At 33.7% G+C, this 72,089-nt stretch overlaps 4 protein-coding genes, 1 long non-coding RNA gene and 1 other non-coding gene across 7 annotated transcripts; 5 read left to right on the top strand and 1 right to left on the bottom strand.

Moving 5' to 3' along the window:
- The first annotated feature begins 40,939 nt into the window (after positions 1 to 40,939).
- On the top strand, positions 40,940 to 41,046 carry LOC112497409 (small nucleolar RNA R71). The gene has a single exon (XR_003064205.1). It is a non-coding gene; the product is annotated as a small nucleolar RNA R71 (small nucleolar RNA).
- Positions 41,047 to 48,699: 7,653 nt separating this feature from the next.
- On the top strand, positions 48,700 to 49,766 carry LOC102621928 (uncharacterized). The gene is made up of 2 exons (XM_052434906.1): positions 48,700 to 48,897; positions 48,975 to 49,766. Exons 1-2 carry the CDS (start codon positions 48,795 to 48,797, stop codon positions 49,340 to 49,342), a joined length of 471 nt encoding a protein of 156 aa, XP_052290866.1. The 5' UTR covers positions 48,700 to 48,794; the 3' UTR covers positions 49,343 to 49,766.
- A 2,451-nt stretch (positions 49,767 to 52,217) lies between these two features.
- On the top strand, positions 52,218 to 53,632 carry LOC112497295 (uncharacterized). 2 transcript variants are annotated; one of them, XR_003064018.2, is made up of 3 exons: positions 52,218 to 52,483; positions 52,719 to 53,355; positions 53,436 to 53,632. It is a non-coding gene; the product is annotated as an uncharacterized LOC112497295 (long non-coding RNA). The 2 variants fall into 2 exon arrangements; XR_008052448.1 differs by lacking the exon at positions 52,719 to 53,355.
- A 1,761-nt stretch (positions 53,633 to 55,393) lies between these two features.
- LOC102622630 (zinc finger protein CONSTANS-LIKE 7-like) lies at positions 55,394 to 59,220 on the top strand. Its single transcript, XM_006469873.4, has 3 exons — positions 55,394 to 56,374; positions 56,967 to 57,191; positions 58,886 to 59,220. The coding sequence occupies exons 1-3, from the start codon at positions 55,625 to 55,627 to the stop codon at positions 58,916 to 58,918; spliced, it is 1,008 nt and encodes a 335-aa protein (XP_006469936.1). The 5' UTR covers positions 55,394 to 55,624; the 3' UTR covers positions 58,919 to 59,220.
- An 8,202-nt stretch (positions 59,221 to 67,422) lies between these two features.
- LOC102622920 (class I heat shock protein-like) lies at positions 67,423 to 68,110 on the top strand. Its single transcript, XM_006469874.4, has one exon. The coding sequence runs from the start codon at positions 67,504 to 67,506 to the stop codon at positions 67,918 to 67,920; it is 417 nt and encodes a 138-aa protein (XP_006469937.1). The 5' UTR covers positions 67,423 to 67,503; the 3' UTR covers positions 67,921 to 68,110.
- Positions 68,111 to 70,529: 2,419 nt separating this feature from the next.
- Positions 70,530 to 71,590, bottom strand: LOC102622220 (BAG family molecular chaperone regulator 2). Its single transcript, XM_006470048.4, has 2 exons — positions 71,227 to 71,590; positions 70,530 to 71,115 (listed from the first exon to the last, which is right to left on the bottom strand). Exons 1-2 carry the CDS (start codon positions 71,501 to 71,503, stop codon positions 70,883 to 70,885), a joined length of 510 nt encoding a protein of 169 aa, XP_006470111.1. The 5' UTR covers positions 71,504 to 71,590; the 3' UTR covers positions 70,530 to 70,882.
- Between the last annotated feature and the right edge of the window lie 499 nt (positions 71,591 to 72,089).

Here is a 72,089-nt window from a genome sequence, read left to right as displayed (position 1 = left end):
TTGCTCAAGGCACATGATCGGAAACTATGCACGGTTTTCAAGTTTCACCAAAATCGAAAATGGTGGAGATGTTTCTTTTGGAGATAAATCAAAGGGAAAGATTCTTGGAGTTGCAAATGTCGGTAAAATTTCGTCAACTTTAATTGAAAATGTATGTTTAATTGAAAACTTAAAACACAATTTGATTAGTATTAGTCAATTGTGTGACAAGGGTTATAAAGTTGCTTTTGATAAATCTAGATGTGTTATTGAGAATGCATGTGATAACAAGATTTTATTTATTGGAAACAGATGTGGTAATGCTTATACCATTGACATAGAATGTGCATCCACGAATGATAAATATTTTCCGGCATTGCATGATGATAGTTGGTTATGGCATAGAAGACTATGACATGCAAGCATGGATTTAATTTCAAAGATTTCCAAAAATGATTTAGTTAAAGGTCTTCCAAAAATTGGTTTTCAAAAAGATAAAATTTGTGAAGCATGCCAATTTGGTAAACAAATCAAAACCTTTTTTAAAAGCAAAAATCATATTTCTACTTCAAAACCGCTTCAATTACTTCATATAGATTTATTTGGACCTTCAAGGTATGCTAGCTTGAATTGAAAATATTACGCTTTTGTAATTGTTGATGATTTTTCAAGATACACATGGGTATTATTCTTAACTAATAAGGATGATGCTCTTGATACTTTTAAAGTACTTTGTAAGAAAATTCAAAATGAAAAAGGGTATGGTATTGCATGCATTAGAAGTGATCATGGAGGAGAGTTTGAAAACTATGCATTTGAAACCTTTTGCAATAATCTAGGCATTGTGCATCAATTTTCATCACCTAGAACTCCACAACAAAATGGAGTTGTTGAGAGAAAGAATAGGTCAATTCAAAAAATGGCTAGGACTATGTTGAATGAAAATTTCTTGCCTAAGTATTTTTGAGCCGAGGCCGTCGACACCGCTTGTTATGTTTTAAATCGTGTGTTGATTAGACCTAATCTTAATAAAACTCTATATGAGCTTTGGAAAGATAGAAAACCCAATATTGGTTATTTCAAAGTTTTTGGATGCAAATATTTTATTTTGAACACAAAAGATAATCTTGACAAATTTGATCCAAAATCCGATATTGTTATTTTTCTTGAATATTCAAACTCAAGCAAAGCTTATAGAGTTTATAACAAAAAAACTCTAGTTGTAGAAGAATCTATGCATGTTACATTTGATGAGTCTAACCCATCCTTTGCGGAGAAAGGAATTATTTATGATGATGCAGATGGAGAGTTACAAGAAGAATCATCAAAGGATAAACAAGAGAATGCACCACAAAGAAATCAAGAGGATGGATAAGAAGAGCAAACAAATATGGAGCAACATGAAGGTACTTCTCAAGCACTCCCCAAGGAGTGGAGGTATGTTTCTTCTCATCCTAAGGATGTAATTTTAGGAGATCTCTCACGAGGTGTTACAACTAGATCATCACTTAGGAATACTTGTGAACATAATGCATTTATTTCTTAAATTGAACCCAAATCCTTTGAGGATGCGGAAAATGATGAATCTTGGATTATGACAATGCAAGAGGAGTTAAATCAATTTGAGAGAAACAATGTGTGGGAATTAGTTCCTAAACCGGAATGTCAATCCATCATAGGTACTAAATGGGAATTTAGAAATAAGATGGATGAATCCGGTGTGGTTGTAAGGAACAAAGCTAGATTAGTGGCTCAAGGTTACAACCAAGAAGAAGGAATTGATTTTGATGAAACATTTGCACCCGTAGCTAGACTAGAATCAATTAGAATGTTGTTGGCATTTGCATGTCATAAAGATTTCATTTTATTTTAAATGGATGGGAAAAATGCTTTCTTAAATGGTTATATTATGGAAGAAGTGTATGTAAAACAACCTCCTGGTTTTAAAAATGAAAAATTTCCAAATCATGTTTATAAGTTATTTAAAGCTTTGTATGGATTAAAACAAGCACCTAGAGCATGATATGATAGGCTTAAGAATTTCTTATTGGATAACGGTTTTTCGATGAGTAAAGTGGATACTACTCTCTTTGTTAAGCATAAGAACCAAGATATTCTTGTTGTTCAAATTTATGTTGATGATATTATTTTTGGTTCTACTAATGAATTGTTGTGTAAAAAATTTTCATCTTGTATGAGTAAAGAATTTGAAATGAGTATGATGGGAGAGTTGAAGTACTTTCTTGGGCTACAAGTAAAACAAAATGAGGAAGGAATTTTCATAAATCAAGCCAAGTATGTGAAAGACCTACTCAAGCGATTTGGCATTGATGATTCAAAAACCAAAAGCACTCCAATGAGCACAACAATTAAGCTTGACAAAGATGAAAAAGGTAAAGAAGTGGATATAAAAATGTATCTAGGAATGATCGGATCTTTACTTTACTTAACCATAAGTAGAACCGATATCATGTTTAGTGTATGTTTGTGTGTAAGATTTCAATCATGTCCCAAAGAATCTCATTTGCTTGCTGTTAAAAGAATTTTTCGTTATTTAAATGGAACAATATATCTTGGCCTTTGGTATCCTAGGGGAACTAATATAGATTTAACATGCTATTCGAATGCGAACTTTGCTGGTTACAAAGTTGATAGGAAAAGCACTAGTGGAACTTGCCATTTACTAGGTCATTCACTTATTTCATGGTTTAGTAAGAAACAAAATTTGGTTACACTTTCAACCATCGAGGCCGAATATATCGCTGCCGGGAGTTGTTGTGCACAAGCACTTTGGATGAAACAAACACTTAGAGATTATGGCATTAATCTTGAACAAATTCCTATTAAGTGTGATAATACTCGTGCTATAAATCTTTCAAAGAATCTCATTCAACACTCTAGAACCAAGCATATATAAATTAGACATCATTTCTTGAGAGATCATGTTCAAAAGAGAGATATTGCATTAGAGTTTATTTCTACGGAAAAACAACTTGCTAATATTTTTTACAAAACCACTTTGCGAAGAACAATTTTTAAAAATTCAGCATGAACTTGGGATGATGAAATTTTCGCATTAACATCTTTATTCATGTTATTGAGTCTATTAAAATTGACTGATTTATAATTTGATATTTTAATATCTATGGAATGCTCAATCATGATATACATGTGGAGTGTGTGTATTTTTGAAAAATGTATGAATTAATTGTTGAAATACATATATGTTCATGAATTATGCATTGAACTGACACTTAAACCATTTTGGATCAATGAAATGATCTTGAAATGTATTAATTGTTGGCTAAATACTAAAATAAATGTGTGAAATCATAAATTGTAGAAAATAGATTGTCGTTATTTCAATAAACGGCTATCCGTTTTAGGGCAGAAACAATGGGAAGCATTATGGACATTGTCGTCTCGTCGATATCTCCATAACGGCTCACCGTCCTGATGAAAAATTTTGGGTAGCTCTCTGGATGTTGTTGGCTCGCCGATATCTCTACAACGGCTCACCGTTATTACACGTTAAGGGTACAGTGACCCATCTTCTTCCCCATTTCATTTTTGCCCTTAGACTTTCTTTCTCTCAAACCCGCGACTGCACTTGTTCTCTTTTCTCAAATCCATCACTTTTCTTGTCATTTTTCACCAGATTGAAGCATTAAAAACCATTCTTATCTCCTTTAGAACATTTTTAACCGATCCAAACTCGCGTGTGATTCAAAAAAATTGAAAAATTCCCAAATTCAAACCCTAGAACCAGCTGCACTGTTCTTGCCATTTTTAACCACATTTTCCTCCATTTTCGGTCAAATCCCAACTTCCAATCACTCTCTAGACTCTCCAATCTCCTCAATACCTATTTGTTTTCTTCCAAAACCATCAAATGGCTTCACAACCGAGGCATACCCGAACAAAAAATGTTGCCTCTCAAAAATCCAGTTCCTCCAGGCCTCCCTTTCAGGTATTTGAGAACCTCCATTTTTCCAATGCTAACTCTGCTCAACAATTTCGTGACAAGTTCATGGGCAAATCGGTATCACCCTCTTTTTCCCTTGACAATGCGGAGTTTTTGGATATTTCAATTTTTGGTAGTAATATTACTCACATGTTTAGTCATTGGAATGAAGCTTTAAGTATAGAAGAACATGTTTATGGAAATCTTGTACGTGTATTTTATTCTAATATGGAACTCTCCTCTTCCCGACGAGTTGAAATTGTTACTTTCGTAGGAGGAGTTCGTATTGCGTTTAATAAGGTAGAATTATGTAGTATACTTGGAATTTATTATGGAGGATTAGACATTTACACCACTAGGAAAGAGCTTGAATTTAGTGATTTCTGTCATGTGGATGGCGTACAGAACATTTGTAGGCGTCGGGATCTTTCCGATGACCTTTGCTCTTTGCCTTTTAGGTCTCAACTTCTCCCTTTCCAGGTTCGCATACTTCATATCATTCTCCAACACATGGTCACCCCTAGACAGGGCCATACTGATGAGGTAACTAGGTTTGATATTGGTTTATTAGATTCCCTCATCCATAGACGGCATGTGAGCTTATCTTATACTATCCTTTGTCATATGTTGTCCATACCTAAAGTGACCAACCGGTCCCTTCCATATGGTAGCATCATAACTAGGATTTTGAGATTCTTTAATGTACCTATCACTGAGCCTATTTATGTCGAGACCCGAAAGCTCGGTCGAGAGATTCTGTCTGCGATCGGATTTTTTAAGAAGCGTGGGAAGTGGGTAAAGACAACATCCTCTAAGAATGAAGACACTTTGTTTGCTCCAGAGGATGATCGCATGCTAAATGACGTCTATTCCAAGGATCAATTACCCAACTTTCGCCTTAGGGCTAGACTCCGTGCCCCTCGCCGCGCAGCAGCATCAGCAGCAGTTTCTTTTCATGATGACGAGCCAGCTGAGCCAGCAGTACCTCCTGCAACATCTTCTGCTTTTGAGGATCGTCTTCAGCAGCTCTTTGACAAAGTGGATGCACTTCAATCAAACTTTGTGACTTTTCGGCAGTAGATATTAGATCAGCAGATGGAGTTACTTACTGGACAGCGCCACATTCTTGGTCACCCTAGCTATGATCTCGGCAGTTCCTCTTCACCGCCCCCATCTTAGTTTTCTGCACCTATGTTTTTCGCACAGACATCACTCATTTCATGTAGTTATTATGATGCTATTTGACTTTTGATTATGCTTGTGATGCTTTTATGATGATTTTGTTAGATGTGTGGACTTTATGATTGAGTTGATTTTGATGACATGTTTGGTTATTGCTTATGATTATGATTGATTTTGTTGGTATGGCGGTTGGTTGCTAAATTGGAATTTATATGGGAGTCTTTTAAGTTTTTTTGTTGTTGAGGATATGTTTATTTTTAAAGGGAGATTCTGCCGAATTTTTTTTTCCGACATGGGTAATCTCTGCACTTCTCTTTTTAATCTTTTCGCGCTCATTTCTTTTTTATGATGAAGGGGGAGATAATTTATATATAACCTATTGTTGAAAAAGTTTTCCTTTTATTAAATTTTTTTTATGAGTTTAAAAATTGATGGGCACATATTTAAGGGGAGAAAAAATTGCACAAGTATTTTTCTTGAACAGTTTGTCATCATCAAAAAGGGGGAGATTGTTAACATAAATATTTCTTTATTATTGATTTTGATGATAACAAACTTGATTAAGATTTATTAATCTTTTAAAAGCTCAAAATAATTTTCATATACTTTTAAATCATCATTCTCACTTTATAAAGGCTTTATATTCTATGAAAATGTTTTTGATTATTCTCATGTTAATGGTTTCAATTGAAAAAGCTTTGAGATTTTTTATAATAACAAGTATTGCTTAAAATCCTGAAAATGGACCTAAATGACAAGTTTTATAAAGTTTTGGGCCATAGTATAATTTTACAAAGTTTTAGGGTCAAACTATAATTTTACTTCACTGTAGCAGTTATTGTAGCTAACAGTGATCCGACATCGTGATAATGGGTCCCCGACATCGAACAAAATTGAAGATTAGTCTCTAGCCACTAATGGTGATCCGACATCTAGATAACGGCGATCTGACAATTTGAAAATTCAGCCCAACGGTCATATTGACCAGTCAAACGACGATCCGACATCTAGTTAACGGCAATCCGACAGTGAGCAGAAAGTTAATAACGGCTAGTTTTCAGCTCCAACTATAAATAAGCTCAATCAAATTCAAACTTTAACGATTCCAACAATTATTATTGAGTAAAGTCTTGAGCAAACAACATTCATTGAGCCTTAAATTCTTGTATTCATCTCATTTACTCACACTTCAAATCTTCATTTGTAATCAAACACATTGTGTGAGAGAGATTTATTTTGTAACATTCTTTAAAATCAAATTGAGTGATTGTAAGTGTTGGGATACACTTGGGTTAAGAGATTGGGGATAATCTCTTGTTGTAAAGGTTTATTGATACCTTAGAAGTCAAGTGTAAGCATTTGAAGCCTTGGAGGTTTACTTAGTGGAATCCTCAAGCCCGGAAAGCTTGGAGTCGTGGACGTAGGCGAGGTTGGCCGAATCACATAAAAATCCTCGTGTTTGAATATCTCTTTCCTTACCTTTTTACATTGTGATAAATTTATTTGTTAATTGTTTTAAATTCGTTTTAGATTTGCATTGAGTTTTTACATTACAATTGAATATTTTTAAAATCCTAATTCACCCCCCCTCTTGGGTTGCATAACTAGAATTTCATCCTCTGCGGAGAAAGTTGTTGTTGATAATGATGCAGATGAAGAACTACAAAAAGAGTCATGAAATGATAGCTAAAAGAATGCACAACATGGAAATCAAGAGGAGCAACATGAAAAAATGAATGCAGAGCTAAATAAAGGTATTTCTCAATCACTCCCCCAGGAGTAGATGTATGTTTCTTCTCATTCTAAGGAATTGATTTTAGGAGATCCCTCACGTGGCATAACAACTAAATCATCATTTAGAAATATTTGTGAGCATGCTGCGTTTGTATCTGAAATTAAACCAAAATTATTTGCGGATGTGGAAAATGATGAATTTTATATTACGGCAATGCAAGAGGAGTTAAATCAATTTGAAAGAAACAATGTATGGGAATTAGCTCCTAAACCGGAACATCAATCCATTATAGGTACTAAATGGGTTTTTAGAAATAAAATGGATGAATCCGGTGTTGTTGTAACGAATAAAGCTAAATTAGTGGCTCAAGGTTACAACCAAAAAGAGGGAATTGATTTTGATGAAATATTTGCACCTGTAGCTAGACTAGAATCCATTAGAATGCTCTTAGCATTTGCATGTCATAAAGATTTTATTTTATTTCAAATGGATGTCAAGAGTGCTTTCTTAAATGGCTATATTATGTAGGAAGTTTATGTTAAACAACCCTCTAGTTTTGAAAATGAAAAAATTCCAAATCATTTTTATAAGTTGTCAAAAGCATTATATGGATTAAAGCAAGCATCTAGAGCATGGTATGATAGGCTTAAGAATTTCTTGTTGGATAACAGTTTTTTAATGGGGAAAGCGGATACTATTCTCTTTGTTAAGTATAACAACCAAGATATACTGGTTGTTCAAATTAATGTTGATGATATTATTTTTTGTTCTACTAATGAATTGTTGTGTAAATAATTTTCATCTTGTATGAATAAAGAATTTGAAATGAGTATGATGGGAGAGTTGAAGTACTTCTTTGGGCTGTAAATAAAACAAAATGAGGAAGGAATTTTCATAAGTCAAACCAAGTATATGAAAGACCTACTCAAGAGATTTGGCATTGATGACTCAAAAACCAAAAGTACTCCAATGAACATAACAACCAAGCTTGAAAAAGAAGAAAAAGGTAAAGAAGTTGATATCAAAATGTATCCAGATATGATCGGCTCTTTACTTTACTTAACTGCAAGTAGACCCGATATCATGTTTAGTGTATGTTTGTGTGCAAGATTTCAATTATGTCCCAAGGAATCTCATTTGCTTGCTGTAAAAAGAATTTTTCGTTATTTGAGTGGAACCTTAGATCTTGGTCATTAATATCCTAGAGGAACTCATATAGATTTAACATGTTATTCGAATGTGGATTTTGCCGGCTACAAAGTCGATAGAAGTAGCACTAGTGAAACTTGTCATTTACTAGGTCATTCACTTGTTTCATGGTTTAGTAAGAAACAAAATTCTGTTGCACTTTCAACCACCGAGGCTAAATATATTGCCGCAGGGAGTTGTTGTGCGCAAGCTCTTTGGATGAAACAAACACTTAGAGACTATGGCATTAATCTTGAACAAATCCCTATTGAGTGTGATAATCCTAGTGCTATAAATCTTTCAAAGAATCCCATTCAACAGGCTATAACCAAGCATATAGAAATAAGACATCATTTCTTGAGAGATCATGTTCAAAAGGGAGATATTGCATTAGAATTTATCTCTACGAAAAAACAACTTGCCGATATTTTTACAAAACAACTTTGCAAAGAACAATTTTTAAAAATTCGACACGAACTTGGAATGATGAAACTTTCGCATTAACATTTCTACTTATGTTATTAAGTCTATTAAAATTGATTGATTGATGATTTTTTATGTCTATGAAATGTTTGAGTATGATATATAAGTGATGTGTTTGAATTATTAATTTTTTTCAATGCTTACTTGAATTGATTGTTTGAAAATATTACTTGAATTGATTGCTTGAAAACATGTGAGTTCATGAATCATGCATCAAACTGGCCCTTCATACATTTTGGCTCAATCAAATGATCTTGGAATGTATAAATTGTTGGCCAAAAATCAAAATGGATGTGCGAAATCATAAGTTGTAGGAAACGGATTGTCGTTTTCCTAATAAACGATTAACCGTTTTATTGACAAAAACCAAGGAAAGAATTCTGGATGCTAACGGTTCGCTGATTTGACAATAACGGCTGGCTCACTATTTTCTAAGAAATTTTGGATGTGCATTCTGAAAGCTATCGGTTCACCATTAACAGAATAACGGTTAACCGATATCGGGTGAGAATTGAATAAGGTTCTGGACGCTGTTTGCTCACTGATATCGTGGCATAATAGTACAATAAACTGGTTTCTTTTCATTTCTCACTTGGTCCTGAACCGTTTCCTCTGAACCTGTCAACCACAACTCTCTCCTTCTCTCAAATCAAATTTTCTTCTTGTCTTTCCTCACCAAATTGAAGTCATAAAATCAATTCTTAACCTCTTTAGAACCATTTGAACATATTAAAACTTGTTTTTTATTCAAAAATTCAAAAATCCCAATTTTAAATCCCTAGAACCCGCAACCATTCCTTACTTGATTTCACCATATTTGTTTTCATCTTCAGTCCCATTTCTACTTAAAATCAATCTTTATACTCACCATCTTCCATTCTATCGGTTTAATATCTTCCAAACACACACTTTTTCAAATATCTCAAAATCTCTCTATCATGGCTAGCGGTGAACATTCAACCGACGAACAAGAGCCAAACACACTGGTAAAAAATCTTATGACTCTTCTCGAGCTACTACTCGAGAATTTGAGCAAATCCACTTTCCTTAGTCTCACTTGGCTACTCAGTTTCATCAGCATTCCATGGGTAAACATTTCCTATTTTTACACTAATATTGGTCTTTTCAATTATATCTTTATCTGTGGTCATTCCATTAGAGATATTCTAGTTCAATGGGAAGAAGCATTGAGTATAGATGAAAACGTTTATGAAAATTTAGTTCGGGTATTTTTGGAATTTGATGAGGTTGACTTGTGTAGTATTCTTACACTGATATAACCTCTATTTTTACACTGATATAACCTTCGTAGGTGGTGTTCGTATTGAATTTGATGAGGTTGACTTGTGTAGTATTCTTGGAATTCAATATGGAGGTTTAGACATTTATACCACTAGAAAAGAGCTTGATTTTAATGATTTCCGTCATGTGGATGGTGTGCGGAACATTTATAGGCATCGTGATCTTTCCGATGACCTCTACTCTTTATCCTTTCGGTCTCAACTTCTACCATTTCAAGTTCTCATACTTCATAGTATACTCCAACGCAAGCAGTATGTGAGCTTGTCATACACTATTCTGCATCATATGTTGTCCACACCAGCAGTGACCAATCGATCTCTTCCTTATAGCAACATTATCACAATGATTTTGAGGTACTTTAATGTACCTCTCACTGAGCTTGTTTATGTCGAGACCCGAAAGCTAGGAAGAGAGATTATTTCTGCGATTGGATTTTTTAAGAAACGTGGGAAGTGGGCGAAGACACCATCCTCGAGGAATGCAGACACTTTGGTTGCCCCGGATGATTACCGAATGCTCAATGACGTTTATTAAGAAGACGAATTACCCGATTTAGACCAGTAGATGGAACTATATACTGGCTAGCGACATATCCTTGGTCACCTCGATTATGATCTAGGCAGTTCCTCTTCGCAGCCCTCATCTTAGTCTCTACATCTATGCATTTCGCACAAACATTACTCATATCATGTAGTTCTTATGATACTATTTGGTTTTTTATTGTGCTTGTGATGATTTTGTTGGATGTTTGAACTTTGTTTGTGATTGTGTTGATTTTGGTGATATGTTCGAGTTTTGCTTATGACAATGATGAATTTTTTGGTATGGAGTTTGGAATTTATATGGGAGTGTTTTAACTACTTTTTGTTTTTGAAGATATGTTCATTTTTAAGGGAAGATTCTGTCGAAATGTTTTGTACGACATGGGTAATATCTGAACTTCTCTCTTTAATTTTTTTTCGAGTTCATTTCTTTTTTATGATGAAGTGAGAGATAAATTATATATGATACTTATTGATTGGCATATACTTAGGGGGAGCACATATATATAATACTTATTGATCAGCATATACTCACGAGGAGCACATATTTAGAGGGAGTAAAATTGCATAAATATTTTTCTTGAAAAGTTTGTCATCATCAAAAAGGGGGAGATTGTTAACATGAATATTTATGTACTATTGATTTTGATGATAACAAACTTGATTAAGATTGATTAATCTTTTAAAATCTCAAATTATTTTTCATGTTTTTAAATAATCCATTATCTTCATAATATAAAAAAAAAGTTTTGTATTTAATGAAAAATGATTTTATGAAATTAGTTGTTTTTCAAGTTTATGGTCTAATTGAAAAAATTTTGAAAACTTTGAAATCAAGAAGTATTACTTGAAATTTTGGAAATGGACTTATTTGAAAAGTTTTATAGTATTTTGGGTCATAGTATAATTACAAAAAGTTTTGGGGTAAGACTATAATTTTGGAAAACAATTCACTGTAGCAAACGGCTAACCGACATCTTGATAACGGCTAGCCGACATCGAACAGAATTGAAGAGTAGCCTCTGGACACTAACGGCGATCTGACATCTTGAAAACGGCGATCCGACAATTTGAAAATTTGTCCAACGGTCATTTGTTCAAGTCAAAATGGCGATCTAACTTCGAGCAGAAAGTCAATAACGGCTATTTTTCAGCTCCAACTATAAATAAGCATAATCAAATTCAAACAATAATGATTCTAACCATTATCATTGAGCAAATTATTGAGCATACAACTTTTATTGAGCTTTAAATTCTTGTATACATCTCATTTACTCACACTTTAGAATTTCATTTGTAATCAAACACATTGTGAGAGAAAGATTTATTTTGTATTCTTTTTTAAAATCAAATTGAGAGGTTGTAAGTGTTGGGACACACTTGGGTTAAGAGATTATGGATAATCTCTTGTTGTAAAGGTTTATTGTGAAATACAAGTACGCAACCCAAGAGGAGGGGTGAATTGGGATCCTAAATATTATTAGATTCTAAAATAATTTATCATGCAAATCTAGAATGAATTTTATGGAATAACAATTAAATCAATTACAATATAAAAAGATAAGGGAAGAGTGATTCAAACACGAAGATTTTTACGTGGTTCGCCCAACCTTGCCTACGTCCACGTCTCCAAGCTTTTCGGGCTTGCGGATTTCACTAAGCAAGCCTCCAAGGCTTCAAATGCTTACACTTGACTTCCAAGGTGTCAATGAACCTCTAAAACAAGAGATTATCCCCAATCTCTTAACCCAAGTGTATCCCAACACTTACAATCACTCAAAGTAAAATATTACAAATTGTTTTTCTCTCACACAATACTTAATATTACAAAACAATGCCCAATGTGTGAATAGATAAAGCAAGAATATGTTTTAAAGCTCTATGAAGATTGTATTCTTGAATATAAGCTTAATGGTCGTGTTGTGATCAACCTCCTTTGAATTTGAATGAGCTTATTTATATCTGGAGCTGAAAAATTAGCCGTTGCAAACAGTCGGTCCGAAAACGGTTCGCCGTTAACCATTAACGGTTAACCATTTAGGCTAGTCAAAAGTTACCGTTGGGCCAAATTTCAAATAAACGGTTTGCCGTTTAGGATTACCCTTTTGCCGTTAAATTCCAGAGACCTGCAAGATGAATATCAGTTATCCGTTTAAAGTAAACGGTTAAGGATTTGCATGAAGTGACTTCTCTGGATATTATCGGTTGACCGTTTGTAATAAACGGTTCACCGTTAAGTTCCAGTAGCCTTCCCATCTTTTGTGTTTTCCATTTTTCATAAACGGTTAGAGCTTTAGGCAATATGTTGTTCTCTGGTATTAATCGATTAACCGTTTAAAGGAAAATGGTTTACCGTTTAAAGGAAAACGATTTACCGTTTATTTCCAGAATTACATTTTAAACCAGATTTTGCAGAGAATCTTTTTCTAATTTGTAAGTCCATCTTTTATGAAAAATGAATGGAATGATTATTAAGGCTTTCGTTTATTAAGGAATAGCTCCAACATTTTTATAAAAAAAAACCATTTAAAGTTTGTTATCATCACAATCAATATTATTAACATATTCATGTTAACAATCTCCCCCTTTTTTATGATGGCAAACTTTATTCAATATTTAGCTCCCCCTTAATATGTGCTCCCCCTAAATGTATGGCCAAATTTAGAAATGTCCAATAAAAAGATTTTTGCTCAAGAAAATATTTTTAAATTCATTCTAAATCTCCCCAATTATCTCCCCCTTCATCATAAAAAAGAAAAGAGAGAAATGATGCAAATCCGTTAAAGAAGTTACCCGGTTTTGGCGAGCGAAAATTTTGGCAGAGTTTCCCCTTAAAAATGAGCAAAACCACTAATACAAAATGAGATTAAAACACTTCCAAAATAGATTAACACCAACTTCATCTTTCAACAACCCAACAACGCCATGAACAAACAAACCAACACTTCAATATCCAATAAACCACAGATTTCACCAACCAATAACCAAGTCATCCAATCAGCAAGAATATCACAAACATATGTCATCAAAATCCAGAAAGAGCACATAGAGGGAACAATGTATATAAAAATATAAATGGCAACATGCAAACAACAAAATATGAAATGTATGTGCGAAAACAGAACCCAGAAACTATGGAGGTGGAGAAGATGTGCTCCCTGGATCATAGCCAAAATAGCAGAGAAGAGTGCGCTGTCCAGCGATAAGCTCAAGCTGCTAATCAATGCTCTACTACTGGAAGGTCTGAAAGTCAGAACGTAGCTGCTGCTGGTCACGTGAAACAGTGTCCAACCGATCAAGAATCAGCTGCTGGCGCTCTGAAATCCGGTGAACATCAGTAATCAACTGCTGCACAACGTCTGAAGCAGGGGGCTGAATTGGAGCTGGAGGCGGCATAGAGGCAGATGGCTGCTCAGGAACAGCAGATGGCTCAGGAGCAGGAGGCGGCTCGGAAGAGGAGAGAATGTCAGCTGGAGGCCGAGGGACAAAATCGCGACGTGGAGGATGAGGATGAGCTCCTAATCTAAAGTTATGAAGCTGATCGGGAGAATAGATATCATTGAGCATCCGATCGTCCTTTGGAGCAATCAAGGTATCCCGATTTTTGGAGTTGCTTGTCTTTATCCACTCTCCATTCTTCCTAAAAAAACCGATACTAGTCATGGCCTCGCGACCAATCCGTCTAGTCTCCATATGTCCAGTATCAAGGAGAGGCACCTAAAAGCGACGCAGTATCTTAGTAATGATACTGCCATAAGGAAGCAAGCGGTGATTGACCGAGGTTAATGGGACGGTCTGTAAGTAGGCTATCTAGTAGGCCAACGTCTAACCTCGTAACCTCATCCGAGTGACCCTTTCTAGGTGTCACTATGTGCTATAAAATAGTGTGAAGAATGCGAACTTGGATGAGTAAAAGTTAAGATGAAAATGAAGCAAACAAATCTCATCAGACAAGTCTCGACGATGACATATATTGCGGACGCCATCAGTATGACAAAAACTGTCAAAGAAAGGGGCTTTCCTAGAGGTGTATATATCATGCCCCTCACTAGAGATACCAAGAAAGTCAGCTAGATCCGCATCATCAAACTCTATTGGCACACGGCTGACTTGAGTGACTATCCTATTTGGGCGAGTATCGGAGATTTCCATGTTTGAATAAAAGACTCACACTAAATTTGGATAAACTCGGTCATCAAGGTCAATGACAGGCTCCCAAGGCTGAAGCATATCTCGAATGCTTCTACCACATACAACTAAGTTACGGAAATCATCAATGTCAACAAAGAAGGAGTCGAGTACCTTTCGACCATCGAAGCGTTCTTCGAACCGCTTGGCCAAGGAAGGTGTGGGGAAGTGAATGCTTGCAAATTCAGAGACTTCCCGTGGTGGTAAAGGATTCCTTGGAGGCACGGATTTTCGCCGGAGATTTCTCCGAGGAGGTTCAGCCATGGAGAAACACAATGGAATGTGAAAAATGCGGGAGAGATGTGATGAGAAGAAAATGAATCGATGATTTATTAAAGAAGGAATAGAGGATGTGAGTTGGATGCTCAATTTGGATGAAGAATGAGAAGAATCGGATTAAAAATGAAGAAACCCGACCCGCGGTAGTTAGGGTTTAGATTTGGGATTTTTGAATTTTGGGCTTGATTTGAAGTTTTAAATCGGTGAAATTGTTCTAAAGGTGATAAGAAATGATTTTGAAGGTTTGATCTGCCAAGAAAAGCAAGAAAAATGAGGGTTTTGAGGGCAGAGAAACCTTCGGCTGCGCAACAATGGCCGAAACGGTGAAAGGGTAGCTGGAGAAGGAGAAGAAAAACCTTTGAACAATTTTATAATTGCGAAAACGGTTAACCGTTTATTTAAACTGTTAAGGGGTAACTTCCAGAGGCTAAAGAAAGGGCAACAGTGAAAGCTTAAGTGCTTCATGGCTAAGGAGTAACTGTTAGAGGACTCTCTGTTTTCAAACAATTCATCGATTGTAGCAAACAATGAAAGAGTAAACGGACAAACACATAATCTCGTTTCTGGAATAAATAGGTTCACTGTTTATTGGACACGGTTATCCATTTATTTTATCTGTCATTTTGCACATTTGATTTAATTGATCTGAAAATATTTTATGAGCCATTTTAATGCATGATTCATGAACGTGTTTTCAACCAATTTAATTCATATAATCAAGAATTAACAAGGCAAATTCATCATTTAACTATCAAGCTCAAGCATTACATAAATATTTGATCACAACTAAGTCAATCAATTCAGTACACTCAATAGCATGAATAGAGACATTAATGCGAAAATTTCATCATCCCAAGTTCATGCCGAATTTTTGAAAATTGTTCTTCGCAAAGTGGTTTTGTGAAAATATCGGCAAGTTGTTTTTCCGTAGAAATAAACTCTAATGCAATATCTCCCTTTTGAACATGATCTCTCAAGAAATGATGTCTAATTTCTATATGCTTAGTTCTAGAGTGTTGAATGGGATTCTTTGAAAGATTTATAGCACTAGTATTATCACACTTAATAGGAATTTATTCAAGATTAATGCCATAATTTCTAAGTGTTTGTTTCATCCAAAGTGCTTGTGCACAACAACTTCCAGCAGCTATATATTCAGCCTCGGTAGTTGAAAGTGCAACAGAATTTTGTTTCTTACTAAACCATGAAACAAGTGAGTGTCCTAGAATATAGCAGGTTCCACTAGTGCTTTTCCTATCCACTTTATAACCGGCAAAGTCCGCATCCGAATAACATGTTAAATCTATATGAGTTCCCCTAGAATACCAAAGGCCAATATCTATGGTTTCACTCAAATAACGGAAAATTCTTTTAACAGCAAGCAAATGGAATTCCTTGGGACATGATTGAAATCTTGCACACAAACATACACTAAACATGATATTAGGTCTACTTGCCGTCAAATAAAGTAAAGATCTTATCATACCTCGATACATTTTGATATCCACTTCTTTGCCCTTTTCATCTTTGTCGAGCTTGATGATAGTACTCGTAGGAGTGCTTTTTGCCGTTCCATTATCATAGGAGTACTTAATATTACAAAACAATGCCCAATGTGTGAATAGATTAAGCAAGAATGTGTTTTAAAGCTCTATGAAGATTGTATTCTCGAATATAAGCTTAATGGTCATGTTGTGATCAACCTCCTTTGAATTTGAATGAGCTTATTTATATTTGGAGCTGAAAAATTAGCCGTTGCAAACAGTCGGTCCGAAAACGGTTCGCCGTTAACCATTAACGGTTAACCGTTTAGGCTAGTCAAAAGTTACCGTTGGGCCAAATTTCAAATAAACGGTTTGCCGTTTAGGATTACCCTTTTGCCGTTAAATTCCAGAGACCTGCAAGATGAATATCAGTTATCTGTTTAAAGTAAACGGTTAAGGATTTGCATGAAGTGACTTCTCTGGATATTATCGGTTGATCGTTTGTAATAAATGGTTCACCGTTAAGTTCCAGTAGCCTTCCCATCTTTTTTGTTTTCCATTTTTCATAAACGGTTAGAGCTTTAGGCAATATGTTGTTCTCTGGTATTAATCGGTTAACCATTTAAAGGAAAACGGTTTACTGTTTATTTCCATAATTACATTTTAAACCAGATTTTGCAAAGAATCTTTTTCTAATTTGTAAGTCCATCTTTTATGAAAAATGAATGGAATGATTATTAAGGCTTTCGTTTATTAAGGAATAGCTCCAATATTTTTATCAAAAAAAACCATTTAAAGTTTGTTATCATCAAAATCAATATTATTAACATATTCATGTTAACATATTGACACCTTGGAAGTCAATTGTAAGAGTGGTTGAAGCCTTAGAGGCTTGCTTAGTGGAATCCTCAAGCCCGGTGAGCTTGGAGGCATGGACGTAGGCTCGGTTAGCTGAACCACGTAAAAATCAAGTGTTTGATCTCTCTTCCCTTACTCCTTTATTATTGTGCTTGATTAAATTTATTGTTTCTGTTTTTATTAAGGCAATAGATTTAAATTGTTGTGTGGTTTGTTTTGCATAAATTTTAAAATCTCAATTCACCTTCGCTCTTGGGTTGCTTAGATAGTATTTCATAACCCATCTAAATCCCATGACTAAAGCCATAAATATTGTATTTCTCAATATTATGAGAAGGATTTTTCAAGCGCTCATTCTTAAATTTGTTGGCTTTCTGGTATTGTTAATATTGTCGTATACCATTTTCCATGATAAACGATCCCATAGAGGACTTCGAAAGTGGTCTATATCGTCAACATAATTCATTAGATGGAAATCAGCTTAACTATGATCCTTTCTCTCATATAGTACCCTGTCTGTAAAGTAATACAATGCGATTTTCAAGGCATCAATGTCATCCATAGCATGAAAATTCAAAGCGGCAAATATAGAGTCCAATTGTTTGATATTCAAGTTTTTAAACCTACCACCGAAGTACTTATTAAGCACCCTATGCTGCGTCTTCATATTTTTTGGTAGGATATACGGACCATTGGAAAGCCCCATAACTAGGCACCACTCTCTAATTTGAAACCACAACTGATTTTCATCGATTTCTTCATGTGCCACTTGCCTAAGCAATAGGTTATGAATTATAACATCACTGAATGCATAACTATCCAAATTCATGAAGTGCTCAAAAAAATCACTTTTGAACGTCAAATACGGCCTAGGAAATTATCATCAAAGTATAACTTCATCACGCCGGGCTCTTTCCTAGGTTTGGGCAGATTATGCTTTGCTAATTTAGTTTTTGTCATCTATTTGAAACAAAGTCGAAATTCTATTCATTATTGTGCAATCTATAAAATTATAATAATAATAATATAAAATAAAAAGTATATTAAAAAAAATAAAATGGTCCTATGTTTTGGAAACATATTATTGTTGTTTGAATTCTAATGCTATAGGTGTCAATATACAAGTGTACACAACAAGTAATATAATGATAAGTATTCAACATCATCAATATGCAAGTGACAACAACCTTATCAGTGCAATTTTAACTTAATTATAAAAGAACAATTGATAAAATTGATTTCTTAAAATTAACAAGGTAATAAATAAAATGCAATTAAGAAGAACTTCAAATTTAACACAAGAGACTAATTGGATGAGAATGTAGTAGTTGAGTAATTAAACTCATTTAATGGTTTTGACTATTTTTCTAATTTTTTATTCGGTTGCTATAGCATCTGCTACAGCACTGGGCAGAACCCTTATACCTCAGATATCGCTTGTTGGATCTCTTATATCTTGATGCAACTTAACAGTGATCAATTGTCAAGCTAACATAAGATATAGCATTTCAGATCTTAGAATCTAATTACTCTACAAAGTGAATATCTATGTCTAGTTCATCACAAATTTTAGATTAAGCATGGCCCTTTTCGAATTAAGTTAAACTCAACTCAGGAAACTTAATCTAAAACCAAGTATTGTTTTGATATATTCTACTAAGTCAGGTCCTTTTGAGGCTTTTTCTTATCTAGTATCACTAAATGAGTGATTAGCCAAAATAGTGAATTGTAATAAGTATCATCAAAACAACTTGCTATAGCAAACTTATAGCAATGCTAAATATCAGTCAATTAAACATAAAGATTGCTTATCACTTAACCACAAATAAATTTAATTCATAATTTATGATAAAACAAAAACCAAAATAGTTTCAACCTTCAAACAAATCATCACAATAAGATAAAAACAAGAGAGCAAGAATAAGAGTTGAAATTTGCTCGTCCTTATGAATCAACTCCATGTACTTCTTGAATCTGTTGTTGCAGTCCTTAATTCTCTCTCTTGATCTGAGTTTTATCTTGTGTTGTTTCTCTCTCTTTTTCTCTAATGACTGCTCCCTTTTTCGTTGTAATGTGCCCATTATATAAGTTGAAATCAGGGTTACCAGAAACGTATAGCAGTGAATCTCTTATTTTTGGAAACTTTAGATTGCAATCTTCTATCTAACGTGCAAAATCTTGTTTATCGTTGCTCCAGTTGTTGCTGTTGCAACAGTGCTACAGTATTTTGCTTCAGTATCTTCATTATTCCAAACTTGCTTTAATTTCATTGCAGCCAAGTTCTTTTGCAATTTTACAAGCTTACTGTTGTAACATTCCATCCATGAAATTTGAGCTTCTTGGTCACCTACAATTATCCACATAATCAGAGCACACAATAATTTAAAAACACATGAATTTTATTGAAATTAAACTTAAATGACTACTCATGTAAAATGTAACTAAAATGCAGCGAAAACATAGCATCTACTCTCTAAGTAATGTTGATTTAAGCATAAAAAACACCATGATAACTCGCATTTTATAGAGTTATCAATTGTGCACAAAAATTGGTACAACGACTCAGTGTAACAGGCACCGGTTTCACAAACATTTAGAAAACAAAATCAGAATTTTTGAACAACAAGCGCCCGTCGCAGAAAATCTCACGATGGGCCATCAACACATCGTGATTTCGTAAGATGGGTGCTACCATCTCGCGAATCTCAAGATATTCCTAGAAATGCACCAACACCCCCAACAACCCCCACCACCACTACTAACAACACCAACAAATACTCAACCCTCCATCACCACAAATAACACCAACAATTACTCATTCCACCACCATCATAGCAACAACATGCAATAACAACAACATACAATAACATCAACACACAACCACAACACAACACAAGAATAAAATAAAGCATATATTTGAAATTGCTATCCTTGGGTTCTTTAACTTCAACTGTTGATTTCGGAGATCTTGACTGCTATTGGACATGATATGAATGGGATTGGTGTTATTCGACGTGATTTTGGTGAGATTGACCACCGATGATGGACTCTGATGTTGCTCTAAGGTGCCGGCGATAGGTGAGAGATTTCAGTGAGTAAGAGATTTTGGTGAGCTTGAGTGAGAATGACAGGGGCAATTTAGTCCAAAAAATTAGTGTTTGGCTAGTTTTGTTAGCAAAAAACTTATATGGTTAAAATCCCAATTCACCCACTTCTTAGGTTGCCTAGTTAGTATTTCATTTGGTATCAGAGTGAGGTGCTCTTGTGTAGACTTAACCATATAGACTTAAAGATCCATAGCAACCCAAATTAGCTCAACCTTAATGGAAGGCCAATCCACCACTAGACCTTCATTCTTTTATGGTAATGACTATCCATATTGGAAAACTAGGATGAGAATTTATTTGCAAGCTTTAGATTATAAAATTTGGGAAGTTATTTGTGATGGTTCATTTATACCTATGACTAAAAATGAATAGGAGATGATATTCCAAAATTCTCAAGTCAATAGAGTGAATTAGAAAAGAAAAAGATGTCTTTAAACTCTAAAGCAATGAATGCTCTATTTTGTGCTTTAGATAAGAAAGTATTTCATAGAGTTTCTAGTTGTGAAAGTGCTTATGAAATTTGGAAGAAACTTGAAGTTGTATATGAGGGAACAAATCAAGTTAAGGAGTGTAAAATTAGTAGATTCATTAGGCAATATGAAATGTTTCAAATGGAATCATATGAGAGTGTTCATTGTATGTGCACTAGATTTATCGATATTGTGAATTCTCTTGAAGCACTAGGAAAGACATTTAGTAATTGTGAAAAAGTGAAGAAAATTATTAGATCATTGCCTAAAGAGTGGAGACCAAAGAGAACGGCTATAGAAGAAGCAAAAAATCTTAATACTTTATCTCTTGATGATCTTATTGGTTCACTTATCTCATATGAAGAGGATGTTGCTATTGAAAGAATTGATGAAGACAAAAGAAGAAGAGCTTTGTTTTTAAATATCCTATAGTTGAAAGTGATGATGATGGGAGTAACTTTGAAGATGAAGACATTGAAATAATTGTTAAAAAGTTTAAAAGGATCTTTAAGAAGCAAATCAAGAGAAGAAACTTTAAAGATCTCATGAGAGAAAACTTTAAGGTGGAGAAAGGGAAGAATGAGCTAATTGTTTATTTTGAATGCAAAAAGTCTGGCCATATAAGATCAGAGTGTCCACTTCTCAACAAACTCAAGAAGAAAGTCATAGTGGCTACTTGGGATGATAGCGATGAAGAATCGAGTAATGAGAAGATTCGCAAGAAGTGTCAAAACTAGCACTTATGGCAATAGGAGATGATGAACTTGATGAGGTAAATGATCTTCCTACTTATGATGAGTTATATGATGCTTTTAAAGAGTTGTGTGATGAATTGATGAAAGTTGGTAAAAAGAATACATGTCTTCAAAAGAAAACGGTAGAGCTCACAAATGAAAATGAATCTCTAAGTGCAAAGATTAGTTGCTTAGAATTAGAAAATAAAACATTGCATGATAGAGTTACATTATCAAATGAGAAACCTAGCACTTCACATGAACATATAGAATCACATGTAGATAATTTGAAAAAGAAAAATGAGATGCTCAAGAAAAAGAATATTGAACTTAGTGATGTTGTCTTAAAATTTACAAATGGGCAAAAGATGTTGGATAATTTGCTTAATTCACAAAAATGTGTGTTTCACAAATGAGGTATTGGCTATAAGCCAAATTTGAAACAAAAGTATTATAAGAATTTCTTTGTGAAGAGTACCTTCATTAACAATCAAGTTGTATGCCACCATTGCAATCAAGATGGTCACATGAAGAATAAATGTCCAGTTAAAAAAAATGCATATTATAGAGCAAAATATATTTGGGTTCCAAAAGGAATCATTATTAACATTCAAGGATCCAAGAGTATTTGGGTACCAAAAGGCACAATTTGAATATTTTTTCGTAGGTACTATAATCACAAAATGGTAGAGAGTTCTTTGATGAAAACTTGTGAGGATAATCAGTTAATTATGATTTAGTAGAAAAAGATGAGGCAAGATGATTTAATTGTTTTGGTAACAATTCTTGTAATATTGATTTTGTTGAATGAATCATGATGGATGGATAATAGCTTGAATTTACAAAAACATGCTGGTACATTTAGATAATTGAATTATTATTGTATGTAATCATGATATATGGATAAATATATATGTTGGTAGCATGTCAACTTATCATGATGTCTTTGTTTGATTTTGATGATTGTATGATCTTTGAACTCCTTAAGGTTTTATAAGTTTAATTGAAGATCATTAAAGTTTTATGAAAACGGCAAACCGATAGTTTTACCCCAAAACTTTCTCCCAAGAGGGGGAGTGAATTGGGATTTTAAAACTTAAGCTAAACAAAACACACAACAATTCAATTTATTCCCTTAATGAAATCAAAAGCAATAAATTTAGTAAAGCATAATAATGAAATAGTAAGGGAAGAGAGAGCAAATACAATTATTTTTACGTGGTTCAGCAATCCTTGCCTTTGTCCACGCCTCCAAGCTCAGCCGGCTTGTAGATTTCATTATCCAAACCTCTCAGGGCTTCAAGAACACTTACAATTGACTTCACGGTGTCAAGCAACTTTTACACTAAGAGATTATTCTCAATCTCTTAACTCAAGTGTATCATAATACTTACAATCACTCAAAACAAAGATTACAAATGTGTTTTTCTCTCACACAAAATATATGATTACAACTTTATGCTCAATGTGTGAATAAATGAATCAATAACGAATTTAAAGCTCAATGAATGTTGTATTCTCGATTAAAAGTTCAATGATAATCTTGTGATCCACTCTACCCGAAATCGGATCGCCGTTAACAGTCATCGGTTAATCGTTTTGACTAGTCCAAGTGACTGTTGGACTGAATTTCAAATAATCGGTTAACGGTTTGGCATTATTGGATTGCCGTTAATTTCCAGAGTGCTACAAAATAAATTTGACTTAACCGTTCTTACTAAACAGTTCAAGGTTAGCAATCTAAAAATAATCGGTTCACCGTTTTCAGTAAACGGTTCACCGTTATTTTCCAGAATCATCATTTTAACAATACTTTGCAAAACATGCTTTTTGAAAATTATCAGTTAGCCATTTTCAATAAATGGTTAGTCGTTTGCTACAGTGAAATTATTATCTAAAATTATAATTTTACCCCAAAACTTTCTATAATTATACTATGGCCCAAATTGTCATAAAACTTTACAAATACGTCCATTTCTAGAGTTTCAACACTTTTTCAATTTAGACCATTAATTGACAATAACCAATTTCATAAAATCATTTTTCCATTAAGTATAAAACCTTTATATTATGAAAATAATGATTTATTTAAAATAATTTTAGCTTTTAAAAGTTTAATCATTCTTAATCTTGTTTGTTATCATCAAAATCAACATTATGGATACATATATGTTAACAGTGGTTATTTTCGTAATTTTTCATATAAGATAGAAAGAAATTTATTAATTAAAATTAAATTTTCTATGTTAGACGATTTATATGTTAGATTTTTTATGTTAATAGCTAAAATCACTTTACACATGGCGAAATGTTATTGCAATTTAAATGGATACTTTATACTACTATTAAGAATATTTATGACATTTCTTCATAATTTACAATTCATTATAAAATAATTTGATAATTAAGGGTATATAAGTTAGTTTATTGAATTTTTATTATCAAAATATTTAAATTTGTATAACTGACATTAAGAGTAAGCAGAAGATTAATAAAATGATATATAAGGTTAATACCATTATAATTTTAAGGGGTTTCGCTTAATTTTCATTTTCCCTTGTCAATATCTACAATAGAGTTTAATATTATACTATCATTAACTCTAGTACTATTAATAACTCAAGATCAAATATTTTATGTGCAATAATTTAATAATGTAGCAAAAATATATTTAACAAAGTATGCAATATTTAATTGATTATCATAAATTTGTATGAAGTAATTTATGTAAGAGATTCTTTGTGAGTGTAATCCAAATATTAAATAGAAGATACATTATATCTGCCTTAGATACAGCACATATTTATACCATTAATACAGATAATACATATTTTAAAGTAATTTTTTCATCTGTTAAAAGATGTAAATTTTTCATGTTGAGGGGGGCCTTGATTTTAGATAATTTTCATATTTAGTTAAAATGGGGATGAGCTATGTGATAATTACTCTTGACATCTGCCAATTCCTACTTCCAATAGTGTCGTTCGACAGCCGATTTCACGCGTAAAATTATAAAAGCCGACAATAAATTTTATAATAAAAAATTAAAACAGTTGTATGACATGCGGCCGTTGCAATTAATTATGGGCATGTTTGGTTATGTTATTAGAGCTCCTCATTGTATTAGAGTATTATAATACCATGTTTGGCAATTACACCACATAATATTATAATGTTGTCAACTCAAAATCTTATGCGATCAAACCCACATAAACTAAACCCGAAGGGGGCGTCGGATTTATATGGGTCTTGTAACTATTTGTGAGAAAAAAAAAATAAGACTTCTCTCTCGTTCTCACCTTGTTCTCAAATCAACTAAGGTAGATCTCCTTGTCAATCTGTGATTTCTCCCTGTGCAGTGGCTTAACAAGAGCCAACTCCACGATGCTCCACCACCATATATGATGCCTTTGCCGCGCAACATCAACTCCACCATAAGCTCATCGTGCGACACCCACCCACTGCGTGATACCACCTTCATTGCAACCAACTATGTGACACCATCTCTACCTTGCAATGCAATTGTTCTCCCTGTCCTTCACCACCTAAGGTTTGAGTTTTCATTTGGGTTTAATTTTTTAATTGAGGTTTGATTTGTATATTAGGGTTTTATTTTATTTTCTTTCAATTTAATCATGTTTTTCCGTTATAATCAAACATTCGTGGCAATTGATTTATGAAAAATAAGGGACTAATTGCTCGCGGTGGGTTTTTCGCCAAGCACAGAAAATTGCCCCTGTTGGGATTAGATAAGAACAAAGGAATACACATCTCTACATATAATTGTGTGTGTGTGTGCGTGTGTGTGTGTGTGTGAAATGATGCGGTAAAATGCAAAAGCATCTACTTGAATGTCTTTATCTATAATGAACAGCTAGTAATTGAAATATAAGTGTGCAACCCAAGAGGGGGGTTGAATTGGTATTTTAAAAATTATTCTAACAAAGCCACACAACAATCTAATCTAACGCCTTAATAAATTCGAAAGCAACAAGTTCAATAAAAACACAATAACAAATGAGCAAGGGAGAAGAGAAACAAACACATGAATTTGTACGTGGTTCGGCAATCCCCGCCTACGTCCACGCCTCCAAGAGATCCAAGCTTGAGGATTTCACTATCTGAACCTTTTCAAGGCTTCAAACGTTTATAATTGACTTCAAGGTGTCAATGAACATTTACAACAAAGAGATTATCTCCCAATATCTTCACTCAAGTGTCTCACACACTCAAACACTTACAATTAAGATAAAGAAATGAAAGTTACAACAAAACTCACTCAAAGAGTAGATATTCAAAATGAAGAACAAGAGATGATTCAATGTTTTATGATTTGTGAATTGAGAGCTCAAGATATCTCGTGTGCTTTTTGTTTTTGCTTGCTAGAGAGCTTGAAAATGAATTGGATTTAAGTTTATAAAGTTTGAGCTAAAAAACTAGCCGTTATGCACATTTTGGTCATAACTGGCTTACCGTTTATGGAATTCCCGCTTTTACGTTATCGTTAAGGCAAAAATTTGAATTTCAGAATATCCGGCATGCCGCTTTTCATATCCGGTTAGCCGCTTTCGAAATCCGGATAGCTGTTTATGCTCCAGAAGCTTACTACCCAAAATCCGGATTGCCGCTTATCATATCCGGTTAGCCTCTTGCTACAGTAACTGCTACAGTGAAATATTTTTCAAAATTATAATTTAACCCCAAAACTTTATAAAAATATATTATGGCTCAAATCGTTATGAAAGCTTTCAAATAGGTCCAATTTCAGGATTTCTAAATAATGCTTTGTCAATCCCAAAACTTTCTGAAATTATGATTTCACCCAAACTATGTGAAATTATAGAATGACCCAAAATATTTAAATATTTTCAAATAGGTCCAAATATGAAATTTTAAAACAATATCAAAGGTTTTAAAATATTTTCATTTTAGTCCAAAACACTTTAGTTCTATAACATCATTTTCTTATTATAAAAGCACAATTCATAAATCTTTGTTTAATCAACACATGTGGTTTGTTCTCATCAAAATCAATATCTATAGCCATATAGGCTAACAATCTCCCCCTTTTTGATGATGACAAAACACATTATAAAAATTTAATCTAGTTATGAAAAGCTCCTCCTTAATCAATGTAAGGTTAAAAAACTAATTTGAAAATTATTTAAAAGACTCCCCCTGCATACATGCATATTTTTATAACACATATTAGATTATTCTCCCCCTTCATCATCAAAAAGAATAAAAGCTCCCCCAATCAATCATCAAAGTCGCAATACAAGCACATTAGTTCAAAATATTCATAAGCATAAGGAAATCCATATAATCCATAACAAACAATCAAAATAAATCCATATCATCCAAAACAAATACATAATCCAAAAGCATAATAACCATCCATATAGTCGAAAATAAAAGGACATAAAGCAGTAAATGATATGTAGGTGTGTCCAAAAACAAGAATAAGAGACTACTGAGGTGGTGAGGATGGTGGTGATAAAAGAGGATACGGATATGGAATGCCAAAGTGCTTAAAAAGGAGGCGTTGTCCATGAATGAGTTGTTGCTGCTGCTACTAAAACTCAATCTGCAGCACAGAGAGTGTCCTCACTTCATCCATAAGCCGCTGAAGAGTAACCTCTTCAGATGTAGGAGGTTATGGAGGTGATGAGGCAGATGTAGAGACACTAGGAGCTGAAGCAATCACATGAGGATCTCGGCGTCTACGCTGGCCCCGAAATGAGAGTGAGAAAATAGGTAGTTGATCCGCTGGAACCACATCATTAAGTGGCCGATCATCGCTTGGAGCAACAAAGGTAAACTTGTTTTCAGTGAATTTGACCCAAGTGCCATTTTTCCACCCAAAGCCTAAGCCAAATATAGCGTCATCCTCGATACCCTTAGACGGTCTACACGACGGTTCTTGAATCGGTACATCAAAATATTTAAGGATTCGGGTAATGAAGTGACCGTATGGAAGGGAGCGGGTAATCAAGGCAGGTACAATCAACATGGTTCGGATGATGGTATAGCCCAAGTTAACCAGACGATGTCTAAGAATACAATCAATCAAAGTAACATCCATGTGAGAAACCTCATCTAAATGCCCTAATCTAGGAAGAACAATGGACTGAATAAGGCGAAGCAAAATGTGAGTTTGAAGACAAACACACTGAGTACGAAAATGAATGGTACAATCTTCAACAGAAAGATCATTACGACTACAAATATTACTAACGGCGTCAACATGAACATAGCTATCAATTTCGGGAGATTTCCTAGGCGAATAAATTTCTAGACCAAAATCAGATGATCCTAGGATAGAGTATAACAGGGAAACATCAAAATCAATCAAAACTCCGCTGACATTGGTGATTACTCGAGTCTTGTTCTTCTCGAAAACTTCCACATTCGAGTAAAACACTTTCACCAAGTCGGGATACATATTCTCCTCAATCATAAGTGCATCAATCCAACCAACATCTCCCAACAATTGAAATAAGTTTCTATGACTAATAGTGAGAGTATTAATCCAATCCGGTAAAACATAGAACGTATTGAGTACCTCACGAGTCCTGAAGCTTTGTTGAAACCGTTTGACTAAATGTTTCTTGTTCTGAAAGTGTGTGGACTCAAAATTGGATTGATTTGAGGTGCCCCCTACTTGCCGTGACCGATTGGTTTGTTGAACCGGTTCTTTGCCTTTTCTTCAAACTGGCCGTGAGCTTGACATGTTGATTTGGAGTGATTTGAAGTGAAATAAGGCAATGAAAAGGGAGATAATGAGGATTGAAAGAGATTTTGAGAAGTAATTTGGATAAAAATACGGCTTAGGAGGAAGAAATCTAGAGAGAGAGAAAAATTGGTTAAACCCTAGATTTGATTTCGAATATATTGATTTTGAGGTTGAAAATGGATTTGAAGGATGATTTTAGGCATAAGAATGGATGGGAAACAAGTTTTATGGATTGATTTGCATTACAAAATGAGTAGAAATGGTGGATTTTGGAGTGAAAACAAGAGAGAGAGGAATCGGTTTTAGAGAGAGAGTGAGATCCGGATTGCCGAAAGAGAGGGAGAAGATGAACAATTAATAAAGCCTCGAATTCGGATTGCCGAATTTCACTAACTGGTTAGCCGGTTAGTGTCCAGAAGCATGAAAGCCGAAAATGGCTTGCCGGATGCAATATCCGATTTTCTGGATATTTTCCAGAATGTGTCAATAACTCATTCGGCTTACCGGTTTGATTAACCGACTGCCCGATTTTGAGGCAAAATATTGCTTCACGAATTCGGCTTTCCGAATTGAAGAACCGATTAGCCAGTTGTGAGGCTGGACCATGCAAACCGTAATCGGTTTGCCGAATTTGAAGAATCGACTGTCCGGTTTTGAGGCAAAGAGGAAGCTTAGCAAATCCGGCTTTCTAGATTGAATAACCGGATGACCGATTTTCGTCCAATGAGCTCCAAAATACATTCGGCTTTCCGGTTTGATAAATCTAGTTATCTGAATGTTGACCCGAGAACAACCAAAGCTAATCCGACTTACCGGTTTGCTAAATCCGGTTATCCAGAATTTGTCCCGAGAGGAATTAATAAGAAAGCAGTTTTCCGGTTGAGAGGAAGTGGTATACCGGTTTAGACTTGGAAATCTTTTTGTCTCTAATTGAATTTTGGCAAACTCTTATACTTGCATTATATACATCAATTTATTTTTGGCTTAAAATTTGATCAATTTTAAATCATTTTGAGATTTAAAACTTTTCAATAAACCACTCAATGCATGAACCATAAATGCATACAATAATAAACATATTAACTTAATCAACAAATCATAATTCAAAATGCAGCTTGTCTTTATAAAATGCTCTTCACTAAGAGGTTTTGTAAAGATATCCGCAAGTTGATTTTCAATAGAAACAAATTTAATCACAACATCTCCTTTTTTAACATGATCTCTAAGGAAGTGATGCCTAATTTCTATATGCTTAGTCCTAGAATGTTGAATGGGATTCTTAGATAGATTTATAGCACTAGTATTGTCACACAAGATAGGTATTTGATTGAGTTTAATACCATAGTCTCTAAGGGTTTGTTTCATCCAAAGAATTTGTGCACAACAACTACCTGAGGCAATATATTCTGTCTCGGCGGTTGAAAGCGCAACCGAGTTTTGTTTCTTACTAAACCAAGAGACAAGTGAATGGCCTAGGAAGTGACATGTTCCACTAGTACTTTTTCTATCAACCTTATATCCAGCAAAATCGACATCCGAATAGCAAGTTAGGTCAATATGATTTCCCCTAGGATACCAAAGGCCAAGATTAATGGTGCCAATCAAATATCGAAAAATTCATTTGACAGCAAGCATGTGTGACTCTTTAGGACAAGATTGAAATCTAGCACACAAGCATACACTAAACATAATATCAGGCCTACTAGCAGTCAAATAGAGTAAGGATCTGATCATACGTCGATATGTCTTGATATTAATTTCCTTACTTTTCTCATCTTTGTCCAGCTTGATGGTAGTACTCATTGGAGTGCTTTTTGCCGTTCCAATATCATAGCCAAATCTTTTGAGTAGATCTTTCACGTACTTGGCTTGATTTATGAAAATTTCTTCCTCGTTTTGTTTGATTTGAAGTCCAACAAAGTACTTCAACTCTCCCATCATACTCATCTCAAATTCTTTGCTCATACACGATGAAAATTCTTTACACAACAATTCATTAGTAGAACCAAAAATAATATCATCAACATAAATATGAACAATAAGTATATCTTGGTTCTTATTCTTAACAAATAAAGTTGTGTTCGTTTTTCCCATTGAAAAATTGTTATCTAACAAGAAGTTTTTAAGCCTATCAAACTAAGCTCTAGGTACTTGTTTTAGTCCATACAAAGCCTTAGATAACTTATACACATGATCTGAAATTTTTTATTTTCAAAACCATGAGGTTGTTTCACATAAACTTCCTCCATAATATAACCATTTAAGAAAGCACTCTTGACATCCATTTGATATAAAATAAAATTCTTATGACATGCATATGCTAACAACATCCTAATGGATTCTAACCTAGCTATAGGTGCAAATATTTCATCAAAATCAATTCCTTCTTCTTGGTTGTAACCTTGAGCCACTAATATATCCTTATTTCTTACAACCACACCGGATTCATCCATTTTGTTTCTAAATACCCATTTAGTGCCTATAATAGATTGATGTTCTAGATTAGGAACTAATTCCCACACATTGTTTCTCTCAAATTGATTCAACTCCTCTTGCATTGCCATAATCCAAGATTCATCATTTTCTGCATCCGCAAAAGATTTTTGTTCAATTAGAGAAATAAATGCAACATGCTCACATGTGTTCCTAAAAGATGATCTAGTTGTAACACCTCGTGAGGGATCTCCTAAAATTACATCCTTAGGGTGAGAAGAAACATACCTCCACTCCTTGGGGAGTATTTGAGAAGTACCTTCATTTTGCTCTGCATTTGTTTCTTCATGATGTTCCTCTTGAATTCCATGTGGTGCATCTTTTTGGTTGTCATTTGATGTTTCTTCTTGTTGTCCTTCTTCTGTGTTATCATTAACAACGACTTTCTCTGTAGAGAAGGGATTAGACTCATCAAATGTAACATGCATAGATTCTTTCACAACCAAAGTTCTTTTATTATAAACTCTATAAGCTTTGCTTGAGTTTGAATAACCAAGAAAAATACCAACATCAGATTTTGGATCAAATTTACCAAGATTATCTTTTGGGTTCAAAACAAAACATTTGCATCCAAAGACTTTAAAATAGCCAATGTTGGGTTTTCTATCTTTCCAAAGCTCATATAGAGTTTTATTAAGATTAGGTCTAATCAACACACGATTCAAAATATAACAAGCGGTGTTGACAGCTGTTGGTTGATTTGTATAGGCAATTACTACCAATGCCAATGTACAAGTATACACAATAAGTAATAAAGTGATAAATATGCAAGATCGTCTCCACAGAGATTGATATTATCAAAATGTTAAAGCAATCACAATAGTGCAATTCAACTTAGGACCGAAACAAACAATTGTAAAGTAATCGAGGGTTGTGAAAGAATTAAATAAAATAATACCGTAACGAAATAAACTAAGTTAAATGTGTTTAAGATTCAATTGAAATTATAGTAGTTGAATGATCAAACTCTCCTAATGGGGTGACTGTTGTCTATCAATTTAGCATCAGTTGTTACAATAAGTGCTACAGCACTGGGCAGAATAAATTTGCATCCGCAGCTATCGTATGTTGGAAGTCTTATACCTTTAAATCTATTAACAATGACCAGCTGCTAATATACTTATGGTACGACATTATAACCTTTAATATCTCCACCCTACAAGGTGAACACTATGTCTAGTGTGTCACAAATCCTAACGTCAAGTATTGCCCTTATGGGATTCAAGATAACTTAATCCAAGAAACTCAACTTAAGATCAAGTAGTACTCTAGTAATATCCGCTAAGACATGCCCTTTTGCTGTTCTATCTTAACTGAAACTATTAAATGGGTGGTCAACCGAAATAACAGTTATATTCATAAAAGAACTACTAGAGTAAAATGCTACAGCAATACTATAACAACATATAAGAACAGTCAAGAACCCATTAGATTATTTGTCACTCAACTACAAGTAAATTTAGTTCATATTCCGAAAGAGAAAAATAAACATAAATATATTATTCTCATAATACATCAAAACAATTAAAGGAAGAAGATAAATATAAGTGAGCACAGTGAAAGATAATTCCAAATAATTCTGATCGATTCTCCTTTGATCTTCTTTTTTTTTTCTCGTAATTATTCTAATGATAATTCCCTTGCCACCTTTCTATGTGGTGCACGCCTCCCTTTTATATTGCAAATTAGGGTAAAAAAAATCCATGAGCATGCATGCGTTAAATTAGGAAACATTCGCTGATCCGCGCCTAATTTTCTCCCGCATTACTCCCAGTTTGCTACAGTACATGTTGCTCTAACATCCTCAACAGCACTGCATTATTCCCGATTGTGCTTTTATTCTTTTGTGGCCATCTTCTTTCCTCCTCTTGCTCATCTATTGTCTCAACATCCCCTCATGAATTAAGACTTTCTGAGAACCTATAATTATGCACTTGTTTTTAGCACAAATTACTTTGATTCAAGCAAAACTTATTAAGACTCAACTAAAATGAATGTTTATGCAAAATGTAACTAAAATGTAATAAAAACACCATATTTGTTCTCTAAGTGATCTTGATTCAAGTCTAGAATTGATGTAATAACTCTCATTTCCTAGAGTTATCACACCCCCAAACTTAAACTATTACTTGCCCTCAAGTAATAACACATACTAACACTTCCCGCAAACAATCATGCACACACTTCATTCATAAATAGGGTAGCATAGATTTCACCTACTCAAACTGTGATGCTTTTATCATTGATAAATTGGGGAGTAATCAACCTCCTCACTGTAACATTTATCTTTCATGTGAATGTCAATCACTTGTAATGATGACGCCCAATTACTCAAACAATGCCCAGATCAGAGTTATTGCAGCAATATTTACTGTATAATCCTATCTAGAGGTATCTTTTACTCAAGGCTGAACATGGAGATCATGAACAGACTTAGCTACTCAATGCCTTAGACAGAGGACTTGTTTTTTTTTTTGATGCTACAGCATTGCTCATAACTCTTGCTACCTTTGACATAATTCTGCATATGGGGTACATACTCAAATCTGGTTACTCAGCAGCTGGAGCCATTGGAGTAGAGTTTATTTCATAGATATCACAGTCAATCAACTTGTTTCTCCCCCCAAACTTAAGATCTTTTCTATTCTTTTGGCTTTGCTCTAACAGTCTCATACGATTCAACCAAGGTCTAAGTGTTGGGACAGAATTTCACTTCTATCTATAACTATCCCTACTTGGCATTCTTATAAATACTAAATAACACTCAATGTATCTTCATTAGGTTTTCAAATCCATACACAAATATCAGATAACAGAGCCTCACACAACACAAATATGCACACATGCATTAGAAAACACAACCCCCCCCCAAACTTGAGAGATGTTGTGTCCTCACACACATACATAACAAAGGCACACGAACTGATAAAGATATGTAATACCGTAGAACAAACAACACAAATTGACAAACATAAGGAATTTTTTTTTTTTTAGAACAAATGAACTAGTAAGGAAAGAGTACTTCCCCGTAGTGGGGACTGCAGCACATCACGGGAGACTATCAGCGCTTCTTGGACGTACTACACAACTTATCTTTTGGTAAAGCTTTTGGGGAAGTAGCTGGCAATGTCTTTCTCTTTTTCGCCGCGGGGCTGGCGAGAAGAGTTATGGTTGGGGTTGCTGTAGCAGTACCGGTAGATGTACTACCTTTTCGTTTGTTGGATTGTCTTGGACTGGTGCGAATAGGCTGGCTAGGAGTTTGCTGGGGAGGCTTTGTAGTTAATGCATCAGCTGTCTGGCCCTCAGCTGTGATGGCAGCAATGACCGCAAGTAGTTGCTTGGCTTGCTCAGGTGTAGGCATAGCTCGGGCTACTGCAGCAGCCAACTTAGCATCGACTTGCTCCATTTCATCTTCAGAGGCTGGAGGTATTGTCATTTTTGCTTTGCCCTTGTCCTTTCTCTTGCTCGCGAGGACTGGAATAGATGGCTCCTCTTCAAGGTCTTTCTCATCTTCTTCTTGAATAATGTGCTTTTTCTTGGTTTTAGGCTGGGCTGGGATGGTTGGTTCCTTACGTTCCTTCTCTAAATTGTCCTCTGCTTTTGTGGGTGAGCTATCAATCTCATACTTGTCACCTTCTTCCTCAGGTGGATCCGATAGGTCAGCATCTTTTGATTCTACCTCTGCTTGTGGTTCGGCTTCAGCTTCATCCGCTGATTCATTTATGGCAGTGGCTTCCTCACTAGCTTCTACTGGAACACCTGTGGTGTTGGTGTCAAAATTATACTGCTGGAGCAGTGTATCAGGGAAGTTCCGGTGAGTGCGTTTCATGTACAGAGCAAATTAGTGTAGTTGGTTGTCTAGGTGTTGTAGATAACTCTAAAATCGATCGTTTTCCCTTTGCTGAGCTTCCACACATTAAGTTATACTTGCACTGAGTGCCTGGATGGTCTGTTCTAAGCCAATAGCTCGTCTAGCTCCTGTTACAGCAGCTGGTTCAGTGGTTGTTCCAGCATTCTCACTGGTAACTCTCTCAATGGTATGTGCCGTAAAGGCACCATCATTCTTGACATGATCATCTTTGGCATTAAGACGAACACCGGAAACTACACAAATGCTGGTGATGAGTGAAAGAAATAACAAGGCACCAGTTCGGTGAGTCTTGGTTACACAATCTCGGATTTCTTTAGTGATGATGCTACCCACATCTATGGGAAGCCCTTGAATAATGACATATAACAAGACCAACCTTTCTTGCGACATTGTAGTGGTGTGAGTGGTGGGCATAAGCCTAGATTTCAGAAATTTCACCCACAACTTAGCAATAGGTTTCAAATCTATCCTATTAACTACATGCCCCTCCTCGTTAGCCCATGATGCCCCTTTGATTGTAAGAGTTGTGAAAATGGTGTTCCATTTTTTCGGGGCTAACTTATCACGCAACTTAGCATACTCACAAGTAATTTCAGCAGGTAAGTTATAAAAAGAATTGATAACACGGGAGTCTAATGGGACAAGTGTATGTCTTACCCAAATGTTATGCTGATTAGGGCTTACCAAATTGGAGTAAAATTCTTTGACTACTGGTAGCACAGGATCTCGAGGGTGGTTGCAAAACTCTAGCCATCCTTGCTTTGCTGCAGCATTATGAATTGTTTGCACAATTCTCGTGAGTTGGTCTGGAAATTGAAACCCTTTTTCTTCCAAAATCCTGCGCAGCTCTATGAATTCTTCATATTTTTCTTCAGCGTGGTAACTCTGGAATCGTGACGGATCTTTGAGGCAGCTTACTGTTTTCTTATACCTCGGCATTGCTATAGCAATAACAAGTTGAAGTTAATGTCCCTAAGAGTAAAAAGAGAAGAAGACTTTTAAGAATTAAGAGAGTTGTATTCGCAAAGGAAATGGGGAATAGTGTCGTAGAACACTAAGCACATTGACTCATTTTTATAGTGGACTCTTAATTGAAGATAATTACAGTAACCAAAGATAAATGAGGGCATAAAATATTTGAAAAGTAATGTGCATATCCCAAAAATCTCAGTTAATAAAATTAAAGCATTAATTTCGGAGATTTGTTCGCAATTTCTATCCACATCCATGACTTATCTCCAACGGTAAGTGAGAGGCTCCATCTTTTAATTTACTGTAATGGTAAAATTGGTTGCTACAGCACCCATTCGCTTACTTTAGTAACGGTTACATAGTCCACACTAAAGCCTCTGACACGTGGCTCACCTCTCTACTATGCCACCATACAACCTTATTTGTCAATATGGAATTCAATTGTCACATATATATCCCATAAACTAAAATTAATTCTGAAATTAAAATAAAATAGATCAAATCATAGCAAAAGTAAAGAATGCAATACTTGTGAAAAGATAAAATTAAACAGCTGAATGAAATAACAAAATTAAATGAAAAGGGTAAGGAGGGAGAGCTTGTCAACAAAACCAAAAGAGATCAAAATTAGTTTGAAGTGGCTGTCTCCACAATGGGTTGCCTCCCATGGAGCTCTTGATTTAAGGTCCTTCAGCCTGACCTTCTTTCATTGTTTAATAACTGGGTTCTTTAAGGAGTAACACCTCCTTTGAACAATCTGCTACTGGATGTATGTAGTGCTTAACCCTGTGTCCATTAACTTTGAATTCTTGACCTATTTGTTCATCTAGAAGATCAACAGCTCCATGAGGATAAAACTTTAACAGCTTAAACGGGCCAGACCATCGTGACTTGAGCTTTCCCGAAAATAGTCTTAGTTTTATATTGTGGAGTAACACCAATTGACCAGGGTTGAATTGCCTGTGCTGAATATGCTTGTCATGCCAGTGTTTTGTCCTCTCTTTATAAATTCTTGTATTTTCATATGAAAATAACCTTAATTCATCAAGCTCACAAAGTTGAAGCTTCTTTTGTTCTGTTACAGCATGAATATCCCAATTTAGTTTCTTCAGTGCGTAGTGTGCTTTATATTCTAGCTCTAATGGCAAATGACAAGCCTTACCATAAACAATTCCGTCAGGAGACATGCCAAGTGGAGTTTTGTATGCTGTTCTGTAGGCCAATAGAGAGTCATGCAAGTGTAAAGACCAATCCTTCCTCGTTGGGTTCACCACTTTTTCTAAGATCTTTTTAATTTCTCTGTTGGACACTTCAGCCTGGCCATTAGATTGTGGGTGATATGTTGTTGTTATCTTGTGTCTGACTCCATATTTCATCATTGCTGCAGCAAAGATTTTTTTGCAAAAATGTGTGCCCTCATCACTAATGATTGCTCTAGGAGTGCCAAATCTGAAAAAAAACATTTTTCTGAAGAAAAACCACTACTGTTTTAGCATCATTGGTAGGTAATGCTGCAGTTTCTACCCACTTGGAGACATAATCCACAGCAACAAAGATATATAAGTTCCCAAAGGATGGTGGGAAGGGTCTCATAAAATTTATTCCCCAGACATAAAAAACCTCCAATTCCAGGATGTTGGTCAATGGCATTTCATGTCTTCTAGTTATGTTCCCTGTCCTTTGACACATGTCACAACATTTAACAAATTCATAAGCATCTTTAAAAATAGTGGGTCAGTAATAACCTGATTGCAGAACTTTAGCAGCTGTTCTGTGACCACCAAAATGTCCTTCATATGCTGCAGCATGACATGCTTCCAATATGTGGGGAATCTCTCCTGCTACAACACATCTTCGTATCACTTGATCTGAGCACAGCTTATATAAATATGGGTCATCCCACTGATAACTTCTAACATCATGAAGAAATTTCTTTTTCTCTTGAAACTCCAGCTCAGATGGTAGCATTCCACTTACTAAGTAATTAGCAAAATCTGCATACCATGGGGGTTCTGACTGCTGCAGCACCTGTGCTTGCTGTATTGCCAACAGCTGTTCATCAGGAAATATTTCAGTGATGCCCTTCCTTGTCAATGTACTAGTGTCTACTTCCAGTCGTGACAAGTGATCTCCTACTTTATTCTCACTCTTTCTCTGTAGTAGTGTAATTGATCTGAGTTGGAGTGAAAGTTTTACTTGAAAAATCTTATCCTTTCCTTGCCCTAGTACTGCTCCCACAGAACGATCACTAGCAGCACACATCAATTCGAATGGTAAAGTCCAGTCTTGAGATATAACTACTGGATCAGTGATCAGAGCTTTCTTTAATTCTCTAAATGCTTGAAGGCAATCTTTGTCAAAGTGAAAAGGTTTGTCATGCTCCAGCAATGAGCATAATGGTTTAGCTACTTTGAAAAAATCCTTAATGAATCTCCTATAAAATCCAGTATGACCCAAAAAACTCCTAATACCCTTTACTGAAGTTGGAGGTAACAGTTTATCTATTACCTCTATCTTGACTTTGTCCCCCTCAATGCCATTCTTGGATACTTTGTGTCCCAACACTATTCCTTCTTGCACCATGAAATGGCACTTTTCCCAATTGAGTACTAAGTTGGTCATCTCACATCTTTTAAGAACTTCTTCCAAGTTGTGTAAACAATCATTTATGCTTATCCAAAAACTGAGAAGTCATCCATGAAAACTTCTAAAGTTTGCTTTACCATATCAGAAAATATAGACATCATACATCTCTGAAAAGTTGATAGAGCATTGCATAACCCAAAGGGCATTCTTCTGAAGGCAAAAGTTCCATAAGGATAGGTAAATGTAGTCTTCTCCTGATCTTCTGGAGCTATAGCAATCTGGTTGTGAATACCCATCTAAGAAACAATAGTATTATTTTCCAGCAAGTCTGTCCAACATTTGATCTATGAATGAAAGCGGGAAATTGTTTTTTTTTTTTGTGGCTTTGTTGAGCTTCCTATAATCCATACATACTCTCCATCCAGTCACTGTCCTTAGAGGAATAAGTTCATTCTTCTCATTAGTTATTACTATTACCCTCCTTTCTTTGGAACACATTGAACTGGGCTTACCCATGAACTGTCTGATATTGGGTATATGATTCCAGCATCCAACCATTTGATGATTTCATTCTTTACTACTTCTTTCATAATAGGGTTCAACCTTCTCTGGTGCTCCACTAAAATGCTGGAACAATCTTCTAACAAGATTTTATGCATGTATATTGATGGGCTTATCCCTTTTATATCTGCCATGGTCCATCCAATTGCTCTTCTATATTTTCCAAGCAAATCTACTAGACTCTGCTCTTGACTTGCATCCAAAGTAGAAGAAATGATTACAGGCAATGTGTTATTTTGACCAAGATAAGCATACTTCAAATGTGAAGGTAACAGTTTTAATTCAAGACTAGGAGGTGATTCAATAGATGGTAAAGTTGCTTTTACTTCCCTGTCAGAAAGATTCAGGTGTTCAATAAACCTGTTGTGCCTATCAGATTGTTGTTTGTCCATCCAATCTGTCTGAATTGCTGCAATATCTTCCTCTTCGACATCCTCAAAGGTAGTGACTTTGTCAAGTGTATTACTGCAGCATCTGGCCACTCTGTCTGCTACAATAAAATCCACTACACTTAGGAAATTACAATCTTCTACTTCATCAGGGTTCCTCATAGCCTCTAGTACATTAAATGTGACTTGCTGATCATTCACTCTCATGGTAAGCTCTTCTTTCTGCACATCTATCAGAGTCTTTCCAGTTGTTAGAAAAGGTCTTCCAAGTATAATGTGTACCTCTTTAGCAGCTTCAAAGTCCAATACAATGAAATCCACTGAAAAGATGAATTTGTCAACCTTCACCAGCACATCCTCTATTTTTCCTTCAGGGTATGCATGAGATCTGTCAGCTAGTTGCAGAGTGACTGTTATTGGTTTGCATTCTCCTACTCCAAACTGCTTAAATACAGATAATGGCATCAAATTAATACTAGCTCCCAAGTCACAAATAGCTCTGCCAGCATACCTAGTCCCTATGGAGCAGGGTATTGTAAAACTCCCTGGATCTTTCAATTTTGTGGGAATTTTACTCTGGAGCATATGACTACTTTCCTGTGTTAAAGCAACAGTTTCAAACTCTCTCAACCTTCTTTTTCGTGTCAAGATATCTTTTAGAAATTTCACATAATTTGGCATTTGCTCCAAAGCTTCCACAAAAGGTATATTTATGTGCAGTTGCTTCAGCACTCCCAGAAATTTGCTGAACTGCTTGTCTTGTTTTTGCTTCTGGAACTTTTGTGGAAAAGGTGGTGGATGTCTAAACTGCCGGGTAGCTTCAGGAGATATCAAACTCTGTTTGTTTGGTTTGGTGCAGGTTGTGACTACTGGTGTTGCAACTTCTTTTTCAGCATGTTCTGGTTGAACTTTCTCTGCAGTTGCTGTAGCTTGGCCATGTAACCAGTGCCTTGATGGGGTGGTTGTTGTAACATGCTCTCATTTTGAGGTAATTTTTGTGCTGAATTGAATTCCATCCCATTTTTTGTTATATCAACTAGGATATCTACATTCTTTCCAGATCTTAAATTAATTACTTTGCAGTGTTCTTTGCCTTCCCTCATGTGGTCTTCTGTGTTGTTATGTAAGCTTCCTTGAGTTCTGCTGCTCATTGTTGTGGCTAGTTGTCCCATTTGGTTTTCCAAGTTTCTCAAGGATACAGTTTGACTCTGCACGATTGCTTCATTCTTTGCAATGTATTCCTTAATCAATGCTTCCAGTGAAGTGATTGGATCTTGATTGTTATGCTTTTGCCCTTGACTTTGCTAATGAAAACTAGGTGGTTGTGTGTTTCTGTTTTGCCCATTTACTGCTGGAGCATTTTGATTCTGACTGCTCCATGAGAAATTTGGATGTTGTTTCCAGCCAGGGTTGTAAGTATTAGAATATAGGTTGTTTTGAGGTTGTCGATTGAAATTACCCACATAATTTACTGAAGCTGGATTTCCAGGACAATTATCAAAGTCATGCTCTTCACCACAGTATACACAAGAAAGTTCAACAACTTGCTTTACTGTTGCTGGAGCAGATGTCAAGGCCTTTACCATGTTAGTCAATGAGGTTACTTGTGCTGACAACGCTGTAATTGCATCTATATTATGTACCCCTGCTGATCCTCTTGATGCTGGTTGTCTGGCTGAAGGGCACTGGTAATTATTATTGGCAATTCTTTCCAGAATTTCATAAGCTTCAGTGTAAGATTTGGATAACAGAGCTCCATTTGCTGAAGCATCCACCATTAACCTTGTACTTGGATTCAACCCATTGTAAAAAGTTTCCAATTGAATGCAACAAGGAATACCATGATGAGGACATCTTCTAAGCAATTCTTTGAATCTTTCCCAAGCCTCGTACAAACTCTCATCTTCAAGTTGATGGAATGAAATAATCTCATTACGCAACTTTGCATTTTTTGTAGATGGGAAATATTTCATCAGGAATTTATCAGCCAATTCATTCCATGTAGTGATGAAATCAGATGGTAACGAATTTAACCATGCTCTTGCTCGATCTCTTAAAGAATAAGGAAAGAGCCTCAGCCTTAATGCATCTTGTGTTGCTCCAGTAATCTTGAAAGCATCACTTACTTCCAAGAACAATTTAATATGGAGATGAGGATCTTCATTTGGCAGTCCATTGAATTGACCAATTGTTTGCAATATTTGAAACATCACTAGTTTCAACTCAAAATTTGCAGCGTCTACTTCAAGTCTGATGATGCCAGGATGTACAACTTGAGGAGTTAGCACAGCATAATCTCTTATAGCTCTGTCTCTGTCATCAGCCATGTAAATAATATTGTTATTGCCTGACTGTCTCCCGTTAGCATGTTCATTCTGCTCTTCCTGAATGTTGACTAGTTGTAAGGGCCCGTGAAGATTCAAATTCCCTGCATCCTGTAAATTATTCATGTTTGAAGCAATTTCTGAATTCCTTTGTTCTCTTCGCAATCTCCTGATAATCCTTTCAATCTCAGGATCAAATTGGAACACCACAGATATGCCATTGCGCATGCATGTACCGATCTGCCAATAAATAGAATAAATCAAATCAAATTTGGCGCTATTAAGATTTACTTCACACATCAAAAATAAACAATCAATCCCTGGCAAGGGCGCCAAAAACTTGTTGGTTGATTTGTATAGGCAATTACTACCAATGCCAATGTGCAAGTATACACAATAAGTAATAAAGTGATAAGTATTCAAGACCTTCTCCACAGGGATTGATGTTATCAAAATGTTAAAGCAATCACAATAGTGCAATTCAATTTAGGACCGAAACAAACAATTGTAAAGTAATCGAGGGTTGTGAAAGAATTAAATAAAATAACACCGTAACGAAATAAACTAAGTTAAATGTATCTAAGATTCAATTGAGATTATAGTAGTTGAATGATCAAACTCTCCTAATGGGGTGACTGTTGTCTATCAATTTAGCACCAGTTATTACAATAAGTGCTACAGCACTGGGCAGAATAAATCTGCATCCGCAGCTATCGCATGTTGGAAGTCTCATACCTTTAAATCTATTAACAATGACCAGTTGCTAATATACTTATGGTATGGCATTATAACCTTTAATCTCTCCACCCTACAAGGTGAACACTATGTCTAGTGTGTCACAAATCCTAACGTCAAGTATTGCCCTTATGGGATTCAAGATAACTTAATCTAGGAAACTCAACTTAAGATCAAGTAGTACTCTAGTAATATCCGCTAAGACATGCCCTTTTACTGCTCTATCTTAACTGAAACTATTAAATGGGTGGTCAACCAAAATAACAGTTATATTCATAAAAGAACTACTAGAGTAAAATGCTACAGCAATACTATAACAACATATAAGAACAGTCAAGAACCCATTGGATTATTTGTCACTCAATTACAAGTAAATTTAGTTCATATTCTGAAAGAGAAAAATAAACATAAATATATTAATCTCATAATACATCAAAACAATTAAAGGCATAAGATAAATATAAGTGAGCACGGTGAAAGACAATTCCAAATAATTCTGATCGATTCTCCAATGTTGCCTTCAATTCCGATCTTCTTCTTTGTTCCTCATAATTATTATAATGATAATTCCCTTGCCGCCTTTCTATGTGGTGCACGCCTCCCTTTTATATTGCAAATTAAGGTAAAAACAAATCCATGAGCGTGCATGAGTTAAATTAGAAAACATGCACTGACCCGCGTCTAAGTTTTCTCCTGCATTGCTCCTAGCTTGCTATAGCACAGGTTGCTCTAACATCCTCAACAGTACTGCATTATTCCCGATTATGCTTTTCTTCTTTTGTGACCATCTTCTTTCCTCCTCTTGCTCATCTATTGTCTCAACATCCCCTCATGAATTAAGACTTTCTGAGAACCTATAATTATGCATTTGTTTTTAGCACAAATTACTTTGATTCAAGCAAAACTTATTAAGACTCAATTAAAATGAATGTTTATGCAAAATGTAACTAAAATGTAATAAAAACACCTTATTTGTTCTCTAAGTGATCTTGATTCAAGTTTAGAATTGATGTAATAACTCTCATTTCCTAGAGTTATCAACAACTTCAGCCCAAAAATACTTAGGCAAAGAATTTTCATTCAACATGGTCCTAGCCATTTCTTAAATTAACCTATTATTTCTCTCTACAACTCCATTTTGAACCTTTTTGCAAAACTTTAAAAGCATCAAAGGTATCATCCTTATTAGTTAAGAATAATACCCATGTGAATCTAGAGTAATCATCCACAATTATAAAAGCATAATATTTGCCATTTAAACTAGCATATTTAGAAGGACCAAATAAATCTATGTGAAGAAGTTGAAGTGGTTTTGAAGTAAAGATATGATTTTTGTTTTTGAAAGAGGTTTTGATTTGTTTTCCAACTTGACAAATTCTATCGTTTTGAAAACTAATTTTTGGAAGACCTTTAACCAAATTATTTTTCACGATTTTTGAAATCCAATCCATGCTTGTATGACCTAATCTTCTATGCCACAACCAACCATCATCATGCAATGCAGAGAAACATTTATCATTTGTAGATGCACAATCTATATTAATGATATAGACATTAACACATCTATTTCCTACAAACAAAACATTGTCATCACATGCATTCTCAATAACACATTTTGATTCATCAAAGATAACTCTATATCCTTTATCACATAGTTGACTAATGTTAAGTAAGTTGTGTTTTAAGTTTTCAACCAAATATACATTTTCAATGAGAGTAGAGGATACATTACTGACATTGCCAATGCCAATGATTTTTCCTTTTGAATTATCTCCAAACGATACATCCCCACCATTTTCGATCTTGGTAAAACTTGAAAACCAAGAATAATTCCCGGTTATGTGTCTTGAACAACCGTTGTCCAAGTACCACTTATTCTTCTTCTTCTTCTTCAAGCCCTGTAGAGAAAATCTCAAGTTTTAGGTACCCAAATCTTTTTGGGTCCTTGAGAGTTAGCAATGGTTCCTTTCGGAACTCAAACACATTTCATACCATAATATGCATTTCTCTTCAATGGACATCTATTTTTCATATGATCATCTTGATTACAATAATGACATACAATTTGATTGTCAATAGATGTATTCTTCACAAAATAACTCTTATAATATTTTTGTTTCAAATTTGGCTTATAACCAATGCCTCCTTTGTCAAATACACATTTTGTGAGTTTAGCAAGTTATCCAACATCTTTTGCCCATTTGTGAATTTTAGCACAATCTCATTTAGTTCATTGCTCTTCTTTCTAACCATTTCATTTTTATTTTTCAAATCATTCACATGTGACTCTAAATGCTCATGTGAAGTGCTAGAATTCTCAAATAATGCAACTCTATCAAGCAATGTTTTATTCTCTAATTCTAGGCATGTAATCTTTGCACTAAATGATTCATTTTCATTTTTAAATGCTATCATTTTCATTTTTAAACGCTATCATTTTCTTTTTAAGACATATATTCTTTTTACCAATCTTCATCAATTCATCATGCAAATCCTTAAAGACATCATGTAATTCATCATATGTAGGAAGAACACTTACCTCATCAATTTCATTACATGATTCTTCCCCAAAGGCCATGAGAGCTAGATTAGTCATCTCTTGTTGCTCTTCATCATCGCTTGTTTCCTCATCACTATCATCCCACATGGCCACCATAGCTTTCTTCTTGAATTTGTTGAAGAGAGGACATTCTGGTCGAATGTTTCCGGGCTTCTTGCATTCATAGCAAGTAATTGGCTTTTTCTTCTCCTTTTTGTTTTTGTGACTTCTAAACTTTCTCTGCTCGTTATTTTTCTTGTAGAATTTTCTGAATCTTCTGGCCAACATAGCCAACTCCTCATTATCCATCTCACTTTCCTCATCATTATCACATTTTGAGGCTTTGAGAGCAATGCTCTTCTTCTTTTCCTCATGTCATTTTTCTGCTGTCAAATCTTCTTCATATGAAATAAGAGAACCAATTAAATCATTAATGGGTAATACATTTAAATCTTTGGCTTCCTCAATGGCAGTCCTGTTTGGTCTCCATTCCTTAGGTAGCGACCTAATGATTTTCTTAACTTTCTCGCTATCTGAAAAGTCTTTCCTAGGGCTCCTAGAGTGTTCACTATGTCCATAAATCTAGTATACATAGAGTACACACTCTCATTTTGTTCCATTTGGAACAATTCATATTGTCGAGTGTACCTACTTATTTTAGATTCTTTCACTTGATTAGTGACTTCATAAACAACTTCAAGTTTGTGCCAAATTTCATTAGCACTTTCGCAACTAGACACTCTATGAAACTCTTTCTTATCTAGTGCACAAAACAAGGCATTCATAGCCTGGAATTTAGAGAAGCTTTTCTCTTTTCGAATTCATTCCATTCCCGTGAAGGTTTTGAAATATCTTCCCCAACTTTATTTTTAGTCAAAGGTATAAAAGGACCATCATTAACGATTTCCCAAATTTCGTAATCTAAAGCTTGCAAGTAAATTCACATCTTATCTTTCCAATAAGGGTAATCGTTTCCATCAAAATATGGTTGTCTAGTGGTGGACTGTCCTTCCCTAAATGTAGAATTATTTTGAGTTGCCATTGATCTTTAGCTCTAGACGGTTAAGTCTAAATAATAGCACCTTACTCTGATACCAAAATAAAATATAAGTGTGCAACCCAAGAGGGGGGTGAATTGGTATTTTAAAAATTATTCTAACAAAGCCACAAAACAATCCAATCTAACGCCTTAATAAATTCGAAAGCAATAAGTTCAATAAAAGCACAATAACAAATGAGTAAGGGAGAAGAGAAACAACACGAATTTTTACGTGGTTCGGCAATCCCCGCCTACGTCCACGCCTCTAAGCGATCCAAGCTTGAGGATTTCACTATCCGAGCCTTTCCAAGGCTTCAAACATTTACAATTGACTTCAAGGTGTCAATGAACCTTTACAACAAAGAGATTATCTCCCAATATCTTCACTCAAGTGTCTCACACACTCAAACACTTACAATTAAGATGAAGAAATAAAAGTTACAACAAAACTCACTCAAAGAGTAGATATTCAAAATGAAGAACAAGAGATGATTCAATGTTTTATGATTTACGAATTGAGAGCTCAAGATATCTCGTGTGCCTTTTGTTTTTGCTTGCTAGAGAGCTTGAAAATGAATTGGATTTGATTTTATATAGTTTGAGCTCAAAAACTAGTCGTTATGCACATTTTGGTCATAATTGGCTTACCATTTATGGAATCCAGTTAGCCGTTTTTATATTACCATTAAGGTAAAAATTTAAATTTTAGAATATTCGGCATGCCACTTTTCATATCCAGTTAGCCGCTTTTGAAATCCGGATAGCCACTTGCGAAATCCGGATAGTCGTTTATGCTCCAGTTAGCCGCTTGCAAAATCCGCTTATCATATCCGGTTAGCCGCTTGCTACATTAACTGCTATAGTAAAATATTTTTTAAAATTATAGTTTGACCCCAAAACTTTATAAAACTATATTATGGCCCAAATCATTATGAAAGCTTTCAAATAGGTCCAATTTCAGAATTTCTAAATAATGCTTTGTCAATCCCAAAACTTTTTGAAATTATGATTTCACCCAAACTATGTGAAATTATAGAATGACCCAAAATATTTAAATATTTTCAAATAGGTCTAAATCTGAAATTTTAAAACAATATCAAAAGTTTTAAAATATTTTCATTTTAGTCCAAAACACTTTAATTCCATAACATCATTTTCTTATTATAAAAGCACAATTCATAAATCTTTGTTTAATCAACACATGTGGTTTGTTATTATCAAAATCAATATCTATAGCCATATAGGCTAACAGTAATAGGTAGCCAAACGTGGGGTCTAAGCATTATTATAAGAATGACATATCTATTATACTGGTAGTTCATCTTTTACCATGAAGATTAGAGGCCTAAAGCACATAGGAAAGCTAAAGCTTTTATAATCTTGTCGGCAACGTTGGATAATTAACTTATACTATTATTATTATTATTATTATTATTATTATTATTATTATTATTATTATTATTATTATTATTATTATTATTATTATTTATGTTAGTAAGAATTTACATTGCTAACTAATTGTGCTTCACATTTTTGTCAAAAGATAAAATTCAAAAGACAATAGCTTTCTAAACAAATAATTAAAGACCAAACCAAAAATTCAAAAATACCATTATTGTTGAACATTATCTTCTTTTATATAATATATGACCACTTGTAGAGTAATACTGGTGCAATGGATAATCTTTTTTTTTGGACAAATTCATGCTATGTGGGGATAAAAAAGTTCTCAAGTTTTGTTGTCCATTCATAAATTAAAAGGAAAAAAATAGTTTATGAGTAATGAGTTTGAGTTTAAGTACTCATATGAATTTTTATAAGTACTCATTAGTTGCTATTTACACACACATTTATAGTTATTCTAGCTAGCAAATGTTGCATACCTTATATGAATTTTTTTCTAGAGTTAATTATTCATTAAAATTGACATCTTTTTTATTCATTTCAATGGGTTATTTTTATTTAGGTTCCAAAACAAATAGATAAACTAGAATTTCCTTCCAATGGCTGCTACTTGCTTCCAGTGAGTTCAATTTCTTACCATTTAGTATTTCTTCAGCAAGAAATAGCTTATGAAATAGTATTCCTTGAATTTCAATATATTTCTTGTATGCTCTGTTATATGTGTGATAGGCATGAATTTGTGGTTAATCAAGTCAAATGAGAATTGATCAAATGTTCTATTCCTTCTACCCTTTATACATACATATAAAATATGCCTCTATTCTCTTCTTTATGATTCTATTTATCTCAAGTGTTGAAATATATAGCCCTTATATGGAAATCTAACTTTATGGAAATTTATCAAATTGTCTACTAGCTAATTTTTCCCCCCATTTTACTGGTTGTGTTAGACATGGACATGGGAAGAAAATTTTCTTTCATCATATGGCAAATGAAGTTGAGGTTCATGTTGATTGTGATGTATTTTTTGTTAATGATATTGATTCGAAGGCATAACGAAAGAAAAATGATTCATAGTCGTACATTCTAATTCCATGCGACTCGACTACAATACTTAGATAGTATTATAGGCAAGAGTGACATACGTAAATCAACTAAGAATGGATAGAAGGACATTTGGCCTACTATGTGAGCTACTTCAATCGAGGGGACTAAAGGCTAGTGGTTCATTGGTTGGTGAAGAGCAAGTTTGCATGTTCCTACACACTTTGTCTCATCATGTTAAAAATCGCACAATTGGAAGTAGGTTTTTTAGATCTGGTGAGATTGTTAATAGATACTTCAATTCAGTGTTAAACGGAGTATTACAGCTACATGATGTTTTACTAAGGGTGTTAGACCCCGTACTAGAGAATTGCACTGATGAGAGGTGGAAGTGGTTTAAGGTACATTTTCAATTACTTATATTTTATTATAGCGACTGATAATTTAATCCTAATTAAATTTTCGTTTGTTTTATACATGTAGAATTGCTTGGGGGCATTGGATGGAACTTATATTAGAGTCCATGTGCTAGAAAATGATAAGCCAAGATATCGAGCAAGAAAGGGTGAGATTGCTACAAATGTTTTAGGGGTATGTTCACGAGATATGAAATTCATCTTCATGATGCCCGGATGGGAAGGATTTGCCTCTGACTCAAGAGTACTTCATGATGCATTAAATAAATCGACTGGTTCAAAAGTTCCTACAAGTATTAGTCATTCCAAAAAATTAATTTAATCAAATTACATATTCAAAAACAAAATTATATTAATGCTTATGTGAAATAAATAGGTTATTACTATCTTGTGGATGCCGGATATACAAATGCCGAAGGATTCTTTACACCATATAGGGAAACAAGATATCACTTATCGGAATGGAGAGATGAGTGTGCTCCTCGCAATAAAAAAGAATTCTTTAATATGAAACATTTATCAATAAGAAACGTAATTGAACGGTGTTTTGGATTGCTCAAAATGCGATGGGCCATTCTTCAAAGTCCATTTTATCCAATTAAAACTCAATGTCACATTATTACTGCATGTTTTTTATTGCATAATTTGATTAGGAGAGAAATGTTTGTGGATCCAATAGAGCATGAATTAGTTGACTTATCTAATAATGAAGTAGAAGTGGACGAGCTCGAGGAATGATCTAGCTACTACTATGTATAATAATTGGCTAGGAAATTATGACTCATCTAATATCTAGTTGTCATTAAGAAAGCATCTGAGCATGTACTTTTGTTAGTATATAGATATCACTAGGAAAGTATCCAAGCAAGTCCTTTTGTTAGTATACAGATGACATTAAGAAATCATCTGAGCCTATACTTTTGTTAGTATGTAGATGTCATTAGGAAAGCATCTGATATTGTACTTTTGTTAGTATACAAATATCATTAGGAAAACATCTTTTGTTAGTATATAGATATGATTAGGAAAGCACCTGAGACTATACTTTTGTTATTATATATATGTGAATTGACTTGGTGTTATATTTTAGTTACTTGTTTAAAAAATTGTTATATATTTATTTTGTAGGAATGGACAGTGGAGGACCAAGCCATACTACTAGAAATAAGATAGGCTCAAGACGAGCATGGACAAAAGATGAAGAAGAAGCAATGTTGAACATTTTAGATGCTGTAGTTGCAAATGCTGGTCGAGCTGATAACGGCACCTTTAAATCTGGAAGTTATAAATATATTGAAAATGAATTAGAAAAACTATTACCAGGGAGCGGTTTGAAAGCGTACCCACATATTAAGTTTAAGATCAGGATGTGGAAGAAAAGTTATGCAATGATATTTGATATGTTGAACACTAGCAATTTTGGCTAGAATGATGTGAGAAAATGTGTAGTGGTTGACAGTGAAGAAATATGGAGATCATTTGTGGAGGTTAGTAAAGAGAATAATTTCTTTTTATGTCATAATTTATAAACATTGTCCTTAATTTATTTAGGGAAATTTACAATGGTCCACCTATTCGTTTTGTCTTTTTCAAAAATACACAAACACTTTTTTTTTAGCGCGCCACCTGAAGTTTGCTTTTTGTTACATTCGTCCACTTCTGTCTAATTTCTGTTAGTGGATTTAATGGAATGTTAACGAAATGACTTTTTTACCCCTCAAAATTACAATTTAACCCAAAATAAATGGAAATTGGAGATAAATTGGATGGATTTAATTTTTTTCAAAGGTGGATGCTAGAAATTGGAGGAAAATAGTGTTTGTTGCTTGCTAAATTTAGAAAATTTGTATTTATTTTTTTGAAAGAGAAAAAATAAATACAAATTTTCTAAATCTAGCAAGCAACAAACACTATTTTCCTCCAAAAAAATAAATACAAATTTTCTAAATTTAGTAACAAACATTATTTTCCTCCAATTTCTAACATCCACCTTTGAAAAAAATTAAATCCATCCAATTTATCTCCAATTTTTATTTATTTTAGGTTAAATTGTAATTTTGAGGGGTAAAAAGGTCATTCTGTTTAATTCGCTAACAGAAATTAAACGGAAGTGGACGAATGCAACAAAAAGCAAACTTCAGGTGGCGCGTTGAAAAAAAAAAGTGTTTGTGTATTTTTGAAAAAGGCAAAACAAACAGGTGGACGGTTGTAAATTTCCCATTTATTTATTGTGAATATAATAGAATTTTTTTAATTATCTTATTTTATTATTGTAGTCCCATAAAGATGCAAGCAATTAGAGAGATAAGCCATTTCCATATTATGAGAGGCTAGCAAATATATTTGGAAAAGATCGCTCAACTGGAAGTTCAGCAAAAACTCTAAATGATATGGCCAATGCAGCATTTCAAGAAGAAATTCATGATGATGATAATGAGATTGATGATGAAGGTTCTCCAATGTCGACTACACTGCCATCAAATTCCCAATACACTACTTGACCACGTTCACAATCATCAAACAAGAGGAAGTCTAAATTAGATGAACAAATTGCGGTTGGTATTGACAAATTGGTTTCAGCATTTCACCAAGTCAATGCTGACATGTCTCAGAATATGTTTGGAAGTAGTGAAGATCATGATTACATTGGCTGAGAGCTTGCTTTAATGGGACTTTTCTGTGGATGATGAGCTTATTGGCTTAAATTTGATGGTTGAGAAGCCTTCACATATAAGGGCTTTTAAGGTATTACGAAATGATCGTGATCGTAAGTTGGCTTATATTAGGATGCTTTTGCGTGAGCATGAAAGGAGAGCTGGAGTTTGATTAAAGAGTATGGATTTCTAACTAAACAATGATATTTTGCATTAGTAGTTTGGCTTGCAGACGTGTGTACTTAAATTATTTGACGCGTACAACTATTGTATTACTTTACTAATTTGTGATGCTTTTGAAGTATGTATTAACTTTGAATGAATTTTGCATGTTTTAATTATTTATTTACTCTGTGATAGTTTTTAAATGCTATTTGATTGAATTATTTGTTTCAATCTTTATTTCATAGGTTATATATTTAGGAATTATTGAAAAAATAAATCTTATATCATTGTAAATCTTAGAATTTGTTAGTTTTACATATGTCTTATAAATAATTATGATTCTTTTATTTAAACAAAAAAATTAATGTAAAAATTCTTAAATTTAAGGCTTCTATATTTAGTATTTTTCTAAGTACTAGTAGATATTATTTTCTAAATATATAATTAAAATTAATCATGAAAAGAAATTAATACAGTACAGCGCAGTACCAAACATAATATAATTAAAAATTAATACAGTATAGTGTAAAACTAAATATTGTACAGTATTATTATAATACAGTGCTAATGTAATACAACATAATATAATACACTTGCATTAAAATAATACAATACAGTATAATATAATACAGTGTGTCAAACGCACCCTATAAGCAAACCCATGTTTTAAAATAAGATTTGGCTAAGTTGGATCATCTCTAACTTGGAGCCAAATAATCCTAGCCGTTGATCCTTACACTATTTTTCAACCGTTAAGACTATTAATACAAATGATAGGTGACCGAATAGAATGGTTTAATTCAAAATTAAAATTTCTTTATAATGTAATTAAGATTTTTATCTTCTTCTTCCTCATCTTCTTCATGTTTTCTTCATCAAGATTATTTTATTTTGAATATATTTATATTCAATTACAATGCAGCGATGATCATTGTTTGCCTTTTCAAGTGGGAACTAGGGGGCTTTCTTTTGCAAGGGAGAGGTTATTTTGGAAGTGAGAATGAATCCTCTTAACATTTATGGTGCAGGGGCTTGACTAGAATTTTATGTTGACCCCCAGGTCAGCAAATCACTTGCTTGTTTTGTTTTTGATTCGATTTACTTAGTAATTTTAGTTAAATGCGGTTGTTAATTTTTGGTTTTGTCATTCTTGTGATTGCAAGATCTGTATATGTTGATTGATTTTATATATTGGGTTTCTTTTCTCCTTGAATCAACCATAATATTTGGTTATTTAATTGGAAAATTCTGTGAATTAATTGATATTTTCCTTATTTATAAATATTTTGATTCAGAAGTTAATGGTTGGGCCTCAATTTCGCGAAATATGGCGGTTATGTCTAACGAAGAGGAAGACGAACAATTCTTTGATACTCGTGAAGAGATCTCTTATGTGTGTGATTTTGATTCGAATTGTTCTGAGGGCTGTAGTTCTAGTGTTGAACTGGCCAATAGTGTTTCGTTATATTAGTATGAAATCTGAACTAGGTATCCTCAAAGTGTTAGTGAGAGACACAGTAAGTTTTTTAAGTTAATGGGTTTTATTTTAGATCAAATTTTGATGAATGTAGAGGATTCGAAGGATGAATCACGTGTTAAAATTCGGCTGGATGTTGATAGACTTGATGAAGAAAGCATGAAGAAGACGAGAAAGAAGAAGATAAAAAACTTAATTTAATTGTAAAGATATTTTAATTTTGAATTTAACCGTGTTACCTGATCACCTATCATTTGTATTAATAATCTTAACGGTTGAAAAATAATTTAAGGATCAACGGCTGTGGTTAGTTGGTTCTAAGTTAAATATGCTCGAACTCAACCAGAGCCCATAAAATATCACCGCCCTTTTCAAATATCTGAACGACAGAACGTACCGCTCTTCAGAACAACGTCATCACATGGAACAGCGTCTGATCTGACTCGAACGAAAAAGTTCTTTTTTCTTTTTTCTTTTTTCTTTTTTTTGAATTTATTCGATGATTAATGATTATTTTTTATTGGCATTTTTTCAGTCGCATTATTGGGTCATTACACACGTGTACCACCGGCAAGCACACCCAAGACCAAAAAGCGCAGGAAAAAAGCGCTCCGTCTTTGGGTCCTACCCTCACTTTCTCGTGTTGTCTGCTACTGACTCCGAAAAGGCATTGGATATCTCATCGGTGACGCTACTATTCCCAATAAATGCATTAAAAGTTTTATTTTTTTTTTATAAAAGAAAAATGGTGATCTGTTTCAAGTAGATTAAAAAAAAATTCTTAAATCATAATCATATTTATAATAATTGGAAGTTGGCATGTGATGTTACACATTTGGCTGAATTACAATGCGAATGTCTTTTTTATTTTGATCGAGGGGTTTTTTTTTTTTTTGAGTTTAGCCAAAAGTATATTTTTTATTTTTATTTTTCATTATATTTTACAAATTTATCATTTAATAAAATTTTGTTTTTTATTAGATTGGGCTCTAAAAGTTGGAATTATAGGATTAAAAACTGTAAATATAATGTTATGGCCTTATGAATTGGTTAAATATATGTAAAAATATATATATTTGAACTTTTTTTAAAAATATTTTTAAATAAAATAATTGGGAGACCTTAATGCTTTATTCAAACTGCTTTATTCGAAAAAAAAAGGAAGAAAAAACTAACCGCCTTATTTTCTTACAAATGAATATTACGTAAATCTATAGCATATATATAGCGATAATGACATTTCATGGAAAACTAATTATTTATTATTTCTTTACATGTCATGAAAGGCATGATACGAAATCAAACTTATTATTGTCAAGTGACATTTACACTAAATTATTGAGTTGGGATGATTGATTATTATTTTCAATGCAGGTATCTTCACCTCTAATTCATGTCCAATAATAGCCCGTTTGACTTTGTGAAAATCAAATTATATTTATTTAACATCACATTAAACTACATGAAATTAAATGTCATTATATGATCACATTATTGTTATGAAAATTAAATTTATTTATTTTCCACAATACCCAAGAATATCGAATGTTGAATATCATGAAAGGGCATTGCCTTTTGTACGAATTTGTCGTGATAATTGATTTTTGAAAGATCATAATGTTTGGTAGAAGAAAGAAAGGGGAGAAAGAGGAGACTATGTAGCAAGGTAAAAACCACGTGGATGGACATTCATAGATAAATGCAAAGCGCAAAATAGCATATTGAAGAGCAATTTCTAAAAATAGGATAAGTTTGGCAATAATGTAATTTTTAAAATAATTGTTGTTAATAGTACTGTGAAAATAATTAGTTATAAAAAAATCAATTAATTGTTTAGTATAATTTACTTTTAAATTTGTTGTGAATTTTAAAGCAATCATAATTATTTAATAAATTTTACTAGTAAATTATTATAAAATTTTAACTAATTAAAATAGAGATAATATTGAATAACATTTATATGCACATCCATAACAAGTATATATAATATATTTTATAATGTATATATAATAATTAATAGTTAAAATAAATATTTTTATTTATTTATTCTTTTGTTATCTAAATATAAATAGTATTAAAAATCTCTTTAAATTTATTAATTTTATTTCTTAATTAAATAAGAACAATTTTTGTATTTTAATTATATATACAAGGAAATATATGAAATTATACTAAACATAAAATTAATTCTCTAAATCAAAAATTAAAAAATTACACACTCCTTACTTTTTGAAATTTATTATATAACAGGTTAATTTTATTAAAAATAATTTTCTTTAAAAAATTACTAAACATCAAAATTAATTTAAAAAATGCAATCCCAAAGGACCATTAGAATCCAGTCCCATCCTATCTATTTTATCTAACAGCAAAACGAAATCCGGATAACAATACAATCCACTCATAGGACCAATCACCGAACGGCACGTGTCGATAAAGCGAAACAATCACCATCAGCCTTCTCTGTACAGAGCTAGGTAGTTCAGCTGACACATCTAAATGACCCAAACACCCATCAACTCTGTAGCCAGACTCTCAGCCATGCCCCCAATACCAACAGACTAACAGTGTTGAGAATTAAGAGTCAAGCCTGCTCTGCTTCAGTGTTGTAAACACTTGACGCTAAAAAACACTTTTCTCTTTCGTTAGCTTGTACGAGAAACAAGACAACAACTCAAATCCTGCAAACGGAAAAGGAGGAAAAACACTTTCTTTAAAGCAAGAATGTGTCAACAGAAGAGTCCTCCACCGAAGAGAAAGCAGAAAATTAGCGGAAATAATGTTGCCGTGAATAAACCAGCGGCTCGAAGAAGCAGAACAAAGAGAAGGAAGCCCAAGTACTTGAGTCTGAACTTGAAGCTGAGCCCACAAGACAGGAGTCATCATCAACAGAGCTCTAACAAGAAGAGCAAAATGAAGCAAAAGCAACAAATGAAGCAGCTGAATCTTTTCCCGCTTCACCCGGGAGATCATGGCAGCAAATTAGATATGCATGATCAAGAAAGCAACAACGTAATGGTTGCAAGTTTGCTTTTCGATACGGCCACCGACAGCACCACTACCCTCGACGGCCTACTCACAGCATCGGAGGAGGGCCTACTGTCGTCCTCGCCGCTGTTTAGTCACGGTAGCGGTGACGGTCACCGTGAGTGCAGTGATTATGGTCTTGTACGGACGGCGATGAGGTGTAAAGAGAGGGATGCGAGTGAGGAGAGGTGGGTGAGTTACAGTGAGGTGGTAGATTCGAAGAAGAAGAAGATTATTAAAGAAGAGGAAGGGAGTAGTTGCGTTGATGATGATGATGACGATGCGGGCGCATGGCGTGTGAAGCAGGTGCGGGGGAAGAAGAGGTTATCGTTGGCTTTGAAGCTTGATTATCAGGAGGTCTTGAACGCCTGGTCTGATAAGGCCCCACTTTTTGTTGATGGAGGAGAGTCCCCACAAACCGTCCCTGATTTGTATGATGATCCCAACGTAAGATATATTTCACTGTTTAATCAATTACCATTCATGTACTCTATAATGTGTTAATTATCAACTTGTGCACATGTATTCATGTATGTGTTTCTTTGGGAATTCAGAATTGAATCAATTGATGGTGCTTGTGACTATTTTGGAAATGGGAGCACTTTCTTGCCCTTTTTTGGGACCCAAGTGTAACTTTTAGCCAGCTATGTGCTGGTGCTTTATGGCCTAGTTCTACCTTTGTTACATGAACTGACTATTCATAGAAGACACTAGTGAAAATGTCAAAAATTAAAAAAATATGAATAGGCAAAAAGGTAATCAATTGTTAATGCCACATCAATTTGGATACATTCTGTTTTACAGTTGATAATGAAGTTCATTAGCCATGAGATTGATGATGGTGGTTACTTGGGAAATATCTTGCAACTGCATGTTTCTATGTATATTGACCTGATGTGTGGTTCCTTTCATGTGATATGCTCGAATGCCAAACTTCCGATTGAATTGCATGAGCTAATTCCTTGTTAAGAAGAGATGTGGTGTTCCGTAAATATTTTATCTCAGCAATAATATTATGGGTGTATTTGTGTTGCAACAGATGCTATTTGATGCTGGCAACAGTGGGAATTTATTTAGTGTCCCAGAAATGACTGGTAATGCTAGTAGCTTCAAAGTTGATGAATTGGGTAAAGAGGGATGGAGTAAAGAGCATAGGGAGGCAAGTGTTATGAGATACAAGGAGAAAAGGCAAAATAGGCTATTCTCGAAGCGTATCCGATATGAGGTACGAAAGCTCAATGCTGAGAAGCGCCCTCGAATGAAGGTACCTTCTCCCTCTCTTGGATTTTCTTTCTTCCTGTCATCAATATTCCAAAGATTAATGATATTCTATTTCTACCATGAATTGTTTCATGCTGCATGTAGAAATAATACAGTGGAATGTAAATGAAATAATACAGTGGGGTCCAAAGATTAATAATATTCTATAACTTTTCGCCTTTGCATATAATTTAACCTCATTTTAAGGATCCTCATTTTAAGGACCCAAGGTTGATAATATTCTATAACTTTTCGCCTTTGCATATAATTTAACCTCATTTTAAGGACCCCACTGTATTATTTCATTAAAAAGTTGATCATGCTATTTGAATTACAAGTTCTCTCCTACCATGAAGAGTTATCTCATTCCCTTTTGATACACACCATCATGTCCAGCTACTGCACATTATTTTGAAGTCTAATTTATGGCATGTGCGCATGTGGGCATTGATCCCAGTATTGGGTAATATTGCAAACAGTCCCACGCAGCCCGATGGGAACTGTCAGCTGACTTGATTTATCTGAAGCTATGTTCTACTACACTCTTTTTTAAATTTTAGGTTCATGTAAGTTGCACAAAAGCAACTTGAAATCTGGTTTGAGGAGACTGTATTTTGTACTCCAATCAAACCATATATATATATATATATATCAAGAGTTATATTCTTTTTTAACTGCAAAGAGGGAGACTAGACCCTGCTAACTTGATCATTTCCTACTAAGATCATGTTTAACTAAGACTGACGTATGAATAAAGTCCTAGAAGTTCATGTTAGCTCAGTTTGGAAAATCAAAACTTTAACTGATGTAATTTAGTCAAGTGGAATCAAGATTTCAAGCGTCTGTTGAAATGCTAATTTTTCCAATGAAGTAATAATTTGGTGGCATTGTTTGTTAAAGAATGGCCACTCCGCACAAATGCTCATGGACTTCTTTGCCTCTCCATTGTTTCCACCTCCATCTAGCCCTCTCACTCCAGTCACGTTTTCCTTTCTTCGCCCTGTCTGACCTTTACTCTATCCCCTCTTCCTGACGTTTGTAAAAAGTTAACAAAAGAATTGTCATCTCAACAAAAGTAATCCTCATGTCATCAAATATATTAGGTGCCAGTCCCTAATTACAAATTTTTAAGAACCATATTGTACGGTTTGTAATTTAAAGAACTAAACAGAGATATTTATTCGAGCTCGAAGTACCAAATGTGCATGTAATCCTTCATTCTTTAGATAATACTCACTGTATTCTGTGTACCCTCCTCTTCCTTCAGATAAATGCCTTAATCAAAAGTTAACACGTATGTCTCCCAAAAAATTGTCATCTCAGTTTCAGAAAACTTTTGATACATTAATAGACACGTCGATTAATGTTAGTCTGCTGTTAGATTAAACTAAACAGCATACAAATATTCTAGTATGAAGTTAAATTGATTGGAAATTATGGACTAATAATATGAGATTTCGAGTGAATAGACGCAAAAAGAATAGTTTAACTTGTATATATTCTTTAAATACTATCTGAGGCCTATTCCTGAGATCATATCCTTACTATAACATGAAATTCATTAATAATGCGTTGTGTTCAGTACTATGATTAGTCATGTATGCTTGTTGTCTTATTTGTTTATATAATAGTATATAGTTATATACCTTTTTGGTATTCCAAATATATAATTGATAGATTTTGATATCTACATTGCAGGGTCGATTTGTGAAAAGAAATTCAGAAGTGTAGATTTTTGCACATAGTACTGTTGCTTGATTGGAAGAGTGGCACTTAATTGGAATGCTTAGGCTTCCCTGCTCCTTTGTTCTGTTGTATTCCGAATGATACATGGCAGGGGCATAAGTTTTATAATGAAAGCTAGCCGCCACTCTCTTCCAAAAGAAAAAAATGGCCGTAGAGGCACTATTGAGCGCTGAGAAAAGCAAACTTTTGGGAATAAGAAAAATAAAAATTACATGCATGTTTGTAAATGTTTACAATCAGAAGATATATTACAATGTGGGAATCAATTTGTCGGAATTTGAGCTTAACATTTTCGTTACCTCTAAATATATACAGTGCAGGTATGGTCGAGGATCTTGTAATTTATTAAATTCTCAAAAAAAAAAACTATTAAAATATGCGATTTAATAAATAATAATATTATATTATTAAACCAACAGCTTCTGCATGTATGTGTATATGTATGACTATCTTGAAATTTACACACATCAGCAACTTTAAGAAAAAATCTATATGTATCCAAAAATATCTATTGAGAACAGTGGTGAAGCTCGTAACAGTTTTTTTTAGTAGAAATATTCACGGATTGGATTTTACGGATTGGACATCAATTTATATTCGATTTATGATTTTGTAGATTATAAATTTTTAATCTAATCCAATCCAACGATTGGTAAAATTCAATTTAAATTCAATCCATACGTCTGCGAATTTGATGCAGATTTAACCCAATCCATATCTAATCTACCATTTTGCATATTGATTTGTGGGCTCAAAATTTTTAATTCTATGCTATCCACGAACTAACTAAATAAAAATAATTAATATAAAAATGATTTTATTACTAATCAAATTTAAAATTAAATAAAATTTAAATAAATTAATTGTTTAAATAAAGGTAAAAAAATACATTTAAAATTTCAAAATATAACACACCAAAAAGAAAAAAATCTCATTTGTTTAAATCAATACATAAAAATTAACTACTTAGGAAGATTTTTTTTATTTAATTATTTTTATTTCTATTATTATCGGATAAGATATAATATGGTGTTAATGTAACTATATTTTAACTTATTTATTTATTAGTAAGTACTAATGTCATATTTACAAGTTTAATTTTTTTATTAAATAAATTTTTTTTGTAGATTCGTGGATTTTTGTAGATTTACAAAAGTAAATTTATATCTAATCCACCGACTGCATATTTTTAAATTTTCAATCCAATACAATTCACTAATCCACGGGCCAGATTTTTACGAATTAAATTTATACGGATCAAACGGATTGAGCAGATCATATTAGATTCTGAACACTCCTATTTTTTGGGAATTTTTTTTTCAATTACTGTTTACAGTCACTAATTAATATTTTTCTTTGTTTATTGATTGGTTGTTTGACATTAAACCCCGTAATAATAATACCAGTAATTAGTAATAATTCATAAAAAATATCACAACAAATCTTTTATTGTTAGAAAAGTTATTAGTCAGCAATACAAAATAAAGAAACAATACAAGATGAATAATAAAATGAGAGGGTAATATATTATAAAGTGATTTTATTCATTTCAAGTATGTGTACAAAAGAAAGAGATTAGCTCTCCTTTTATAGTTACATAATCACTCCATGAAATAAATGTAAAAATTATGGATCATAATTCCTTGTGAGATAGTGGGAGTTATAGGGAAGTTAAAGATTGCTAATGTGAGATAGTGGGGAAACTAAGAGATATATGTTATGAACATCCACATTTATTTTAATAAATTCATAACATTCCCCCTTGGATGTTCATTACAAAGAATATGCCTCATTAAAACCTTCACTAAAAAAAAACCCTTAGGAAAAAAATAGTAAAGAAAAAATGGTACATTATTCATTGATGTCTTGAATAATTTTGGAGATATAAAGTTGCCTCATTAAAATCTTACTAGGAAAAACCCAATAGGATAAAACCTAGTGAGGAAAAAGAGTACAACATATAAAATTTCTTCCCGAATAAATTATTTTCCCCAATAAGTATACTCCCCCCTCATCTTGACATAGATTCTTCAAGATTTGGAGAAAAATCTTTGAGTTGACGCATCCCAATTTTGTGTACCAACTTTTTGAATGTCGCCGTAGGTAGGGATTTTGTAAATAAATCTGCAAGATTATCACTTGAGTGTATGTGCTTAATATCTATTTCGCCATTCTTTTGAAGCTCATGTGTATAAAAGAATTTGGGTGAAATATGCTTGTTCCTATCACCTTTTATATAACCACATTTAATTTGGACAATGCATGTTGCATTATCCTCATATAATATTGTAGGGTTATTTTTAATTAATGACAATCCACATGTTTCTCGAATATGTTGTATCATTGATCTTAACTAAATGCACTCACGACTTGCTTCATGAATAGCAAGAATTTCTGAATGATTTGAAGATGTTGCAACCATTATTTGTTTCATTGATCACAAAGATACAGTATTATTACCAGAGGTAAACAAATAACATGTTTGAGATCGGGCTTTATATGGATCAGAGAGATATCCAACATCTGCATATCCAATTAGTGGTGACTTTGATCCATTTGGATAAAATAATCTCATGTTAATTGTTCCACGGAGATAGCGAAATACATGCTTTACACCATTCTAATGCCTACGAGTTGGTGTAGAACTATATCTTGCTAATAAATTAATTGAAAATGCAATATCAGGTCGAGTACAATTTGCAAGATACATGAGTGCATCAATTGCACTTAAATATGGTACTTCAGGACCAAGAATTGTTTCGCTATCTTCTTTAGGACAAAATGAATCTTTTTCTACATCAAGTGATCGCACCACCATTGGAGTGCTTAATAGATGGACTTCATCCATATAAAAACGCTTCAAAACTTTTTTAGTATATGTTGACTGATGTAAGAGTATTCCAGTTGGCAAATACTCAATCTGTAAGCCAAGACAAAATTTTATTTTTCCAAGATCTTTCATTTCAAACTCATTTTTCAAACAAAAAATTGTTTTGAAAGCTCTTCAGGAGTTCCAATAAGATTTAAATCATCAACATATACTGCAACTATTGCAAATCCAATTTCAGATTTTTTAATAAAACACAAGGGCAAATTGGATTATTTACATATCCTTCTTTCAATAAATAGTTGCTTAAGCGATTGTACCACATACGCCCAGATTGTTTTAATTCATACAAGGATCGTTGTAGTTTCAAAGAATATAAACTACGAAGTTTTAATTTGTTTGCTTTTAGCATTTTAAATCCTTCAGGGATTTTCATATAAATATTTATATCAATAGAACCATATAAATATGCAGCCACGACATCCATAAGACGTATATCAAGCCCTTCAGAGGCTACGAGACTAACTAGAAATCGAAATGTAATTGCATCCATAACATAAGAATATGTCTCCTCATAATCAATGCCAGACCTTTGAGAAAAACCTTGTGCAACTAACCTTGTTTTATATCTCACAATCTCATTTTTCTCATTTCGTTTTCTAACGAATACCCACTTATAACCAGCAGGTTTGACATCTTCAGGTGTCACGACTACTGGTCCAAATACTTTACGTTTCGCAAGTGAATTTAGCTCTATTTAAATAGCATCTTTCCACTTTGGCCAATCATTTCTATGTCGACATTCTTCCACAATTTTGAGGTCAGGATCTTCATCATCATTTATGATATTAAGAGCCACAGTAAATGAAAAAATATCATCAATAATTATTTTATTTCGATCCCAAGATTTTTCTATACCAACAAAACCAATCCTAATTTCATCATTTTGCTTCTCTTCAGGAGAAATTGATACTTTCTCAGTTGTTGGCAAATTTTCTTCTTTTAAGTCAATGGGACGAATACTATTTGATTGATCAATCTCTGTTATTTGATTAGCATGCAATGACTCTTCAGGAGTGCTAATTTCATTTTGTAACTTTTCTTGTGTTTTCCTCTTTCGGGAAATTTTGTCTTTTGAGCCAATTGGTCTTCCACGTTTCAAACGTACTTTATTTTCATTAGTTTTGTCGTGTTGTCCTTCAGGCATCTCAACACGCGTTGGGACATTTTCAACTGGAATATATGATTTTGTTATTTTTCTTTAATCAGTAAATGCATTAGGAATTTGATTTGCAATATTTTGTAAATGAATGATCCTTTGAACTTCAAGTTCACTTTTATTTATATGAGGATCAAGATGAGATAATGATGATGCATGCCATGTAATTTCACGTCGTTCATTTACTTTTGTCTTTTCTCCCCCTAACAGCGGGAAAATTTGTTCATCAAAATGGCAATCTGCAAATCGTGTAGTAAAACGATCTCCAGTTAAAGGTTCAAGATACTTAATTATTGAAGAAGAATCGAAACCAACATAAATTATAAGTCTTCGTTGCAAACCCATTTTATTTCTTTGTGGGGAAGCAACTGGGACATAAACAGCACATCCAAAAATTTTCAAATGAGAAATATTTGGCTGTTGGCCAAAAACAAGTTATCAAGGTGAATATGTATGATAAGAACTTGGTCGAATGCGAATTAATGATGCAGCATGTAGTATTGCATGTCCCCAACATGAAAAAGGCAAATTTAATCTAAGAATTAATGGTCTTGCAATTAATTGTAAACACTTAATCAAAGATTCAGCTAAACCATTTTGTGTATGAGTGAGTGCAACAGAATGCTCAACATCAATTCCAATAGACATACAATAATTATTAAAAGATTTAGATATAAATTCACCAACATTATCAAGTCTAACTTTTTTAATAGGAAAATCAGGAAATTGTGCTCTTAATTTAATGATTTGAGCAAGAAATCTAGCAAATGCAACACCACGACTAGAAAGTAGAGAGACATGTGACCATCTAGTTGATGCATCTATTAAGACCAAGAAATAACGAAACGGTCCACAACTTGGATGTATAGGGCCACATATATCCCCTTGGATTCATTCTAAAAATTTAAGAGATTCAATACTTACTTTCATTGGAGATGGCTGAATTATTAATTTGCCTTGAGAACAAGCAGCACATGGACTTTCAGTTGGCAAAAGAATCTTCTGGTTCTTTAATTGGTGTCCATGTGAATTTTTTATAATACGGCGCATCATGATTGATCCGGGATGCCCAAGTCGATCATGCCAAAGTTTAAAAATCTTTGGATCAGAGAACTTCTAGTTCATTACAAAATTTATCTCTATTGTTCTTATATTTGTATGATACACCCAGAAGAAAGATAAGGTAGTTTTTCTAGTACATGCTTCTGGCATGAAATAATTGAAGTAATGCAAAGAAATTCAAAATTACATTCACTAGATGTTTCAATGTTGTATCCATTTTGACGAATATCCTTGAAACTAAGCAATTTCTGCTGTATCTGCTCGAGTATAAAGCATCATCTATTTGTAATTTTATACCATTTGGTAACATGATATTAGCTCTTCCGGAGCCTTCAATTAAATTAGCAGAACCAGATATTGTAATAACATTAGTCTTACCTAATATTAAATTATGAAAATATTTTTTATTTCGTAGAATTGTGTGCGTTGTCGCACTATCCAACAAACATCCATCTTCATTATTCACCAAGTGATTGTTCAAATTCATTGTATATCTTCTCACACGGATATAAAATAAGTCAATTGAATATGAAGAATATTCAGGTAATATAAGAAAACATTATAGAAAATGTTTTATTAAAGAAATTGAAAAATTACACACCAAATTCTCATAAAAACACTCAAAAACAATAAACACTCTTGCAACATAAACTTAAACACACCATAACTGTAACGAAACACACCAAGCTTTAAAAATAACACACTTCAAAGTGTAGCACTCTTAATCAGTCTTCACATGTCCATCACCAATTAAATGATCAATTTTACCATTTAGATCTTCAAAAAAATCTGAAACATCCAAATGAGTTATATCAATTGGATTTTCATGATCCATGAAATCTGTCTCATGATCCATGAAATTTGTCTCAATTTCTTTTCATTTTTCATTTTTCCTTTTTGGATGCTTGATAAAGATCAACTAAATTTTTTGGTGTACGACAAACACGAGACCAATGTCCTTTCCCACCATATCTGAAGCAAACATTTTCATGATCCTTTGGAGATTTCTTTTGTGGATCTTTTTCTTGCTTCTCATTATTGTTATTTCACTTCGAGTGGTTTGATCGATATTTCTTGTTATAACCACCACAACCTTGATTATTTTTGTAACCACGACCTCGATTAGCACTACGATTATTGGCTGAAGTACCATTCGCTTTAGGGATAGGTACAGATCCAGTCGGATGAGACTGATGGTTCTCAACAAAAGTTCATTATTTTTTTCAGCCACTAAAAGACATGAGATTAATTCAAAATACTTTCTGAATCTCCGCTCTCGATATTGCTGCTGCAGGAGCAAATTCAAAGCATGAAAAGTAGAAAATGTCTTTTCCAACAAATCTACATCAGTAATCTCCACTCCACATAATTTTAATTGAGAAACAATTTTGAATAATGCAGAATTGTATTGACTGACAGATTTAAAATCTTTGTAATCGTAAGTGCATCCAATCATAACGAGCTTTTGGAAGTATAACAATTTTTTTGTGATTAAATCTTTCATTAAGACATTCCCAAAGGACATATGGTTCTTTGACCGTAAGATACTCACTTTTCAATTGTTCACGAAGATGGTGGTGAAGAAAAATCATTGCCTTGACACAGTCTTGGGTTGATGCATTATTATTTTCTTTAATAGTATCTCCAAGATTCATTGCATCAAGGTGGATTTCAGCATCCTAGACCCATGATAGATAATTATCGCCAGAGATATTAAGTGCCACAAATTCAAGTTTTGCGAGATTTGACATTTTCAAAAAGCTATAAAACAATATAAATAAGGATAAATAATTGATTCATTATTAACGATTAGATGTCATATAATCACTCATGGTATAATAATAAAGTTCTATAATCATCACATATCATACTAGTCATGTCATAAAATTCATTTCAAATTTTATACCATTAATTATGCATATTTCAAGAGATATAATGAAGACAAGTAATATATATGCAACTTTGAGCGGTCTGTTATTGCAAATACAAGCATGACAATAATAGCTAATATGTCATGTTATTGGTGATGAACAATTATAGTTATATAATAATTAAAAGTGTTAGATATGAGAAACAAAAGAATTAGTACCTGAACAGAGTCTCGTGCTAATAATGTGTTAGAAAAGCTATTAGCCAGCAATACAAAATAAAGAAGCAATACAAGATGAAGAATAAAATGAGAGGGCAATATATTATAGATTAATTTTATTCATTTCAAGTGTGCGTACAAAAGAAAGAGATTAGCTCTCCTTTTATAGTTACATAATCACTCCATGAAATAAATATAAAAATTATGGATCATAATTCCTTGTGAGATAGTGGAGTTGGGAAGCTAAAGGTTGTTAATAGGAGATAGTGGTGAAACTAAGAGATATATATTATGAACATTCATATTTATTTTAATAAAATCATAACATTTATATAATTCAAATTAAGTGTCAATTGTTATATTCCACCGTGATTCGCAAATGGGAATTAAAATACAAAATAAAGCTAATCAAATCTTAATAACAAGAGAGAGAGAGAGAGAGAGAGAGAGAGAGAGAGAGAGAGAGAGAGGTTTAAAAAGTGCCCAGTGCCACAAACTTCAAGATTTAACTATGCTTGCGGTGAACAAAAACGCAAAGAAGTGTATTACCACAAAATTGAAATCGTGATTGTTGTGGTCTGGGCGGAAATTGATTGGGACAAATTACAAGGCTTCCACAGTACAAGGCCGGTTGGTTAGTTAAAAATGGGCTGATTCCTTTGCCTTCATTTGGAGATTTTGGACTTTTCCTTTTGAGTGTCTGTCACTGGCAATTTATAGTTGAGCTTTAACACTCGTCCGAAATCCTTACAAACTTTATTTTCTAAAATACCTCAAATTTAAATATCAAATATCATAAATTAAAATGAATCAATTTCGGGTAGAATTGTTGCTCCCTTCTCTTGTGTCATTAAAAATAGATTAATTTTATTTATATATTTAAAAAATAATCGTCATATCTTATAATTTTTTTATTTTATTTAGACTCATCTTTAATTTTATTGTTGAACGATTACCTATGAACTTAAATTTTTAGATCGAATGTATTTCCAATCGTAAGTTTATAAAACTTCCGTAAGATACTCATGGCCGACCAAGAAACAGACAATTGTGGAAAAAAGAAATATAATGACATGAAATGAAAATATTTATCCATAACTTTCTGGAACTTGCACGAGATTATCTTATAATAATACTACACTTTAACAATTCATTCCTTCCGCGAAGCTATTAGAACCTTACACAATCTTCATCATGTCAAATCACAACGCCACAACTGATTAAAAGAAGCCCTAAGAAATTTCAAGAACATCACCTGTCTCCCCTTATATATATATATATAAACAGACATAAAGACAGAGCAAAAGCTATCATTTGAGGCAGCTAATCTGAAATCAGAAGCTAGCATATATCAATATCATTGGTAACTAGAAATGTCTCTCATTTCCAACATGTTGGGTGACAACAATGAGCCATTTGATCCATTCCTTTCACTGGTGAACAAGTGTCCGGTGCTCAACACGCCGACAGACTGGAAAGAAACCCCAGAAGCCCACGTGTTCACCGCTGATCTTCCGGGGCTGAAGAAAGATGAGGTCAAAGTTGAAGTTGACGAAGGCAGAGTCTTGCAAATAAGCGGAGAGAGGAAAGCGGACGGCGAGAGTGATGGTGATACGTGGCATAGGGTGGAACGGTGTCGTGGCAGGTTCATGAGGAGGTTTAAGCTGCCGGAAAATGCGAAGACCGATGAAGTGAAGGCGTCCATGGAGAATGGAGTGCTTGTGGTCAAAATACCAAAGCAAGAAGTCAAGAAACCGGAGAAGAAAGTGATTGAGATTCAGGGGAACTGAGGGTTTAATCAAATTAAGTTGATAGTGTGTTGCTGAAATAAATCGTCTTACGTTGTGTGTGTGTTTGGTGTAATCAAGTGTGATTCTTATTATTAATTTTTTTTTTTCCCAATTAGCTTTTGTGTTCATGCATCCTTCTTGTTGTACTATATGCAGCAGGTAAGATATAAATAAAATGAAATTCACTTAACTGTTTTTTTGTTTGAAGCAATTTGTTTAACTGAATTCAAACCTTTTATTTTTTTTATTATTTTTTTTTTTTTTGGTTCTGCAATATTTCGAAATATGATCAAAACTCGTCTTTAGTTTATCGTATTTAATCAATTTCATCACCTGTTTCAAAATCTATTAAAACTTTATTGCCGATAAAAATGTCATGTTACCTTTTTTGACATTGTGATTGCCTTTCATTTTGATAAATTTTAGTTAAGGGCAAGTTTTCTGGCATCAAAGGTAAAATAGAAAAATAAGTTGAAAGTCGGATATAATTTCTTTAACGATAAGGCCCGTAAGGGTTTTAGATGAGAGTCGAGAAACATGACGCGGGTGAAATGACGCGGCGGGGTTTTGATCAATTTTTCCGGATGGCAGTTGGCTTTCAGATTCTTGAGCCGGCCCAAACGTATGAGTTGAAACTTTTTTCGGCCAATCAAACCCAGTTCTGTAGCTAGATAGTGCAGTCCGATCCACTTGACAAAAACAATTATCTTGACTTCGGATCAGCATTTTTTTTCTTCTAATCTGATTTTTTATTTGAGTAAATACATTTAATTAATTAATTAATAATATAATAAATAAGTAAATTTTAGATCATACATAAATAAAAATGTATATGCATTAAAAGATTCTTAAAAACTTAGATATGATCAGAGGATTATAATTTTTTTTTTTAATTTTTTGACAAGAATGTAAGCATGATGAGTTAAACTAACACTCCTCTAAAAATTTCTTAGATCATCTTTAAAAGGCTCTATTAATTTTACTCTTTAAATATCTATTTGATTATTTAGAAAAGTGAAAAAAAAAATATGTTATTATCCAAAAGACTCCTCAAATAGAAATAAGTTAATATTATTTTAATCAAATAAATATTTTTAAAAAAGAAAAATAAATGGTAATTAAAACACTTATCTCTCTCTCCAATAAAAAATAATAAAATATAAATTAAAGAGGGAGAAGTAATTTTATAAAATTAAAGAAAGAGAATCATTTCTTATTCGAAAAATTTTAATTGGAGTACTTTTTAGAGTATTAAATACTGATGTAACTCTTCAAATAAATAATAAAATCTTATTTGATAAGACTTTTGGAGATGCTCTTAAAAGCTCCTTTCCCGACATAAACAATTAAAATAAATTAAACTTTTTATTTTCACTCATTTTTAACTCCTTTATCTTCTTCCCTAATAACATCCCACGGGTACGTTGCACAAGTGTGCAATACCAAAAGATGGCCTTCCTTCTTTTCGATTTTATTTATTAAAAAAATTCATTAAATTTTGAAAACAAAATCCATGTCGTTATCTATAATTTTTTCTATTTATATTTTTCACACATAGTCCTGTATATTTTTTTAAAAAATATATATATATTATAAAATTATAATGAATAATTTTCCTAATAATAAAAAGTGGAATGGCTATAATAAAATTACTAATCAGTTTAACTAGAACCAAATATTGAAGTAAGTAAAGTTGTTGATTTGATAATAAGTTATTATATATTCTTGGGTCTTGCAAAAAGTATAGTCAACAAAGAGATGATTATTGTTCTTTTTATGTACTTTTGATCATGATTAAAATGACAAAAACAGAGGAGGGATTTTATAAGATGTTTTGAGGGGCACCAGCCGCCCCATTCAAACAAGATTAACTATGCCCCCTGTCCACCACCACTAGTTTCTTCTTGAAAGTGTTCTTACAAGTTCAATGTCAAAAAAAAAAAAAAAAAGAAAGCCCAATTATACCATTATTTTCAACTTTATAATCCTTAATGGGGCCACCCTCGGAATAAAAGACAAAGGTCTTCACAAGTTTACTGTTTCTCCATTTAGGCCCATCATTATACTGGAGATTGTAATTGTACTACGTTGGGACCTGGCTCTGAAAAAAAAAAAATCAGAAAAGATCACGACTAGGGAGGCAACAACAATTAGTGAGGGTAAAATTGTAGTTCGAGGCCCTCTAGAGTATTTTAGGGGGTTTTATTTCTCCTAAAAATTGTTTTTTTCCTTATGAAATGTAAGTATAATAGGCATCTCTAAAAAATTAATGAAAATAAAAATTTGAATAATTTTTTATAAAAGATCTAATATATATTAATTTCAGTAATAATTTAATTGTAATATCAATAGTAGTTCATATAATTTGAGATTATAACATCAGTGTAAAAGAGAAAAAAAAAAAAAGGCAACCAAATTAATCCTATTATATTGGATCAAATACTTATTTAATTGAAATTCTTTCATTAAATGAATTAACCAAAAAGTGATTACGGGCAATTGATGAATCTCTCTTTCCGCCGAAGCATTCTTAAATTTGAGAACACACAAATTTGTGTCTTATTTTTACCTGATTTTTCAATCGTGCTCTTGTACAAATGCACTAGAAGGGAAAAAAGTAGAAATTAATTAATTAATTAATTTACATTACAATTGAAATAAACATTTATACAAATTAAGAAAGTAGCTACCAGCTAGTAAACAATGCCAAATGTCGACGCGGTTTTGCATCGGCTTACAAATGCTTAAATTGCCCGATCTGAGAAATTAATTAACGTCAATAATTAATAGAGCTTAATTAATTAGTCTCTAAGTAATCTAATCAGGTGATTGACAAGAATCCATCACCTTATACTTTTATGAGCATTTTTTTTAATTTTGTTTGGTTAGTGTCTTAGTGATGATCAGAGAGTGAAGAGGCTAGGGTACCAATTTTTTTAAAAAAAATACAAACTAAATAGTGTTATTGTGACACACTTATGGTACGATAAGCAGTCCCAATCGGCTGGCCTCCTCTTAATCCATGAAGCTTCATCTCCTTAATGGCTGGATCTTCTAACAACAACACCTTGTCCTTGTCTCTAACACCAACCATGTGTAAGAACTCATTATCCTCTCTCTCTTTCCCTTTGAAGAGTAGCCTTTGCTCTCTTGGCTCCAATCCACTCACCATTGACAATATCATCTTCAATTTCTCTAAAATGATTTGGAAAAAAAAAATTTAAAAATATAAAAATGTATGTCGTGAAATATACATGAATATTATTTTTAAAATATGCGGATATCTGCGGAATGATTAGAACTTACCAAAAGTAGAAGTTGCTTCGATGGAAATGTCATGCCACTTAGAAACAGTTGAGACTCTAATTGTGATGGAGCCTTCTCCTTCACATCCACTTTCTCTCTTTTGAACAAGCATCCCACCGGGCCTAAGCTCCCATTTGATTTCGTGACTACTGTTAATTCCTCCACACCCTCTGGCTGCAGCTTCTTTGACATTGTTGCTGCTGCTGCCATTGTTATTGCCGTTGCCGCCGAGCTTAAAACTGCTTCTGCAAAACCTTTTAGACCTCAATTTGATCATTCTCCCTTTTCTCTCTTCTAAATAAGCTCTTTCTTTTTGTTCTTAATTGTTTCTTAAAAACCAAAAAGTGAAGGGGAGAAATGAAGTGTTGGGATAAGCTAGTTTATATAATAGTTAGTGGGGAGGTAGGGGCCTGGGGGGAGCATGCATTAGGACAAAATGAAGCCCTGAATAAAACAATAACTAATTAAGCTGTCATAAATTAATAAAAAAAAAATTGGCGAGAGTAAGATGGGAGAGGAAGGAAAAATGAGATGATGACACGTGGAGGGTGATATGCGCAAAGCACATGGGACTGATGGGAGTGGGTGCTTGCAGACACGCTCGCTTGCTTGATTGACGGCCAAACACAATCACAACAAATGGGCGGTCGCAGAAGATTATGGAGTCTTTGTTTGTTTAAGAGCTGTGTTTTAAGAACTAGCCAGTTAGGTTTGGAACCTGTCAACTTAAGGGCTTGTTTGGTGAAAAGCCAAAATCAAGACAATAGATGGCAAACGTGCTTTTTAACCTTACTTTTTCATGTCATTTGTCGTCTATTTTAACATTTGGTTCAATTTTCCTTTTTCTTTTTGTTATTTTTTTC

The sequence above is a fragment of the Citrus sinensis genome, chromosome 2, assembly GCF_022201045.2.
Source record: "Citrus sinensis cultivar Valencia sweet orange chromosome 2, DVS_A1.0, whole genome shotgun sequence".
Lineage (NCBI taxonomy): Eukaryota > Viridiplantae > Streptophyta > Magnoliopsida > Sapindales > Rutaceae > Citrus > Citrus sinensis.
Note: the sequence above shows the minus strand (reverse complement) of the source record. Positions and strands in the feature narration are given on the sequence as shown.

Bases quoted from the DNA above. Each gene is read 5' to 3' on its own strand.
- LOC102621928 (XM_052434906.1), top strand. From the start codon at position 48,795: ATGAAATTCATCTTCATGATGCCCGGATGGGAAGGATTTGCCTCTGAC. The intron at 48,898-48,974 runs GTATTAGTCATT...CTTATGTGAAAT, and splicing joins TGGTTCAAAAGTTCCTACAA to AAATAGGTTATTACTATCTT.
- LOC102622630 (XM_006469873.4), top strand. From the start codon at position 55,625: ATGTGTCAACAGAAGAGTCCTCCACCGAAGAGAAAGCAGAAAATTAGC. The intron at 56,375-56,966 runs GTAAGATATATT...GTGTTGCAACAG, and splicing joins ATTTGTATGATGATCCCAAC to ATGCTATTTGATGCTGGCAA. The intron at 57,192-58,885 runs GTACCTTCTCCC...TCTACATTGCAG, and splicing joins AGAAGCGCCCTCGAATGAAG to GGTCGATTTGTGAAAAGAAA.
- LOC102622920 (XM_006469874.4), top strand. From the start codon at position 67,504: ATGTCTCTCATTTCCAACATGTTGGGTGACAACAATGAGCCATTTGAT.
- LOC102622220 (XM_006470048.4), bottom strand. From the start codon at position 71,503: ATGATCAAATTGAGGTCTAAAAGGTTTTGCAGAAGCAGTTTTAAGCTC. The intron at 71,116-71,226 runs GTAAGTTCTAAT...AAATCATTTTAG, and splicing joins CGAAGCAACTTCTACTTTTG to AGAAATTGAAGATGATATTG.